Below are 72,089 nucleotides of genomic sequence, written 5' to 3' on the forward strand. Positions count from 1 at the left end.
CAAGCTAAGAAGGATTTGATGTACAAGATAGCGTTTATCCCCTTATCTAATAAATAATCGAATAATTTACGTTAATAAATTGATTGGAGACTAAAATTATACGAATGTCGTTAATTAAAATTAATTATATGTCTATCTTAAATAATTATATAGAATAATAGAAATTGAAAAAGACAAATTTAATTTAAGCATAATCAAATAAATCGAATAAATTCAATTCGATATATATACAAATGTTTAATCCATGTAAATCAAATTAACTCCATTTAATATATTAATAATCGAAAAAGAATGTTTCATTATATTAATGTTAGTTGGAAATTAAGATGGTCCTTTTAATAACGGTATTACGGTCGTTAATATTGCACCTTTTTTTTCAACACATGTTGGTAAATTTTTAAATATTGAAATAAAGTACTTTTAAGAAGAACTGAAAAAAATATATCTTTTTGGAGAGAGACCCCTCCCCCAAACCCAATTACTTCTCCTTCCTCCCGAGAACCCTCTCTTCTATTCACCACATTTCTTCTCTCTTCTTTATCTTTTTTATCTTCTCATTTTTTCTTCTTGTAATTACACACACTATCATCAAACTTCCTTTCTTTATCTTACTTCTTTCTTCTTCTTTATCTCATCTCTATTTATTCAAATCTTATTTCCGCAATCTCAAATCATGAAGTTTTAGCTTATCACCTTAATGAGTGAAAAAAGTATTCAATTTTCGAATTTTGTTTATTATTAAGGCTTTAAGATAATTCTTTAACTCAATAATTAGCTATATCTCCAATTTTTATCATCCTTATATTTATGGGTATACGTAAATCCTGGGTTATTAAATTACGAAATTTGGGGTTTTCTCAAATTGGGTAAGATTATGTTAATTGACAATATTAGTAGCTCACAAATATTATTTTTGTCATATTTCTAGAGTTACTGAACATCATTTGATAGCTTGTTGACGTGCTCGGTGTTGCTTTCGGTTCTGTGGAACCAAGTTGTGAGTGGATATTATGCCTATAATAATTTTTAAGTTGATGGTTTTCAGTGGCTAAGAGAAGGGGGGGTTGAATCTTAGCCCCCTTTTTTCTTGATTACACTTTCTGGTCTTTGAGGAAACTTTTTTAACTTTGTCTCGTCCCTAGCCACGAGACTTTTATTTTTGTCTCGTCACTTGGCACGAGATAATTTTGGTTTTAGCTCCTGTGCAGTAGAAACAGAAATGGAGTAGAAGAGAGAGAAAGTTACACCCAGATATATCCTGATTCAGCTGCTAAGTGCAGTGCAGCCTACATCCAGTCTCCATCACAACAATGATGGAATTTCACTATAATCTTCCTGATTACAAACTGTAAAGTGCTAACCCAACTTACAAGGGGATTCCCACAGAATCATGAAACACAACATAGATGAACAAAGGAACTCTAAGGACATCTATGGCTTTTTCTTTTAATTTTGCACTCTTTGTCTTTTTCCGCTCTATAGCTTTTTCATACAAACTTCACTGTTTGCCTTTTTCCATGAGACTCAAGATATGACAAAATTAAATAGAAAAATACAAAACAGAATACATTGAAGGAGAAGAAAATCTGTAAGCTTAGGTAGCTATGAGACTTCTGTGCCTTGCACTCTCACACTTTCTCCTTGATTTAAACTGTGACTGTCACTACAAGAAAATAAGCTTTCTGCCACGCTTTAAAAGCGTACCGAAAAGTGCAAAAAAGCGTACTGATAGCTTTTCGCCACGCTTTTTGAGCTATCGGCACGCTTTTGAAATGGTCACATCTGCCAGCGTGCCGATTGCTCTATCGCCACACTTTTGTGGATCTATCAGCACGCTTTTTCTGTTGGCACGCTTTCATTTATTGCCACGCTTAAAAGCGTGGCTATAGGTCTTAATCTATAGGTAAGCTTTTAAAGCGTACCTAAAAATGCACATATCGCCACGCTTTTAAAATGTCCCAGAATGTATGTTTTGGGTACTCTTTAAAAGCGTGCCAATAGGGACAGATATGGGTACACTTTTTAAACGTGCCAATAGAGTAAACATATGGCTATGCTCTAAAAGCGTGGCTATTTATAACTACGAAAAAGATACGGCTACGCTTAGAAAATGTGCCGATAAATTAGGATATGGGTACGCTTTTAAAGCGTGCCGGTTGCCAAGTTATGGCCACGCTTATTAAGCGTGCTTGTTGAGTCCACAGTTAAGATATAGCCACCCTTTTTAAGCGTACCCATAAGTTTGGTCAGAATTTTTTTTCATTAATCTTCCTAATATTTCGTGCAAAATTCATATATAATTTTAAAATTATAGACCCAACTAAAATTATATATATTGAACTTAATCCAAGAAATATAAACTTTTCCATTAAAAAAGACATACATATAAAATTGTCACCACAAAAGTAGGCTTTGATGACAAAGTACCAAAAAGTGTAAAATCATAAGTAAATAAGAATTGCAATTCCAACAAGTGTCACATATCTACTTCTTTTATATACTTAGTTACAAAATATCAAATTTTATGAGTAGTGTAATCATCCATTATGAGCTCCATTGTTTTTATCACTGCCCTGCATAATTTTAAATAATCTCGTTAGTACATGTTATAAAAGCGACTTCAATTAAGTCCAACAAATCCAATTCCAAATCCAAATTGATTAAACATGAAAATGGCAAGGCAACTTTAATTTTGTCCCACAACATTGCATATTCAACACAAAAGAAATAGTCCCCTATACAAGGTCACAAAAGGAGTTGTTCACACACAAATTTCAAATTATTGGAGAAGAGGAACAAACATTTACATGAGTAAAAAATTTTCAGAATTCTGGTTACATTTTGTTTTTTATTATTATTTAGCAGATTTGGTGTGTGGAGTCAAAATTAACTAAGCTAGAAATGTCAGAGCGCTTTATTCCCAACCGCGATCAACGGCTTTAAAAGCCGAAAATGAGATTAAATTGCCAAATCTCTTTCTTTCACACACCCTCTATCTCAACTCTCAATTCTCAATTCTTAATCAACAATAATTCAATTCAACCAGCAACATAAATTCGCAATCAACAATAATCAACAATTTCCAATTCTCATTTCAGCTAGCAACATAAATTCTCAATCAACAATAATCAACAATTCTCAATTCTCAATTCTCAATTTTGAATTCTCAATTCAGCCAGCAACATAAATTCTCAATCAACAATAACCAACAATTCTCAATTCAGCCAGCAACATAAATTCTCAGTCAACAATAATCAACAATTCTCAACTCTCAATTCTCAATAATCAACAATTCTCAATTCTCAATTCAGCCAGCAACATAAATTCAACATGAAAAATAAAATTCTATAATCTAAATCAAGGGAATGACAATAATACGAGGTTAGGACAGTTACTTACATCATCGGTTGGTGGAATGTGAGTTGCTTCGGAGGAGTGGGGAGTATTTTCTGGTCTACTACTTGAGGTCTTCACAGAAAAATTTTGGGCTGCTTGCACTAAGGGTACTACCTCTTCTTCGCTCATTCCAAGATTGAGTTGGTGCAACATCACTTTTAATAGACCACAAACACCGTCCATAATAAACCAACAGTGACTAAGCATGTAAGCCACCACCACCAGAAGCCTCAGAAAACAGAAAAACAACCCTCTTGGGCAGTGGTAAGAGGCTTATTGTCTTGTAAAAATGTCCAAGTCCAGCAGCAAAAGCCGCTGGAAAAACCACAGCCACAGAATCAGAAAAGTAGTAATAAACAAGCAGTGAAAAAGAAACAACAGGCACAAAGAAAGCTTCAAGAGGAGTTTGAATTATATTGTAATAAAAGGTTTGAATAATACAAAAGTTTTTATGTTAACCTCATTGTTTAAAATTTAAGAGAAGAGTCTTTTATAGAGCAATGATATGAGGAATAGATGCAAGTCTGCTCTTACCATTTTACTTTTTTTTTAGGCTGAAAATAGAAATAAATCATAAGTAATCTCTTGCGTGGGGAAACATCATGTCAAGGAAAATGAGGATACAAAATACTGTATATCGCCTATGCGAAAATGGAATAATACATATATCTGTCTATATAGCATGAATCACATGCTCAGAGGAGGAAAAGGATCTATACATGAACAAAATTGAGAGCAAACAGCAACTCTTCATTATTATAAGGACATCAGAGCTCATCTTAACACAACATTTAATTTGCTTTGCACCTGAGCTCTTCATAATTATATCATTAACCCTAATTTTCAATCCCAGATCAGATCAGCCCAGATATATTTTCAATCCATTGGACATTCAAGAAAAAGTAACATTGATAATCCACATACATTTAAATGCAAGAGAAAAGATTCACTAGAACTTTCAAAGAATTACCTCTTCTACAAGATCCCCAGCAATTCCTCTAACAAGTTCACACAGCTTGTTTTCAGTAAATGATTCATTGATCCAGAAACTGATGTCCTTGTAACAAGGAGGATACTGTAGAAGAAAACTAGAGAGAGAAAAGAATTTCTTAAGTAACAAAAGAATTTCTTAAGTAACATTTCTATACAATAAAACTTCAAAAAGAAAATACTTCAAACACCAGAAAACTATCAACATATTTAACTTACTTTCTTTTTTTCAAAGTTGTAAAAAGATCTTTAGTTATATTACTACTGCTCACATCTGACCAAGCATGCCTCCATTTGAACTTGTTATTATCCCAATATCAAGTTAACAAATTCAGTAGCAACAACTTTTGCTAATAATCTCTGGAATGCAATAAAAATAATTGAAAACAGAATGGAGTCAGAAAACTTCAGTAAGCGGAAAAAATGTAAAAGGCAGGTTGAATATTGTCATTAATAGGTTCTCAGCAACTTACTCTGCCAGTTCCAAGAGGATCGTACAGGAGAACGCTGGATCTCTTGCGTAATCCAGATGCAAAAAGATCTTTATGCAGTAAGGGCAACTAAAAATATGAAATTCATAATAATTAGATATTCAACTACAAACATAAACAGTATATCTGAGCTTGCTTATTATTTAACAAGATAAATACAACAATATATAAGAAACAAGCCTGAAAATGTTCTTAAACAAAAAAAAATTCTTGAAGGAGAAGCATATTATTTTCCATCAAATAGAAAAAGCTAAGATATACTAAATAAACTGAGATGATAGAAAAAGCTAAGATATACTAAATAAAGCATATTATTTTCCATCAGTATATATAAGCAATGGTGCTCTCATTTGTAAAGTAAGATTCACCACTACATGATTAAATCAATAATTCAATATTATCATTAAAGCATTTCTATCTCCAAAATCAATAACTATATGTTTAATTTGCAGAACAAAATAACATATTTTGGAGCTACCATTGGCAGGGTTGCTTACAGAATTGAAGGAGCTCAGTTTACATTCAGATTCAGTTGCAAAGTTATCAAAGTTGATAAAATGAATAAATGATAAATAACAAATTCAGATTTCAGGATTCAATTGCCAATTTATCCACTAGTCCACTATCAAAGTTGATAAATTCATAACCAACACAGCACACTAACAAGTAAGAACTACAAATTACAAGAAGCAGCTATTAAAAACAAACTAAACTAACCCTAACATTTCAGAGTTTCAGTATTTCAGTTTTGGATATTCAAATTCTTCAACAAAAAAAAAAACTAATTAAGTAACTAACAGTCTAAGTATCTAACACTAATTAAACTATTAAAGCATCAGTTTAATTTTTGATACATTATTAACTTATTAAAGCATGTTTAATTTTTTTTCCATCAAATTGAAAGAGCCTAGCAGCGGAAACGACACAAATGTCCAACACAAGAACAATATGGAAGCACTCTCAACACAATATGGCAGCAACTATAACAAGCAAATATAGCAAGTAAAGCAATAACAAGAACACACCAAGATTTTAACGTGGAAAACCCCCTCAATGTGAAAGGTAAAAACCACGGGTCGTCCAGACCAATGAAATAGCTCCACTATAATCAAATGAGGTACAAGAGAGTTTCAAACAAAGCACAAAAATGTGCAAATAACCAGCCAAAACATCAATGCACCAAAGCTTACAAGTAATAGGCAAGAAGATGAAATATACCCAAAAAAACAGAGCTGATGTCGAAGCCAATTTCTCTCTCTGCAGACCTCTAATTGAAATCTCCACCATTCAGAATGAATAACAAAATGTGAAAAATCTACAGTTCAAATTTCACGTCGATCCAACGGTGAAAGAATGAGAAACTGCTGTTCCAAATTGCTGCTCTGTGTAAAAATGGGAAACCTAATTTCTCTCTTGCGAAACTAATTTCTCCTACTGCAAACGTCTAATCAGCATCTCCACCGACCAAAATGAAGAAAAAGATTATAGGAACACGAAGTTTAAATTTCAAGCCAATCCAACGGTGAACAACTGAGAAACTGCCATTTGAAATTTACTGCTTTGGGCAAAAAACAGGAATTCTGTTTTTCCATCTTCTCTCTCACTTGGTGGCTATTCTCTCTCTCTCAAAAACCTCAAAAATTGAATTAGGGTTGTGACACTAGGGTGCAAGAATACACCCCCAAAATGTTGGGCTTGGGCCTCACAAAGGAGAGAAAAAAACCCAACAAATCTCCCCCTTCTCGACTAGGTGGAGGCCCTCGCCATTCCAGCGATCAAACAACATGTTTCAAACTTTTCTCTTGACAATGCTTTTGTCATCATATCAGCACCATTGTCATCAGTGTGAACTTTCTCAAGTTCCAACAACTTGGAATCTAACATATCCCGTATCCAGTGATACCTAACATCGACATGTTTAGATCTTGGATGAAAAGTAGAATTCTTGGCAAGATGAATAGCAGTTTGTCTATCACACAACAAGACATAACGGTCTTGCTTAAAACCAAGTGCTGCAAGAAACTTCTTCATCCACACAACTCTTTACATGCTTCAGTTGCTGCAATAAACTCTGTCTCTGTGGTAGAAAGTGCAACACACTTCTGTAACCTTGACTGCCATAAAATAGCTCCCCCTGCAAACTTGACCAAATAACCTGAAGTAGACTTTCGAGAATCAATATCTCCTGCCATGTCTGCATCAGTAAAGCCAACTAGCAAAGGTTTCTCACCACCAAAACTCAAACTCAACTTAGTTGTACCTTTGAGATATCTCATAATCCATTTAACAGCATTCCAATGTTCTTTACCTGGATTAGAGAGAAAACGACTCACTGTACCAACCGCATGAGCAATGTCTGGTCTAGTACACACCATAGCATACATCAAGCTTCCAACAGCTGAAGCATAAGGAATTTCATTCATTGCTTGTTTCTCCTCATCAGTGGTTGGACACTGCTTGGTACTCAACTTAAAATGAGGAGCAAAAGAACTAGCAAAACATTTGGCATCATTCATGCCAAACCTTTGAAGTACCTTCTTTATGTACTTCTCCTGTGACAAATAAAGCTTCTTGGAATCTCTATAACGAGTAATAGTCATGCCCAAAATCTGTTTGGCAGGACCCAAGTCCTTCATAGCAAAGAACCTGCTCAACTGTTTCTTCAACTCATTAATCCTCAAAGCATTCTTTCCCACAATCAAAATATCATCCACATAAAGTAAAAGAATGATAAAATCATCATCAGAAAATTTTTGCACAAATACACAATGATCTGAAGTTGTCTTACGGTAACCATGCTTCCCCATAACAGATTCAAACTTCTTGTACCACTGTCTTGGAGCTTGCTTCAACCCATAAAGACTCTTCTTAAGCTTGCACACAAAATCTTCCTTTCCTTTAACAACAAAGCCCTCCGGTTGCTTCATGTAGATCTCCTTATCTAAATCACCATGAAGAAAAGCCGTCTTCACATCCATTTGCTCAATCTCCAAATCAAGAGATGCTGCTAATCCAAGCACAGCACGAATGGATGACATCCTTACAACAGGAGAAAATATCTCCTCATAATAAACACCTTTTCTCTGGCTAAAGCCTCTAACAACCAATCTAGCCTTATACCGAGGCTTAGAATTGTGTTCTTCATTCTTGATTCTGAATACCCATTTGTTCTTCAAAACTCACATACCCTTCGGTAGCTTCACCAACTCATAGGTATCATTCTCAAGCAAGGACTTTATTTCTTCTTGCATAGCTTCAAGCCATTGAGCTTTGCTTTCATCTTCAACAGCCTCTCCAAAGCATTCAGGTTCTCCCCCATCAGTCAACAAAACAAACTCATGTGGAGAATACCTTGATGAAGGCTTCCTCTCTCTTGTAGACCTTCTAAGAGCATTTGCAGGAATTTCCAAAGTTGGTTCTTCATCTTGATCATCATCACCAACTTCATCAAGTATTGGATCAATTGTTCCATCTTCACCTGCACCTGTATCATGCTTATTATTTTGAGCTTCAACTCTACCATCTTCTACTATAGGCATAGAGGGAGTAATATCCAATTCAGAAAAATCATCACTAGGCTGAACCATTGGCTTCTCCGCATGATCAACATCCTTCAATGTTTGGTCTTCAACAAAGACAACATCTCTACTCCGAATCACCTTCTTGTTAACAGGATCATAAAACCTGTAACAAAACTCATCCATGCCATAGCCAATAAAAATACACTGCCTAGTCTTTACATCAAGCTTAGATCTCTCATCTTTGGGAATATGAACAAAAGCTTTACATCCAAAGACTCTTAAATGATCATAAGAAACATCTTTACCTGACCATACCTTCTCTGGCACTTCAAATTGCAAGGGAACACATGGTGTCCGGTTCAAGACATAAACAACAGTGCTCAAAGCTTCACCCCAAAAGGATTTTGCCAATCCAGATTGTGACAACAAACACCTAACTCTTTCAACCAATGTTCTGTTCATCCTTTCAGCCAAGCCATTCAACTGAGGAGTCTTCGGAGGAGTCTTCTGATGTCTTATACCATGCTCTTTACAATAAGCATCAAATGGACCTGAGTGCTCACCACCATTGTCAGTACGAATGAATTTCAACTTCTTCCCAGTTTCTCTTTCAACAGAAGCTTGAAATTGCTTGAACACATTCAAAACTTGATCTTTGGTCTTCAAAGTGTAAACCCATAATTTTCTAGAATGATCATCAATAAAGGTTACAAAATAGATAGACCCTCCAAGTGTTCTTGTCTTCATTGGCCCACATACATCAGAATCACCAAGTCAAGTATCTCCGGCTTCCTTGAAGGTGGATGGCTCTTAAAAGAAACCCTGTTTTGTTTTCCAGCAAAACAATGGTTGCACTTTTACAAAGCAACCTTACAACCAGATAAAAGATTCCTCTTGGATAACATATTCATGCCTTTCTCACTCATATGACATAATCTCTTATGCCATAAATCAGTTTCATCAACAAACTCAGCAGCATTAACAACATCTTTCACAATTTTTTCTTGAGTTAAATAAAGAGTAGAGTGTCTTGTACCTCTAGCAACAACCATGGAACCCTTGGTGAGCTTCCAACTATCACGAAAGAATGAGCTATCCAAGTCTTCATCACACAACTTACCAACAGAAAGTAAGTTCAACCGAATATCTGGAACATGCTTCACACGCTTCAAAGTCAACTTGGTACCGTTGGAGGTTTCTAAGCAAACCTGTCCAACACCAGCACATTTTGCAACACCTTGATGAGCCATTTTCACATCACCAAAATCACCAGGAGTATAGGACGTAAACAAATCCCTTCTAGATGTAACATGAATAGAAGCACCACTATCAATCACCCAACTAGTGCTATTATCAACAAGGTTAACAGATTCAAACTCCTCAACAACAAGAAAATCATCATGAGTTACATTAACCTTGTCTTCCTTGTTACCATCATCTTTATTTGTGCTCTTGTCTTTACTTGCCTTGACTTTCTCCTTCTTTAGCTGCCAACAAAATCTCTTCACATGTCCCTTTTGACCATAATGATGACATTCAATATTCTTATACTTTCCTCGAGACTTACTTCTGCTTTGATCTCTACCTTTAGGACCTCGACTTTTGCTTCTCCCCCTAGACTCAGAAACAAGAACATCTGAATGTGTAGTCGATGTACCTTGTGACTTTCTTCTCATCTCTTCATTCAAAACACTACTCTTGGCAAGATCCATAGAGATTACACCATCAGGAGCAGAATTGGACAATGACATTCTGAGAATTTCCCACGAGTCTGGTAAGGAGCCAAGAAGTAACAATCCTTGAACCTCTTCATCAAACTTGATGCCCATGGAATATAACTGATTCATAATTCCTTGGAAATTATTCAAGTGATCTGTCATTGATATCCCATCTATATACTTCAAAGCCAACAACTGCTTGATCAAAAACATCTTGTTATTCCCAGTTTTCCGAGCATACAACTGTTCAAGCTTAATCCAAAGGGTCCGAGCATGTGTCTCTCCAATAATATGGTTCAACACATTATCGTCAACCCACTGCCTAATATATCCACAGACTTGTCTATGCAACAAAGTCCAATCATCATCAGACTTATCATTAGGCTTCTCTGTACCAAAAACTGGTTGATGAAAATTTTTGACATAAAGCAAATCTTCCATCTTTGACTTTCACAAATCATAATTAGGACCATTAAGAGTGATCATCCTACTAGTATTAGTATTAGCTTCCATTGTTCACAGAATCACAAACCCAAAAAAATACCAACAAGCTCTGATACCAGTATGAAAGAGCCTAGTAGCGGAAACGACACAAATGTCCAACACAAGAACAATATGGAAGCACTCTCAACACAATATGGCAAAAACCACAGGTCGTCCAGACCAATGAAATAGATCTACTATAATTAAATGAGGTACAAGAGAGTCTCAAACAAAGCACAAAAATGTGCAAATAACCAGCCAAAACATCAATGCACCAAAGCTTACAAGTAATAGGCAAGAAGATGAAATATACCCAAAAAAGCAGAGCTGATGTCGAAGCCAATTTCTCTCTCTGCAGACCTCCAATTAAAATCTTCACCGTTCAGAATGAATAACAAGATGTGAAGAATCTACAGTTCAAATTTCACGTTGATCCAACGGTGAAAGAATGAGAAACTGCTGTTTCAAAATTGCTGCTCTATGTAAAAACGGGAAACCTAATTTCTCTCTTGCGAGACCAATTTCTGCTACTGCAAACCTCCAATCAACATCTCCACCGACCAGAATGAAGAAAAAGATGATAGAAATACGCAGTTTAAATTTCAAGCCGATCCAACGGTGAACAACTGAGAAACTGCCATTTGAAATTTACTGCTTTGGGCAAAAAACGGGAATTCTGTTTTTCCCTCTTCTCTCTCACTTGGTGGCTATTCTCTCTCTCTCAAAAAACCTCAAAAACTGAATTAGGATTGTGACACTAAGGTACAAGAATACACCCCAAAATGTTGGGCTTGGGCCTCACAAAGGAGAGAAAAAAACCCAACACAAATTTCAATAACCAATTTCATCATTCATCACACCAGATTACTATAAAACTTAAAAAACATTGAGAGTTTCAATTGAAACAGGAAATTCTGAATTGGCAGTTCCATACATTCTTCTAGAAATATTTAGCATTAAAAAAAGCCCATGAAATTAATCACATTATCAATGGTGACAGGTCCAAATCCAAAGCAAAAAGAAAATTCATTCACACCAACTATTGTAGTTTCTTATTAATATGAGGAACAAGAATATATAAACATAACCAGATTCAAAATCTAGAAATCAAATTGAAGTATAAAACCCAAATTCCCAAAAATAAAATAAAATATGAAGAAAAACATGACATTGAACAACACTATGCCACAGGACGCATTATCACTATCAAAATACATAACCATTTTGATAAAATAATAATGAATAATAAAAAAGAACGTTGCTGAAAAACCTCACCTCTACCAGAAAGCTTCAAGAAGATGAGAAGATGAAAGGTGAGCAGAACCACGACACAGAGAGAGGCGAGCAGCACCACGACCACGGCTGGGTTCGAGGAGATGAGACTGAGCAGAACTGCGACAGAGAGAGGCGAGCAGCACCACGACCAGGGCTGGGTTCGAGAAGATGAGGCTGAGCAGAACCGCGACAGAGAGAGGCGAGGAGCACCACGACCAGGGCTGAGTTCGAGAAGATGAGGTTGAGCAGAACCGCGATAGGGCGACCAGCACCGCGACAGAGAGAGGCGAGCAGCACCGCGACAGAGAGAGGCGACCAGGGCTGGGTTCGATGGCGACGATGAAGCTGACAGCGCCTTAGCTTTTAGGGTTCGAGAGGGTTCGAGCGAGGAGATGAAGGCTTAACTTTTAGGGTTTTCATTGTTTTAGTTTGTTTATTTTTTTGTTTTTGGTGACTAGTGTTTAAGTTTTTCGTGTGTATGTGTGTTGTTCATTGTTTTAGTTAGTGTTTTTTTTTGTGACTAGTGTTTAAGTTATTAGTGTGTGTTGTTGGGTAAAATTTGATAACTTAGAAAAATATAGGTTAAGTGTGGGAAAAATAGGTGGGAAACTAAAATTTTAGGGGGGGAACTCTATCGGCACATTTTTTTATGGTGCCAAAATACACAAGGTATAGCCACGTTTTTAAGTGTACCGGTTTCTTTCTATGGGCACATTTTTTAAGCGTGGCAAAAAAAGCGTGGCCAAATATCAAATCAGTGGCCACTCTAGTAAAAAGCGTGCCGATTTCTCTCTATGGGTACACTTTTCAAGCGTGGCAGTAAGAAAGCGTGGCCAAATTTTAAATAAGTGGCCACCCTTAAAAAAACGTGCCGATTTTACTCTACGGGCACGCTTTTTAAGCGTGCCAAAAAAAGAGTGGCCAAATAATATATCAATGGCCACCCTCGCAAAAGCGTGCCCATAGACCACTTTTGGGTACGCTTTAAAAGCGTGACAAGAAAAAAGGGTGCCGACAAGAAAGTTACACCCAGATATATCCTGGTTCAGCTGCTAAGTGCAGTGCAGCCTACATCCAGTCTCCATCACAACAATGATGGAATTTCAATAGAATCTTCCTGATTACAAACTGTAAAGTGCTAACCCAACTTACAAGGGGATTCCCACAGAATCATGAAACACAACATAGATGAACAAAGAAACTCTAAGGACATCTATGGCTTTTTCTTTTAATTTTGCACTCTCTGCCTTTTTCCGCTCTATGGCTTTTTCATACAAACTTCACCGTTTGCCTTTTTCCATGAGACTCAAGATATGACAAAATTAAACAGAAAAATACAAAACAGAATACATTGAAGGAGAAGAAAATCAGTAAGCTTAGGTAGCTTTGAGACTTCTGTGCCTTGCACTCTCACACTTTCTCCTTGATTCAAACCGTGACTGTTCACCCCTTTTATAGAGAGGGGAAGCCTTCACAGTTGAAACAAAAACCAAGCTTAACTTCTTTCCCTTCACACATAATCGGTTCGGCCAGAGAGAGAGAAGAGGTAACCCATGCAAAACCCAACATGCAAATACCTCTAGTTCTTCCTTGGTCATCAGACTTCATCAATCCGAGCGCTCCATCCTTGGCTTGCTCTCCAAGATGGATTTCTGGCCTTTGATGCTTCATGATGATGATGGCTTCATCTGCTCCAATCTTTGCCTCTTCCATCACGTAGTCACCCTAGCTACCTTCTGTGGTGATTAAGCAGAATCAGAGACAAGCCATGCCTCCAATAATCTCCTCCTTGCTGGCCGAGATCTTCTTCAACCATTTTTGGTATGGAGAAGTTAAGATCCCATCACAAAATATTTTCACAAGTGATAAGAATCTCAGCCACAGCATACTTTTTGTTTTCTTTTTCTTGCCATCATTGAGATGGTCTTGTAGCGTGCTCTTCCTTCATTTCGGTGGCTAAGTTTTGCTTCCATGGTTTGCTGTGTAATAACCGAAGAAGAGAAGAAAAGTGATGAGAGAGAAGATAAAATGTGAAGAAAAGCAATCAAGTATGTTTGAACAAAATAATTAAAATGAGTTGCTTTTACTTCCCTTGTTAGAGTGGCATGTAGCATTAAACACATCAATCATGTCACTCATATTCTCTCTCTCATTTATGTTTCCAATGCTACCAAGTTAAAATTTTGAAATCCATCCTTAATGAGAAATGAAATCCGTTGGAAGGCACAAGGCAAATGATAACATTTGCTTTCCTGATGGATTTTTGGATCAAGCATTGGATCACTTAGCATAGATCATAGTTGGGCTTTGGAGCAATGAGATTCATTCTGGCCCAATAATAAGAATAATAATTCAGCCCAAATAATCAAAGCACTTTTGCATCAATGCTGAAAGTTTTTATAAAGCATTTTGGGCTAGCAACATTTTTTTATTTTCGGCCCAGTGCTAAATCTGCATAGCAAAAATTAACTTGATTACCATATATGAATTAATATTTTTGCAATTAATTAAATTAATAATGTTTAGTCATCACAAATGTTAATTTAGGATTTTCCAAACTCATCAATCTCCCCCTTGATGACAAACATTATTAAAATTGAAATGGAAAGAAATTTAAGATTGAGTAAAGAATACTCCCTTTGAGTTTTGAATTTCTCCCCCTTTCAAATTGTCACATGGCTCCCCCTTAATATATGCCTTTTTTACTATGGGAAGCATTAACCTGTAACATTTAATCAAGCTTCAAGTAACAATGTTATTTAGCATATTCATTACATAATGTTAAATGCTTGATTTATGAGCAGAGTTGGATTGATAATCAAAACTTATTTGATATCATAAATTGATTTTCTGCTCAATCTCTAATCAACCAAAAAAAATTTTGAACATAAATTGCTGTTTTAAAAAATATTTTTCAATCAAATCAGAGCAACATACTTATGGTAAGAAAATATTTTTAACCACATTATGATCACAGCAATTTTCACATTCATTTCCATACTTAATGCTTAAAGAAACTGCCAAAAATAACTTATTCTGCAAACATGTTTACCAAGATGAATCAAAATATTCCTATTCCACTGGTAGCAAGCATATTTATCAAGATAAGACTTTCTCAAGAATCAATTAACAAGCAGGCAGCCATAATATCAAAACAAATGCATCACAATCATAATCAACCAAGCATTATTAGTGTGCTTTATCAAGCATTAGGTGAATCCTTTTAACAAGGGTGATCATGAACTCTCAAAAGAGAATTTCATCCCCTGTTTTTCATTTTCAATTTTCAGCACTTTCTCCCCCTTTTGTCATCAAAGGGGCACCTGCAAAAAGAGTTTGACACAGGAAACATAATATGCAAAATATAACTAAGCAAAATAGAGTATCACAAAGTATCAAACCCAACAAAACATAATATTAGATTGAGCCTACTTAAGCCAGTATCCTAAACTAAACAAAGAATTAATCATCAGATAGATGAAGGTCAGATTCCTCAGCCCCGTCCTTATTTGCATCTCCCAGTTCCTTCTCCAAATTTTATAACATCAAACTGACCCTGTCCTTGCATCTCATCCAAGCTCTTTCACTTTCATATGCCAGTTTGCGTGCCGCCTTGTGAGATTGGACCATGAATTCGGACATAGTTGAAAATTCGGTAAGAATTTCTCTGATGGATTCAGTTGTTTTGGATGACTCAGGTCTGCTCTCATAGTCACTCTCCGAAGCCATGGATTTCTTGCTCTTGGTTCCTTTAACAGCTCCACCTCCTTTGACCATTGACACTTTGTTTTCTACTGCCTCATTCAAAAGGTCAACTTTAAAAAATTTAAAGATACTAGTTAAGAACATACCATAAGGCAGATTTGCTTTTTTGGTACTTCTTACCAAGTCCCACATATGGCGGATCATAAAATAACCGAAAGAAATAGGAGTAGAGGTAACAAGTGCAAATAAGATGAGAGAGTCAGAATATGTTACTCTATTGTGAGAGCCGCTTTGAGGAGTCAAGATGTGGGTGATGATCCTATGTAGTAGCGAATTGACGGGACCAAGGACTTTATGGGTAGGGGTAGTGCCATCCAAACCAGAGACATTTTCACATATGTGTTGAAGATCAACCTTGTAGGTAACGCCGACTTGAGAATCCCATTTTTCGACCATGTATGCTTTCGGCCCTTCATCTTTGTAGCCCAAGGCCGTCCCAATGGTTCCAGTATCAAGAGTGATGTGAACTCTTTTCACATATGAGTGGATGGTACCATCAATGAGTTTCATGTTGGCATAGAATTGTTGGACTAAGCCAGGGTAAACTGGTTTTTGAATGTGAAGTAATGGAGTCCATTGAAGCAATTCAAATAGAGGAGATACATTTATTCCTTTGTTGGAGAGATTGTCAAGGTTGACAAGGTAGGTTAGATAGAGATGACGCTTTTCTAGAACATCTTTGTGGAATTCAAATGAGGCACAGGAGTTGAATCTGGCAGGGTCATAGTGGGAATGTGTTTTGCTAAACTTGTTCTTGAATTCCATGGATTCCAAGTTGGCAGGTTCGGTGGTGTCGTGCAGTGCAAAACCGTCTATTTTCTGAGTACTCTTTCCAGGAGTAGCCTTCTTGGGTGGTGAATGCGGTGGTGATGGAATGGAGGATGTTTGTGATTCCTCTTCTTCTTCCACAGGTTCCTTTCTCTTCTTCCTTCTTGAAGAAGTTTTTTTGGCTATGACTTTTCTTCTCATGGTGTCTGTGTGTTTGGAGGGAGGTGAGGGTGATGATGATGTTGTGGAATGAATGTGTGTATATGTGTATGAGATTGGGGTGTGGACAGTTTTTAAGAAAGAAGAATCCGTTCGCTTTTCCTAGGGGCGGTTTTCTTTTTCATGGTAGTGAAAATGGATGAGTAGAATATGAGGAGGTTGGGTAGGGAACCGAATGGAGTGAGGGAGGAGGGAAGATAGGGAATCATTAAATGTGGATTGGAGAGAGAAAGTGGAGGAAGTTAATAACCATTAAGAGCACGGTTATTAACCAGGGGATTTCCAAGAATTTGAAAAAGTGGTTTCCTTAAATCAAGGGATTAGTTGAAAGGAAAGATTTGATTTGACACTTTGCCTCTTTCAACTAGATTTGATAAGACCACTAAAAGATTTTGATTTTCAAACAGTGATGAACTAATAAAACGGTCATGGTGGGGTCAAAGAGATTTGGTATGGCCCACGAAAATTAATTTCTGCGCAGCCTCCCCCTAGATCACATCCCTTCCTTCATTCTTATTTTTTATCTCGTCCATTCCTCATTCTTGTCAAATTGAGCAAGCTCCTCTTGCATGGCTTTCACCCATGATGGATCTTCAAGAGCCTGTTTGACATTGTTGGGCTCCATTTGTGACAAGAGTGCAAGATGGCTTGGTTCGGATTGTCTTTTGGTTGAGGATCTTGTTGTCACACCTTGAGAGGGATCTCCAATGATAAAGTCATGAGGATAACCCCTCATAGACTTCCATTCTCTAGGCTTCCTTTGAGGTGTTGAGCTTTGATGAGCTTCTGTGGGCCTCACTGTTTCAGTTTCTCTTGCTGGCTCAGGAGACAAAATGGAAATGTCTCTTCTATTCTGACGAGACAAAATTAGACTGGTAGATTCTTCATTTTGGGCAGACTTGGGATTTTCTTTGCTTATTCCAGCTTCTTCACAATCTGAATCATCATCTATCACAGTACTGGGAATTAAATTAGAATCACAAAAAGTAACATGTATGGATTCCTCTATGGTTCTATGTTCTTTGAGATAAATCCTATAGGCCTTGCTAGTGGTAGAGTATCCAATAAACATTTCTTCATAAGATTTTGGATCAAATTTGCCAAGATTTTCTTTGTTGTTAAGCACAAAACATTTGCATCCAAAAACGTGAAAGTACTTAAGATTTGGAGGGGTTCCTTTCCATAGCTCATAAGGAGTTCTTTTCAACCCTTTTCTAATTATTGTCCTATTCAAAATATAGCATGCTGTATTTACAGCTTTAGCCCATAGAAATTTAGGAACCTCATTCTCACATAACATAGCCCTAGTTATTTCTTGAAGGCTTCTATTCCTTCTTTCAACAACCCCATTTTGTTGAGGTGTTCTAGGACATGAAAAATTATGAGTAATTCCAAAGTCATCACAGAATTTTTCAAAGTGTTAATTTTCAAATTCTTTTCCGTGATCACTTCTTAAATGGGCCACTTTTAAATCTTTTTCATTTTAAATTTTCTTGCAAAGAGTTGAGAAAGCATGGAAAGCATCATTTTTATGAGCAAGAAAAAGTACCCAACCAAATCTAAAGTAATCATCTACCACTACCAAACCATAGTGTTTACCTCTTAGACTTTGAGTTCTTGTTGGACCAAAAAGATCAATGTATAACATCTCTAATGGCCTTTTGGTTGAAATTCCATCTTGTGGTTTAAAAGAGGATTTAACTTGTTTGCCTAATTGACAAGCATCACAAGTAAGATCCTTATCAAATTTGATTTTAGGAATTCCTTTAACCAGATTTTTCTTTACTAGCTTAGAAATTTGGTACATGCTAGCATGACCCAACTTTCTATGCCATAGCCATTTTTCAGATTCAAGAGAAGTAAAACATGTTACATTTTGTTCTTTCAAGTCCTCAAGAATTAATCCATACACATTATTACATCTTTTATCTTCAAAAAGAATATCCCCAGTTTTTTTACAAACAACCAAACACACAAGCTTTCTAAAAATAACTTCAAAACCTAAATCACACAATTGGCTTACACTAAGTAAATTATGTTTCAAACTATTTACAAGAAGAACATCATTTATACAAGATGAAAAGCTTTTACCAACTTTTCCAACGGCCACTATCTTTCCTTTACCATCATCACCGAAAGTGACAAGTCCTCCATCATATTCATCAAGCTTTATGAAGAAAGTTGTCTTTTCGGTCATATGCCTAGAGCATCCGCTGTCCATGTACCACATATGCCTAGAACAACTTTGTAAACTTTATCACCAATCATTCATTCATCAAAAAAACACTGAATAGAAAAATGACTGTTTCGGTTGCATAGCCTACAAAACCTTGGAGTTGCTGTTTTGTTAAAGTATGTGGGATCTTGAAACCTTGTGTCATTAGATGAAGAAGCTCTATTTTTAAAAGAAGATTTCTTATTATATTTATAAAACCCCAAACCAGCTTTATCAAAGAGTGGTTTTTGATTAGCCAATATTTGATTTAAATTTTCAGAACTTTGAGTAAACTTGGTTAAGTCATTTTCAAGACTTTTAACCTTTTTCAACAACTCTTCATTTTCCTTGAAATAGTTTACATATGCAACTACCGAATGATCACTTTCGCAACTTCTAAGTTGAGCTTTCAACTGCTTATTTTTTTCCACAAGATCACAAGCAGTTTCGGCCTCCCTTAGCTTTTCTTTGAGAAAATTATTTTCAGCTTTAAGAATGGTAATTTGTAGTTCAAGATTTTGATTATCAAGGAGAAAACATCTTATTTTTTCAGAGAGGTGATCTATCATAAGATGAAGGTCTTCAGTGTCAGGGTTTTGAAAGAATACCTGATCTATATGATTTGCCATGAGACAAGGCTGTGACTTGGTCTTAGATTCTTCATCACTGTCTGAGTCATTTTCCAAGTCTTCCCATTGATGCCATCAGACCTTTCTTCTTCCCCCCTTTTTTCATCTCCTCCTTTTTTAACTTGGGACAATCAGATTTGAAGTGCCCTATTTCCTTGCAGTTGTAACAAGTTACTTTGCTAAGGTCTTTCTTCATTTTCCTTGAGCTGCCGCCTTTGTCTTTGAACTTCACCATTTTCCTAAATTTTTTGGCAAACTACATAAATTCATTTTCATAGGAGTTATCACTGGATTCATCATCCAGGGGGTTAGTCACAGAAGAAAAAGCAATTCCTTTCTTTTTTGAATCTTTTTTTAAATAAGTATTTTCAAAAGCAAGAAGGTTTCCTCTCAAATCATCCAATGTCATGGAATCAAGACTACTGCTCTCAGAAATAATTAAGGCTTTTGTTTTCCACTCTTTAGTGAGACATCTCAACATTCTTCTCACAAGTACAGAATCAGAATGTGTTATTCCCATAGCATCCAAGCCAACAATGATGGTGTTGAACCGTTTGAACAGTTCATCAATGGATTCTCCTTCCTTCATTGCAAACATTTCATACTCTCTGTTTAACATGTCTATCCGAGTCTTCTTTACAATGGTGGTTCCCTCATGAGTGATTTGTAGTTTGTCCCAGATTTCCTTTACTGTTGTGAATCGTGACACCCGTCAGTATTTCTCGAAGCTGATAGCACAGTTGAGCAGATTTACAGCTTTAGCATTTAGCTTAACCTTCTTTCTATCTTCCTCGATCCAGCTAGCTTCTGGTTTAAGTGTGACAACTCCTTCAGCACTTGTGTTGGTTGGAAATTGAGGACCTTCTAGGATGATCTTCCAAAGCCTATAGTCTACTGCTTTGATGAGCGGATAATTTATACACTTTTTGGCATTATTTTAGTATATTTTTAGTATGTTTTAGTTAGTTTTTATTATATTTTTATTAGTTTTTATTTAAAATTCACTTTTCTGGACTTTACTATGAGTTTGCGTATTTTTCTGTGATTTCAGGTATTTTCTGGCTGAAATTGAGGGACCTGAGCAAAAATCTGATTCAGAGGCTGAAAAGGGCTGCAGATGCTGTTGGATTCTGACCTCCCTGCATTCGAAGTGAATTTTATGGAGATACAGAAGCCCAATTGGGCACGCTCTCAATTGCGTTGGAAAGTAGACATCCTGGGCTTTCCAGCAATATATAATAGTCCATACTTTGCCCGAGATTTGATGGCCCAAACCGGCGTTCCAAATCAGCTCAAGAATTCCCGGCGTTTAACGCCGGAACTGGCACAAAAGCTGGAGTTAAACGCCCAAATTGGCACAAAAGCTGGCGTTTAACTCCAAGAGAAGCCTCTACACGAAAATGCTTCAATGCTCAGCCCAAGCACACACCAAGTGGGCCCGGAAGTGGATTTATACGTCATTTACTCATTTCTGTAAACCCTAGGCTACTAGTTCTCTATAAATAGGACCTTTTACTATTGTATTTTCATCTTGGTAGCTATCTTCGATTAGTCTTATGCTATCTTAGATCATGGGGCTGGCCTCTCGGCCATGCCTAGACCTTGTTCTTATGTATTTTCAACGGTGGAGTTTCTACACACCATAGATTAAGGTGTGGAGCTCTGCTGTACCTCGAGTATTAATGCGATTACTATTGTTCTTCTATTCAATTCAACTTATTCTTGTTCTAAGATATTCATTTGCACCCAAGAACATGATGAATGTGATGATTATGTGACGCTCATCATCATTCTCACTTATGAACGCGTGCCTGACAACCACTTCCGTTCTACATGCAAACAAGGCTTGAATGTTTATCTCTTGGATTCTTAATCAGAATCTTCGTAGTATAAGCTAGAATTGATGGCGGCATTCTTGAGAATCCGGAAAGTCTAAACCTTGTCTGTGGTATTCCGAGTAGGATTCAAGGATTGAATGACTGTGACGAACTTCAAACTCGCGATTGTGGGGCGTTAGTGACAGACGCAAAAGAATCACTAGATTCTATTCTGACATGATCGAGAACCGACAGATGAATAGCCGTGCTGTGACAGAGCGCGTTGAACATTTTCACTGAGAGGACGGGACTGTAGCCATTGACAACGATGATGCCCAACATACAGCTTGCCATGGAAAGGAGTAAGAAGGATTGGATGAAGACAATAGGAAAGCAGAGAGACGGAAGGGACAAAGCATCTCCATACGCTTATCTGAAATTCTCACCAATGAATTACATAAGTATCTCTATCTTTATTTTATGTTTTACTTATCTTTTAATCATTAATCCTTCATAACCATCTGAATTCGCCTGACTGAGATTTACAAGATGACCATAGCTTGCTTCATACCAACAATCTTCGTGGGATCGACCCTTACTCGCGTAAGGTTTATTACTTGGACGACCCAGTGCACTTGCTGGTTAGTTGTGCGAAGTTGTGATAAAGAGTTGAGATTGCAATTGAGCGTACCATGTTGATGGCGCCATTGATGATCACAATTTCGTGCACCATGCTTGCACAAAGATCTTCATTCTCTCCTTCCAATAGGTATAGTTTTTCCCATTGAAAAGAGGTGGTCTATTGCTTGACTGTCCTTCTACAAGATTGTAGGACACCAGATTTGAGCCACTACTTTCTGTCATGTGGATCTTTTCTCCAAGCTGCAAAGCTTGATCTCTTTGAGACCAAGCTCTGATACCAATTGATGGTTTTCAGTGGCTAAGAGAAGGGGGGTTGAATCTTAGCTCCCTTTTTTCTTGATTACACTTTCTGGTCTTTGAGGAGACTTTTTCAATTTTGTCTCGTCCCTAATCACGAGACTTTTATTTTTGTCTCGTCACTTGGTACAAGATAATTTTGGTTTTAGCTCCTGTGCAGTAGAAACAGAAATGGAGTAAAAGAGAGAGAAATTTACACCCAGATATATCCTAGTTCAGCTGCTAAGTGCAGTGTAGCCTACATCCAGTCTCCATCACAACAATAATGGAATTTCACTATAATCTTCCTGATTACAAACTGTAAAGTGCTAACCCAACTTACAAGGGGATTCCCACAGAATCATGAAACACAACATAGAAAAATACAAACCTCACTGTAAATTATTTTGATAAAAATAATTATAAGAAATTATAAAGAATCATTTTGATTTTAAATTTAATTTTTTTACCATACTATGTGTTAGAATTTTATTTGTAAGTCAAACTTATATCATCCTTAATTACCAAAACTAATACCACCATATAATTTCCCAAATAATAGAGTCTAGAATGTTAGAAAATAAGGGAGTAGCTTGAGCGAAATAATAAAGTTGACACAAAAAGAACTAACATGATTTGGTTTAAGCGTCTATGTTTACGGGTAAAAAAATAAACAAATATTTTATATAAAATCTCTAGTGAGATATAACAAATATTTCAAGAAGCCCTATTACATGAAGTTGTCAAAATAAATTAAAATTGACCCATCTCTATGTTTTTCTAAAGGTAGAAATTTTGTTGGGCATTTTACTTGAATAAAATGATCGAAGGAATTCTTTATTCAAATGCAATATTTGTTATTCGTTTACTTGAGTGTCCTTATTTATTATTATGTAAACCGTGGTAAGTAACAATGGTTTACAATTTATACATAAACCGTGGGAGGTTGCACGGTTTATGAGTGAGAATCAACGAGTGTAAACCATGATAAGTAACCACAGATTATGCATAAAAACGTGAGTTAAAACCGTGCAAGGTTACTACTGTTTATGAGTAAACTGTGTGACCATAAAACTTTGTTGGTTACCACGGTTTATGCATGGAGTAATATAAATACATAATCCGCGTTAAGCCATGACGGATTTTATTTGTGTAAAACCAAAATTTTTGAATATGGGAGGTTGAGAGAGAATCTGGAAAAGGCTTTGTGGTTTTGAAACATTTGGGTGATGGAGCTATGGAAGACGAAACTCGCATGTACCGATTAAATAGCGTGGAGTAATATAAATACAAAATTCACCTATCACATGACTAAACTTATTTATTTACGTAAAATTTGTTTATGGACTCAGCAAACTTGTTTATATTTTAATACGATTTGAATTGTATTAGTATATTTTTATAAATTTTAATCAATTTAATTTTATTTAAATAATTAGATTTTTAAATTATAAAATTTATATTAGTTTGTAATTTAAAATTTAAATTAATGATTTATAAAATTGTATGTATTCGTATTATTGTACTCATATGATTAATTATATTTATTCGATTTTTAAAAAATAACAGTGGTTAATTTTTTTTATTTAAATACATTCATATTATTTTCAAATTAAAAGAATATACTTATTTAAAATAATATGAGTACGTTTATTTAAATTTAAAAATTTTAAAATAATAAGAGTATGTTTATTAAAAATATTAAAATTTTAAATTTTAAATAAACTTACTTATATTAATTTTAAATTTTATTTAAAATAACACAAATATGTTTATTTAAATTAAAAAATTAAAATATAAGAGTACATTTATTTAAAAAATTCTAATTTAAAAATAATATAAGTGTATTTATTTGTTAGTTAAAAATTAACAACCATTATTTTTTTAAAATTGAATAAATATAATTAATCATATGAGTACAATAATACGCATACATTTAATTTTATAAATCATTAATTTAAATTATATCTATTTAAATTTTAAATTACAAACTAATACAAATTTTATAATTTAAAATTCTAATTATTTAAATAAAATTAAATTGATTAAAATAAAAATATATTAATACAATTTAAATCATATTAAAATGTAAACAAGTTTGCTGAGTCCATAAACAAATTTTACGTAAATAAATAAGTTTAGTTAATATGATAGGTGAATTTTGTGCAAACTTTATGAAAACACAATAAAAAAAATTAAATCCTAAAAAATAACATGATTTTTTTGTTGAGAATTAATTTTTTTTATATTTTATAATAGAAATAAAAAATCTGATTAACATTGAACTGGTCCAATATTCTAGATAATTTTATTTTTTAGTGTAATTCGAATTGTATCCCTTATAATTCGAATGAGTGTAATTCGAATTACCCTGGGTTAACCTGCATGCATAATTCGAATCAGGTAGGTTCGAATTACGTACAAATTTTGGCTGCATATTTCGAATTGATCAACTTCGAATTACTGTTGGTTTGTAATTCAAATTAGTTTGATTCGAATTACATAAAAACATGCTTCTAGTTGATGCATGTTACATTTTTTGCTTTGGTTGAATCATGTAATTTTTCTTCCATTCTGGTTTAATAGTGCGATTTGTCCTTATTATTTAGAAAACTTTCCTCCTCACTTGCCATTATAAAATACTTCTCTTCAACAACTTGAATGTCACTCATATATATAGAATTTTTTCTCTTTTTATAAACCGTGGGAAGTAACAAGGTTTTATGATCAAAGTTCTCTCTTCATAAACCGTGCTTAGTTACCACGGTTTATGCTCATGGTCACTTTATAAATCGTGTTTACCTGCCACGGTTTATGTGTAAAAAATAAAACGTAGTAACTTACCACAGTTTATACAATAATGAATCAGGACACGCATGTAAAGAAATTGTAATTGTTGTATTTGAGTAAAGATTTCTTCCAACTATTTTATTTAGGTAAATTACCCAATTTTATTGATCCAAATAAAATAATGTGGGTGATCTAAATAGAACAACAAAGGACATTTCCAAAAATCCTAACATTAACATAGAAAGAAAGAAAAGAAAATGGAGAAGTTTCGTCGCCTCATTCAGGCCAAATCTCGTCCACAAATTCCTCGTTGCTGTTGTAATTTCAGAGCTCGTCAAAGATTTGTTCTCAAAAACCCTCAAATTCATCACTTGTGGTGTTTGATTCCTCTTCCAAGTCTCACAATGAGCATCACTTATTGGTGTAGGACACATTCATTAAAAAGAAAAAATCCATAGCATAGAGTTGGCACTATATATTGAGGGATTTTTGGTCAGAGCTCCACCACCGTGATTTTGCCGCTGACCGACGCCTCAGATGGATGGCTGTTGTTTAGTTGTGAATTTGTTGTATGATGGAGTCTAACCTTCATATTTTGTATGAGGTTGTTAATAAATTTCTTAATATTTTGTTGCCAATAAGTGAATATAGGATAGCAAAATGGAACAAATTCATAAATAATTTAGAAAGCTCCATCCAATGAAATTTCCAGAGAACACTCGATCAAATACTTTGCCAACGAAGTGACAATCTCTACCTCACACCAAAAACACTTTATCATACAAAATCAAATAAAAAATATTATTTATACGTTAAAATCTATTACTATGTATTTATATATAAATATTATTTAATTTTTTCTAAAATTAGAAGTGAGATTCGAACTCAAACCTTTAGGTAAGGATTATAAGATTATAACATTTGAATTATAGCTCGTTAACAATGTATGTATAATTTAACTAATTTTTAATGTGTATTTTATATGGCAATTTGTGATCCGTCACCTTATAACTCGATCTTTATTGTGCATTATGAATTATAACTCGGCCTTAATTATCATTCATTATGTAACTGACACCTTCATTACCAACTTATTAATGACCATTATTCTGACTTAATGATCAACAGTCATATCATCAACTCTATTAATCAAATATAAAAGGCACCAATTCTATATACACTACAACAAAACAGCATTTTGGCGACGTTTTTTTTAATGCTTGGTGACGGTTTTAACTGTCACTAAATGGTTTTGCGACGATTAAAAAAAGCGTCACAGATTTGAGCGTCGCCAACTGACATAGTGACGGTTTTGGACCACCGTTAATAAGGAGTGTCGCTAAATTATTTGTGACAATTTTTAAAGTATAAAACCGTCACTAATTTGTAACACTTGTAAGGGTGTTTTTTATACTGTATTTCGTGACGTTTTAAAACTGTCGTTAAATTACTAAATCCTGTGACAATTTTTTCTTATATTTTACGACTATTTTAAACCGTCACAATATTTAGCGACGATTTGAAACCGTCACTAAAGTACTAGTTTTTATGACCCTTTTTATACATATTTAGTGACTATTTCCGTCACGATATTTTTAGTTACTATTTTCCAATTTAAAACCGTTACTAAGTTACTTATTCCTATGACAGTTTTTCCTGTATATAGTGACTGTTTTAAACTGTCATAATCTCTTCAATACCAAAGATTTCTATTATCAAGATTTCTATTATCAAAAGTTGAATTCTCCAGAAATAACATTGTATTTCAACAAATCCAAATTTAATCCCACAAATTTTACAAAAATAACAACAATGTATTTCAAAAGTTTAATTCTACAAATTTTAATTACATAATCATAATCCATATGTAAATTCGAAAAATTCCAACTTAATCTAAACATGTAAACCTAACAATTGTTACTTTGACCTTTTTCTTCTTCATCTTCCTTCACTCTTTCAACTTTCTTCCTCATCTGACCTCAATCACAATAATGGACTTGCTTAATGTCTCAATCAACAGTTTTCGCAACTCAGTGTTGTCCTTCACAGCAGTGAGTTCCAAATCATACAAATCATATCCCTCCCTTCCTGGGTATTACAGGTACCCCAATTTGGACAATAGTATAATATTGATTTAGGACATAATAGTATCTGATTATCTATTCCTTTTACCTGTGTTTTTTAAAGGATTCAACATAAAAAAAAAAAGGAGGAAATAAATTAGAAAAAAGTAAAGTCAGCTATCCAGCTACTTGTAAGTTAGGTATCACTGGTTCACTTCACTAATTTAGTGGACTAACATTGAGCTAACATTTTTTATTAGTGAATAAATAAATTAAGAAAAAAGATATTAAAGTTTAAATATCAATTAAGACAATAAAATTAATTACCATTTTCATCATTTGAGAGATTAACAGTTTCTCTAGCAAATACAACATTTGGTTCAACATGTTCATTTTTTTTCCTCTTCGAATTGTACAAGCCTTCTTTTAATACCTGTAATAATATATATAAAAAAAGAGAAAACAATATTAGGGGATGACACTTTATGAATCGGATGAAATTGAAAATTGAGGCATTAGGGGATGATACTAATATAGCATTTTTAGCATCTTTGAGAGATTTTTTAGGACTTTAATACTTCTTTATTAGCCTTCTTCTCTTCATACTTGTAAGAACATACAAGAAATATGAGAAAATCATATTACTTAAAACAAAGAATAACAATCATATATAGATTCACACTTAAAATAAAGAAAATAGAAGCAAGCAATCCAAAGAATTAAATCAGAACAGCAGAGAGATGGAATTTTATTGGCATAGGCTTTGGTGATTTTCAACTTTAGATATTCAAAAAAAAATAGAAGTCTGTATAGATGCAGCATGATTGCCAACCCCTCCAAGACCAATGACCACAACATATGATGCACTCACTTTTTGCTGAGACTCAGCCAAAAAATTGAATGTTCCTAATAACATAACAAAATTCCACCCTAGATAAAAAATGATTAGTTAAAATTGAAGAAAATGAATCGCCCTTATACACCCAATTAATAAAAGGTTTATATAAAAAATAAATCATAAAAAATTGGTTTTAGATATAGTGGGTAATGTGCTGGTGGTACTTCTCGCAAGAAAACTTTGCAAAAAGCTCGAACAATCAAATACATTAACCAATTATATATGCATTAACCAATGATCCCTAGAGTTAAAAGTTTATTTTTGCCTTGTCTGCCCATTCCCTGTAAGCCAGCCCGGAGAAAACATGGCACAAATATATGCATTAATCAATGATCCCTAATCTAAAATTTCACTTTTCTAAATTGTATTAAGGTGATAACACTCCATTGGCTATACAATCTAGTGATGCACATTTTAAATTGTAGACATTCATTTTAAATTGTAGAATTAGAGGATCTTTCATGCTCCATTCATTCTAGAATTAACAGCCAAGGGCCCAAGACATTCACACTACCATAATTGGCTGTAAGAAAGGATGAAGACCAAGTATATTGATGTCAAGTGCTAATGTGTCTCAAACTGAATAGTCTTTAAAAATAAAAGTGCATCATGTATGTCTTACCAATTAATTATTCAGCAAAGAAAGAAACAAAGCAAGTTGCAATTTCTGATTTTCAACAACTAGGTCATTAATTTCTTCATTATAGATCTCCATGTAGGACACTCGAATCAGAAGCTCACAATCAGACATCTAAAAATAAATTGGTCGAACCAAACTAAACATCAAAATAACAACATGAACAACTACAAACACAAACTCTAAACAAGACTTTTAGCAGAAGCTACCATCTCAATTTTGCAAATATATCTTTTGACAGCCTAAGGAATTATTCTTGGGTCATTTTTCGAACCATTCATGGTGAATGTCTTGCCACTGCCGGTCTGCCCATAAGCAAATGCAGTTCTTAACCATATATTCATCTCAATAATTAACATCTAAAACTAAAATAGAAGAATTGGAACAGATTTCACAGTAATTATAATTTGAGGTAACCATTATTTATTGATTTAAATGTGCTGACTTTAGAGCTATTGTACATTGATTATTTCAAATAAAAATAGATACTATAATTAGTAAAGTATACCAATTCAATGAACAAGAAATAAGCAATGTGAGGTACTAACCTTAAGATTTAAGATCCTTTGTCAGGGACCAAACAATAAACAGTCTTGATTTTCTTATTTAAAAAAAAAAAGAAGAAAAAGACACGGAAGCAAACCTATAAAAGTCATCAATACTGTTAAAAAGATTCAGGCCAATGAATATATTATTATTATTAAGAAAGAGGCTGAAGGTTAATTAAGTTCTATACTAGTTAACTAGATGAAGAACAAATTAAAAACAATAGTCCAAAAAGTTCAATTAAAAAGGAAAAGTTTAATTTATTTTATAATAATTATCAACATTCCAAGATATATACATGTAATTTTCTAGTGCACCCGGTCCTTATTATTTTATTTCAGTTTACATATATAGCTAAGATTTTTTCTGTTTTGAAATTATTGAAACTTATGGTTTGAAATTGACTATTTTACTAGCTAGTGGATAAATAATCATGTCCTGCTATTAGCTGGCAACAGCAAAGTAATACAATAGCAAAATAATATAATAAACTAACCACAAAATTTAACTATAAAAGGACAATTCACTATTGCTTCCAATCCCTAAATTTAATCATAAAGAGACTAACCACTATTTTATAGAAGGCATCAGTTGAAAGAGTATAACTCTTTAGCCATATAACCAATCAGATGTAAATTGCTGATATAAATATATTAAAGAAGCAATTCAAAGCTCAGTGAGTTATAATAGTCAATTTTACCTCTCTGCATTGAAGAAGTGGCTCCTCAGCCTTGAGGTTACTGTTTCTTTCCTGCTTTGCAAAATAACACCAAAAATGATTTTTGTACCTCATAAAAGTAAAATCCTATATATGTACTAAAGCTTAGAAACTAGTCTGAGATATGTACCACAAAACTGTTTTATTGTCATCATGCTCTACAAGCCTAAAACTTAATTTCTTACAGCATAATTAAGTTACTTTCTTTTTTTTTTTATTTCTTTGCTTTGGCTGACAAATGTCTACATTAAATAAAGAGACAATCCATCAAAAGTAGATATCACAGAAATTAAGTTTTAGAAAAATTAGATACAAAAAATCAGTGAGAATATGGCACAACAGCCACTAAGTTCATGAATCAAATTCTACTTGTCCTTAAAGCAAGAACTAGAATAAGGTCAAGGGTATTATCATATATTGTCCAAAAGAAAAACAAAGAAAGAAACAGTATCCGTGACTTTATGCAAATCCAAACTGATTTAAGAGTAATAAGAGTAATTTCTTTACCCTTCAATCCATTTAAGTCTGTCTTCATCTTGCAAAAAACATAAAAACATAAAGTCAAAAGAAAAAAAAAAGAAAGAAGAGAAGTGCAAGCTCTCATCTAAAATTCGCATCAGTGAAAAGAAGATTAAACAATGAGGGTGTGACAACCTATATAAGGCTCAGTCACACAGTAAGTTCTTAACCTAAAAAAAGAAAAGAAAAGAGATCATAAACAGTTAGTTAATTGTAAATAACACTAGCCATAATTCCACGGAAAGAAATAACACGAAAATACAAGAAAATATAAGAATACAAGATCCATTTAAAACAAACAGAAGAATATTTATTCATACATTTGTCTCAGCATATGTGCATTATTAGAGGCTCAGTAAATAAAGAAGACCATAGCTTCCCTGTTGTCTAGAATTTACTGATGTAAGATATTAATCTTCACAAGCAACTATAACCAAATACTTCTTGCATCAACAATAAGGTGTAAAATGAAATTATGTGCGGTTGAATTTTCACTTTAGACTCTTCCATTATCTGATGTAGACTATGAAATTCACAGAAAAAACATGAGAATACAATCATTATGACAAATTGTAGCAAAATAGAATGCAAAGAAACAAAGTCAAACAAATTTGGTTGAAGCATTTCTTCGAACATGTTGAATATTGTGGTTGAACGAGACGAAATGGTTATCGAAAAGACGGGATTAGGGTTTGCACTGACAAAAAGAGGGCGAGAGAAAGGACAGTGTGGGAGACGGAGACGGCGAACTCGAACCGCAACGGTGATGAACGGCGAACGGCAAACTCGAACCGCGATGGGCGAACAGGGAACAATGAACTCGAACTGTGACGGTGAACGGCGAACGGCAAACTGAAACCGCGATGGGAGAACAGGGAACAACGAACGCGAACCAAGGTGAACGGCGAACGACGAAATCGAACCGCGATGCGCGAACAGTGAACGGCGGACTCGAACCACGACGGTGAACTCGAACGGCGACTGGTTGCTACTTTTTCATCTCTTCTCTTCTCATCTCCATGACTGTAGCGTGAATGGGTTTGTGAATAGGATTTTGAAAAAGTACAATAAAGAAAAAGGAGTGAGACTCTGGGAGAGATACCACAGTGACGGTTAAAAAATTATAAATATAAATGTCGTTATATTAATGATGATGATGAAGAGAGATCCTTTGAATAAGGGTCACAAATTAAGTGTAGCTATATATTGAATTTGGTCTAGTGATATACCATACATTCTATAGATGAGAACGTCTAGTAGATCAGCATTTTTGTTGAAATTTGGCACGCACTTAACTATTAAAAAAAATGATTAATCATATACGGATATCATCTCACACCATTGAAAATATTAATAATGACTAATTGATGGCTAAACATCACAAATTCTGTTGTCCCTTATCACTTCTCTTCTAGATAGATATATTCTATTCATAGAATTATTATAACACAATACATGATAACTTCTATTTCATGTCTTACATTCTATATTCATAAAATTATTCTTATATCTTTTAAACACTTAATGACTTGAGTGTCGCAGTGTATTTTGCAAGTATCTACCCCGTTGTTCTCTCCTTGCCGACGTATAACTCATCCCGACGAAAAGTTTGAAGACATTTATCGACGGACGAATTATACACCGGCCAAACTCAGCAAGAACCATGGTTCTGAAAATCGGACCGGACCGGCCGGTTCAACTGGAAAAACCGGGAACCGGTTACCTAGCCGGTCCGGGTAACCCCAAAATTCGAGTGGCAAAGAACCGGTAGAAAAACCGGTCGAACCGACGGTTAACCGACGAACCGAAAGAACCGTCTGGTTTTTTGACGGTTCAGTGGTTTGGAATTTCAGAAGCCAAACGACGTCATTTTGGCTATTTTTTAAAAAAAAAAAAAACAAAACTGGCGTACGCGTTTCGTTAACCCACCTAACCCTAATTAGTGATCAATCAGCCACCCACCATTCACCCAAGCTCCCAGCCTCCTCCCCTTTCTTCCCCCCTCATCCACCAAGGCCACCATTGCCACCGCCCACCAAGCTCCAGATTCCAGCAGCGCTCCTCATTCGCCACCCAGTAGCGCTCCTCAGCAGCCGCAACCACCACCGCGTTGAGCCCGCCTCCTCGTCGCCGAACCTCGACGAGCTCGCCGAGCCTGCCTCTCATTCGCCGGTAAGTGTTGATTTTCTTGTCTTCTTGATTTTGAACATGCTTCCTTCTAGCTCGCCTGTTCTGTTCTATTTGCTGCTTCTGTTTGCTGGTTCATGAATATGCTCTATGCTTCTGTTTGCTCTATGCTCTACCATTCTGTTTGCTTCTGCCTTTTGTTGCTTCTGAATGGAGATAGTTTTAAATTTTTATTTTACCTGAATTAGTTGATTTCTGTGACTGTCAAGTTGCATGAATTTGATCTATGCTGCCTGTCCTGTTTTGCTACCTGATATCACCTCTGATATTTGTATAAAAAGCTTTGAAGACCATACTAAAAAAATCTGCTTTGGTCAAGTGTTGAATTTTTCTTTGTTGATTTGTTTTTGTCAACATTTTGTGCTGATAACTTGACATTGTGATTGGGAATTGTCACGGTTTGGAGTTTTCTTTCTATTCATGCCCAAATCCAAAACAAAAAGAGAAGGGGATGTAAATAAGAAAACTGAGATGTGGTCCACTCTGTCTGTCCGGAGTTGAAGGAATTGCATTATTAATGGATAAGATATGATGATGTCTCTTCTCATTGTTTTTATGGTAGATAAGCTAACTATGATGGAAAAAATGGATACGTGCACTGCTTCATTATATATACGGTTACAATAGAATGATACATTATGTTACCTTAAGTTCTCCACATGATTTTTTTTTATACTGTATATTGTATGAATTCGCTGCCTGTTCTGTTTGATGAAAATAGTTTTTGATTCTCTATGCTGCCTGTTCTGCTTGCTGGAAATAGTTTTTGATTCTCTATGCTGCCTGTTCTGTTTGCTGCTTCATTATTTTTATGGTTTTTTGAAGTTGATTTCTTGTCTTTGATTTTTTGATTGTTATAGATGGAACAATCACAAAGTAACTCACAGCCACAAGATAATGCTGCTCAAAATTCTCAAACTGGTTCATCTAGAAGTAAATCTGATCCAGCTTGGCAGTATTTTACAGTGAAGTATGACAAAAATAACAAGGCTCAATATACATGTATTTTCTGCTTGAATACTTACAATGGAGGGGGGATATATAGAATGAAATACCATCTTGCAAAAATTCCTGGACAAATTAAAGTTTGTAACAAAGTAACTGAAGATGTTGAGCTTCAATTCAAAAGGCTTTTGGAGGAAAACAAAAAAATAAGGCAGAAAAAAGAAAATTTACATCTGATTGTTATGATGTGGAAAGTGAAAGAGAAGCGGAAGAAGAGGGTGAAGCGCCTAATCCTGTACAACCTCTGGCTCCTGCAACAATGGGAGACAAAGAAAAGAGAAGAGCGATTGCTGCTACTCCAATTGGAAGTTATTTTAAGGAAAGGACTACGCCAGGCTTTCAACCAGCTTTGAAAAGTGTCTTGGCCAGTGAACAAGTTAAACACAAGGTTAAGTTGGGGCTTGCAAGATGGATCATTGATGCACGGATTCCATTCAATGCAATTCAATCGCCTTACTTTCAACCTGCCTTGGACGGCGTTGCTGCAATTGGATCTGGTTTCAAGGGACCGTCGTATGACGAAATGAGAGTTCATTTGCTGGCCGATCTTAAGAAGGAATGTCAGTTGCTTGTTGAAGGTTATAGGAGCTCGTGGAAAAGGACTGGTTGTACACTGATGGCAGATGGCTGGACTGATCAAAGGCAGCGTACGTTAATTAATTTTCTAGTTTATTGTCCTGCTGGTATGTCATTTGTTAAGTCTGTTGATGCTTCTGATATGATAAAAACTGCCGATACCTTGTTTAAATTGTTTGCTGAGGTTATTGAGTGGGTTGGGTCTAGTAACATTGTGCATGTGGTTACTGATAATGCTGCGAATTATGTATCTGCTGGAAAACTCATTCATGAAAAGTATCCAAACATTTTTTGGTCTCCTTGTGCTGCTCATTGCATCAATCTTATCTTGAAAGACATAGCAAGTCTTCCTCACATAGCTGACCTTGCCTCTCGTGCTTCAAAAGTGACTGTCTTTGTTTACAATCATATGATTTTCTTGTCATGGCTTAGAAAAAGAAAAGATTGGAAAGAAATTGTTCAACCAGGAGTAACACGTTTTGCTACTGTTTTCATTACTTTGAAAAGTATATATGATCATAAACAAGACTTGCAAGCATTGGTGATTGACAAATATTTCACTTCTCATAAATTATCCAAAAGTGTCAATGGGAAGATGGTTAGTTCAATTATCTTGGATAGTAAGTTTTGGGAGGATTGTTTTACTACTGTTATGCTTGTTGGTCCTCTAATTAAGTTATTGAGGCTTGTTGATGCTGATGAGAAACCTTCTCTGGGTATCGTGTATGCGGGCATGCAAAGAGCCAAAATTAATATCAAGACAATGTTTAGAAATAGGAAATCTGCATACACACCTTATACAAGTATCTTGAAAATGCGTTGGGATAAGCATTTGAAGCGTGACCTCCATGCAGCAGCATACTTTTTGAATCCAAATTACTTCTATAGTGAGGGGTTTGTTGAGAAGGCAAATATCTTGAGGTCTTTGCTTGATTTATTTGATATTGAAACTCTTTGCGATGACTCGGTTGCCGCAATGCAAGAGATACAGTTGTATCGAGATCGAAAAGGAAGTTTTGGAAGGGAGAGTGCATTCAAAGCAATTAAGAGACTTGAACCTGGTAAGTATTTATATTTCTATGTTCAATTTACTTTGAATGTTTTTTAAATATTGATTGAGAATTCATGGTTGAATTTCATATTCTGGTAGGTAAATGGTGGAGGCTACACGGTGGGAGTGCTCCTAACTTGCAAAAAATGGCAATTCGTCTTCTTCATCAAACATCTTCATCATCCGGCTGCGAGAGGAACTAGAGCCTCTTTGAACAAATCCATCAAAGAGGAGGAACCGATTAGAGCATCAAAGGCTAAGTGACATTGTTTATGTCACTTATAATCTACGCCTTCAATCTAGAATGCATCGCAAGAAGAAGAATTATGATCCAATTGACATTCAAAGCATTGACACAGTAGATTTTTGGGTAATGCCGGAGGAAGATGATCCTGAATTTACTAATGGAGACATCGAAGGCATTGAAAATTTAATTTATACGGATAATGCTATGCCTTCATATCCTACAGGTTATTGAAATAGCAAAACTTGTTTCATTTCCTCTCAATATCTGATGTAAAGTTCTAACTTTAATTTTTTCTTGGTTTTCTATTTTATTTTATTAGATGGAGGAGATGTGGAACTTGATGTGGATTTCCCTAATGTTGCTGATTCTTCAAATACAACTTCTTTTGGTGGTACTTCTGATGATGGTGGCTTTGGATTACCTGTTTATGATGGAGATGTTGGAACACTTAATGATAATTATAATTTTTGATGAGTTGCACCTTTGATTAGTTGAAAACTTGCTAGTAATTGTATCTTTTGAATGTAGAACATTATGAATTTGTTATTATGTACGTTTTATTTTTTGTTTAGTTATAAACTTTGATGTTTGAAGTTGTTTGTGAACTTCTAATATTAAGTAATGGATAATTTATTATGTGAAATATTAAATTTTATTAAGTTAGAAATTATTGAATTTATATACTTAAGATTATTTTAAGTTTTTTAATAATTTTATTTAATATTTAATTAAACCGGTTGAACCCCGGTTGAACTCCGGTCGAACCAGTGAACCATTAAACCAATGACCTCACCGGTTTATTGACCGGTTTGGTTCTCGCAACCTTGGCAAGAACAATATGTATTCTATTTTAGTGGTTAATTTTTAGTAACTGATTTTGATATATACACGTAATCAAACAATATATACTTCCAACTCTCAAAAAAATAAACAAAACAAAATACTTCTTATCAATATAAAGAAAAATAGAAAAGCCTTACAAAAATTTTTTATAACCAAAAACGAGACCAAATAAATTAGTATATAAAATATAAAAGTAGATAAATATAGCTCTAAAATTTTGTAAGCTACATTATAAAATGATACATCTCAAAATTCAAAATCATGCTCAATTTATAGAACCAATAAAAAAGATGTTGTTGGAACCGCTTAACATCCACCAAATCATCTATAGGAGAGAAAAAGGAAAACTAAATCACCACACTTGAAACTAAACTTCCAAAAAAAAATCCAAAATAATACTTATTCCCAAGCTTATAGCTAAAGAATAATTATATCTCAAATTTATTTAAAATAACTAAAATGGCCAAGTACCTAGCTAACTTTATTGTTACAGATTTTAGAATGAGAAGCTACCTGCAGTATCCTAGCCTCCCAACAAACATATTGGAAGCATACCACTACAAAAACAATAGCAATCATGCAACTATCAACCAAACAAAAATCCCCTGCAAACGTGATAATATAAAGGGTGAATCAGTAAATCTCATTGAGAGCAGATAAACAAAGTGGACAAAAAGGAGAAACATGTGACATGAAACGATTTTTGAAAAAAAAAGGTAAGATAGTGATGGTTTCAGTGGCTAAGAGAAGGGGGGTTGAATCTTAGCCCCTTTTTCGCTTGCTAATACTTGCTGGACTTAGAGGAAACTTTTCTGTTTTTAGCTCGTCCCTAGCCACGAGACATTTTTATTTTGTCTCGCCACTTGACACGAGACATTTTTTATTTTTCATCTGAACAGTAAAAACATAATTGAAGTAGGAAGAGAGAGAAGATTACACCCAGATATATCCTGGTTCAGCTGCTAAGTGCAGTGCAGCCTACATCCAGTCTCCATCACAACAATGATGGAATTTCACTATAATCATCCAGATTACAAATTGTAAAGTGCTAACCCAACTTACAAGGGGATTCCCACAAAATCATGAAACACAACATAGATGAACAAAGGAACTCTAAGACATCTATGGCTTTTTCTTTTAATTTTGCACTCTCTGCCTTTTTCCGCTCTATGGCTTTTTTCATACAAACATCACTGTTTGTCTTTTTCCATGAGACTCAAGACATGACAAAATTAAACAGAATACTTTGAAGGAGAAGAACATATGTTAGCTCAGGTAGCTCTGAGAACCCTGTGCCTTGCACTCTCACACTGTCTCCTTGCTCCAAACAGTGGCTGTTCTCTCTTTTTAAAGAAGATGGAAGCCTCCACACTTGAAGCCAACACCCAAACCAACTTCTTCCTCCTTCAAGAAACAGAACCGGTTCGGCCACATAGAGAGAGAAGAGATAACCATGCAAAACCCAACATGCAATTACCTCTAGTTCTTTCTTGATCATCACTCTTCATCAATCCGAGCTCTCCATCCTTGGCTTGCTCTCCAAGATGGATTTCTGGCCCTTGATGCTTCATGATGATGATGACTTCATCTGCTTCAATCTCTGCCTCAACCATCACTTCGCCACTCTAGCTACTTCCTGTGGTGGTTGAGCAGAATCAAAGACAAGCCATGCTTCAAGAATCTCCCTTGCTGGCCGAATCTTTATCTTCCTTTTCTGAGCATGAAGAGCTCGAGATTACCTCACCAAATCTAACCATATTTGGTGACAATCTCAGCCACTACATACTTTTGGTTTTCTTTTTCTTGCCATCATTAACTTGATGGCATTAAAGCATGCAGCTTCTTCTTTTTCTTTTTGGTAGCTTAGTGTAGCTTCCATGGTTGCTGTGACATGACCGAAAAGAAGAGAGAAATGGATGAGAGAGAAGAGAGAGGATGAAGAAAAGCAATAAAGTGTGTTTGAATAAATTAATTAAAATGGGTTGCTTTTACTTCCCTTTGATTGAGTAGCGTGTAGCATTGATGATCACCATCATGTCAATCACACTTTCTCTCTCATAGTTTCCATGTATTTATTAACTCCACTTCAAAGAGATTTGAATTTCATCACATGGTATGAGTGGATTCCGTTGGGAGTGTGCAGCATAATTAAAGAAATGGGTTTTATTTGTTAAAAGGATAAAGTAATATTGTGTGCCTCATCTCCTTTTGATTTCGGTCCAAGCAAGTTGGTCATTTACCAACAATAAATTTGGGCTTGCACATTTAAATTTGGCCCAACATTATAATGATCAATTCAGCCATACATCATTGAATATTTTTGAATCAATGCTGAATTGATTTAACCAATTGGGCTTAAGTAACAATTTCTAGCCCAAATATGATTTCAGCCAACATGATCACAATGTCTTAATACCAAGGATGAATATTTTTGATACAACTGAGCTTGATATATTTTTCTTTTCTTTTTGGTCTAGTAACAATCCTGCATCACAAAATTATTAATTAACATATGTTAAATAAAAATCAATTAATAATTTTGCAATTAAATATTTTAATAATGTTTGCTCATCACAAATATTAATTTGGAGTTTTCCAAACTCATCAATCTCCCCCTTGATGACAAACATTATTAAAATTGAAATGGAAAGAAATTTAAAGATTGAGTAAAGAATACTCCCTTTGAATTTTGAATTTCTCCCCCTTTCTAAATGTCACATGGCTCCCCCTTAATATATGCTATTTTACCAAGGGAAGCATTAACCTGTAACATTTTAATCAAGCTTTAAGAACAATGTTATTTAGCATGTTATATGATGCTAAATGCTTGATTTATGAGCAGTTTTAAATTGATAATCAAAACTCATTTGATATCATAAACTGATTTTCTGCTCAATATACACAACATAATCTATCAAAATCTGTTGCTGTTCAAAAAATATTTTCCAGTAAATCAGAGCAGTTTTGTTATGAAAAATATTTTTCAAGTAAGATACAATCTTTCAAACACAGCAACTTTCACCATTACAAGCCTAAAGGAGCTGCCAAACTTAAATCATTTTATCAAGGTAAGAAAAATATATCATCAACTTAGTAAACACATTTTACCAAGATACAGATCAAATAATGGCAGCAAAATCACCAAACAGATGCATCATAATCAAAATATGATCAAAATAGATCACAATTAAAGCAGATTCATCAATCAAGCATCAATCCTTTTTAACAGGAGTGATCATGAATTCTCAACAGAGAATTTCATCCCTATTTTTTAATTTCAATTTTCAGCACCATTTCTCCCCCTTTTGGCATCAAGGGTCACTGCAAAATAAATGAAAACAACATACAAGAGGCATAATATTTGTTGTTCACCAAAACACAATAGTCCAGTAAGCACACATGCATTTGAGCAAATAACAATCAAAGTTCAACTCGAAATTCATCCACTAACACAAAGTGCTCAAAACAGAGCCAGATCAGAGCATAAAATAGAGCAAAATAGGTTTGCAAAATAGTGCAACATAACAGTTTCAATTCAGCCTCCTTTTTTTTCATTAAGGAGCGACCCTGCAAAAAAAATGAGAAAAAAACAATGCAGTCCATACTAATTCAAGACAAGTGAAAATAGTTCCTAGAATCAAGGGATGAGGAAAGGATAAAGATTTGATTTGACAACTTCCAAAAAAATGAGGAACGGGTCAGAGTGATGTCAAAGAGATTTGGTGGGGCCCAAAATAATTAACTTCAGTTCAGTCTCCCCCTGTATCATGGCCCGTTCAACACATCCTGAAATTTGTCTCCTGCTTTCCTACGAGACAAAACCAAACAGAATCAAAAAGATCACAAATTTTCAACAGAACTTAATTATATCATTCCCAAACTGTTTCTTAAGGTGCAGAATCTGTCTTCACATAAGGGCTTAGTGAAAATATCCGCAAGTTGATCTTCGGATTTTACAAATTGAATATCAATAGTTCCCTTTTGCACATGTTCTCTAATGAAATGATATTTAATTTCAATGTGCTTTGTTCTTGAGTGCAAAACAGGATTTTTTGAAATATTTATTGCACTCATGTTATCACAAAATAAGGGTATACTATTGATCTTTAATTTGTAATCTTCCAATTGAGTTTTTAACCAAATTAATTGTGAACAACAAGTAGATGCGGATATATATTCAGCTTCAGCTGTGGATAGAGCCACTGTGGCTTGTTTCTTGCTTGACCACATGTTGAGTGAGCTTCCAAGGAAGCAACACATGCCGGAGGTGCTCCTTCTATCCACTCTATCTCCCGCATAATCTGCATCACAAAACCCTACTGCACAAAAATCATCAGATTTTGGATACCATAAATCATAATCACATGTTCCCTTAATATATCTAATGATACGCTTAACAGCCGAAAGATGTGATTCTTTTGGGTGAGATTGAAATCTTGAATATACACCCACACTTTGAACAATATTCGGTCTAGAGGATGTAAGATACATTAGTGAATCAATCATTCCCCTATACCGTGTTTCATCCACATCTTTGCCATCATCATCTTTTTCAAGTTTATTGTTTGGATGCATTGGTGTTCCCATCGGTTTAGAATTTTCTAGGCCAAATTTTTTGATAATTTCTTTTGCATACTTTCTTTGGTGAATAAAAGTACCACTAGGAGTTTGTTTAATTTGGAGGCCAAGAAAGAAAGTAAGCTCTCCCATTAAACTCATCTCAAACTCACTAGTCATGAGTTTTCCAAACTCTTCATACAAGGACTCATTGGCCGATCCAAACACAATGTTATCCACATAAACTTGAACTAGAAGAATATCATCATTAGATGCTTTAATAAATAAAGTTGTGTCCGTGGTACCCCTTTGAAATTGATTTTCCAATAGAAAGACACTAAGCCTTTCATACCAAGCTCTTGGAGCTTGCCTAAGGCCATAAAGAGCCTTTGAAAGTTTGAAAACATGATTTGGAAAATCTTTATGTTCAAAACCGGGGGGTTGGGCCACATACACTTCTCTATCAATAAAGCCATTAAGGAAAGCACATTTAACATCCATTTGAAACATTTTGAAACCTTTATGGGCAGCATAGGCAAGAAGCAACCTAATTGCTTCCATTCTAGCTACCGGGGCAAAAGACTCATCAAAATCTATTCCCTCTTCTTGATCGTAACATTGGGCCACTAATCTAGCCTTGTTACGAACAACTTGTCCATCCTCACCAAGTTTATTTTTGAATACCCACTTAGTACCCGTTACCTTCTTACCATCCGGATGAGGTACTAAAGTCCAAACCTTATTCTTGTCAAATTGAGCAAGCTCCTCTTGCATGGCCTTGACCCATGATGGATCTTCAAGAGCTTGTTTGACATTGTTAGGCTCCATTGTGACAAGAGAGCAAAGTTGCTAGGTTCGGTTTGCCTTTTGGTGGAGGATCTTGTGGTTACACCTTGAGAGGGATCACCAATGATGAAGTCATAAGGATAACCCCTCATGGACTTCCATTCTCTAGGCTTTCGGACAGGTGTTGAGCTTTGATGATCTTCTGGTGGTCTCACTATTTCAGTTTCTCGTGTCTGCTCAGGAGACAAAATGGAAGTTTCTCCTTCGATCTGACGAGATAAAACCGGGCTGACAGATTCTTCATTTTGCACAGATTTGGGATTTTCTTTACTTGTTCCATCCTCTTCACAATCTGAATCATTATCCTTTACAATACTGGGAATTAAGTTAGAATCACAAAAGGTAACATGTATGGATTCCTCTATGGTTCTATACTCTTTGAGATAAATTCTATAGGCCTTGCTTGTAGTGGAATATCCAACAAACATTCCTTCATAGGATTTTGGATCAAATTTTCCAAGGTTTTCCTTATTGTTAAGTACAAAGCATTTGCATCCAAAAACATGAAAGTACTTAAGATTTGGAGGGGTTCATTTCCATAGCTCATAAGGAATTTTCTTTAACCATTTTCTAATGATTGTTCTATTCAAAATATAACATGCTGTGTTCACAGCTTCAGCCCATAAAAATTTAGGAATTTCATTCTCACATAGCATGGCCCTAGTCATTTTTTGAAGGCTTTGATTCCTTCTTTCAACCACCCCATTTTGTTGGGGGGTTCTAGGGCATGAAAAATTATGAGAAATCCCAAAGTCATCACAGAATCTTTCAAAGTCTTGATTTTCAAATTCTCTTCCGTGATCACTTCTCAAATGGGCAATTTTCAAATTCTTTTCATTTTGAATTTTTTTGCAAAGGGTAGAGAAGGCATAAAATGCATCATTCTTATGAGCAAGAAAAAGTACCCAACCAAATCTAGAGTAATCATCAACCACCACAAGACCATAATATTTACCTCCCAAATTTTGAGTTCTAGTAGGACCAAAAAGATCAATATGTAACATCTCCAATGGCCTTTTGGTTGAGATTCCATCTTTTAATTTAAAAGAGGATTTTACTTGTTTGCCCAATTGGCAAGCATCACAAGTAAGATCCTTATCAAACTTGATGTTTGGAATTCCTCTAACCAAATTCTTTTTGACTAGTTTAGAAATTTGGTACATGCTAGCATGACCCAACTTTCTATGCCAAAGCCATTTTTCAGATTCAAGAGAGGCAAAGCATGTTACATTTTGTTCCTTTAAATCCTCAAGAGTTAATCCATACACATTATTGCATCTTTTAGCTTCAAATAGAACATCCCCAGTTTTCTCACAAACAACTAAGCAAACAAGCTTCTTAAAAATAACTTCAAAACCCAAATCACACAATTGACTAACACTAAGTAAGTTATGTTTCAAGCCATGTACAAGAAGGACATCATTTATACAAGATGAGAGATTTTTACCCACTTTTCCAACAGCCACTATTTTTCCTTTTGCATCATCACCGAAAGTGACAAGTCCTCCATCATATTCATCAAGCTTTATGAAGAAGGTTGTCTTTTCGGTCATATGCCTAGAGCAGCCGCTATCCATGTACCACATATTTTCTTTCTTCTTGGATGCTAGGCATACCTACAAAATAAGCTCAAGTGACCTTAGGTATCCAAATTTTCTTGGATCCTTTCACGTTAAACCATCTCTTATGTCCCAAATCATTGTAATCAAAAATAACTTTACAAACTTTATCACCAATCATTATTTCACCAATGAAACATTGAATAGGAAAGTGTCCACTTCGATTGCATAGCCTACAAAATCTTGGAGTTGCTGTTTTGTTAAAGTAAGTTGGGTCTTGATACTTTGTATTATTTGAAGATGAAGCAATATTTTCAAAATGTGATTTTTCAGATTTATAAAATCCCAACCCAGCTTTATCATAAAGAGGTTTTTGACTAGCCAAGATTTGATTCAAATTTTCAGAACTTTGGGTGAACTTGGCTAAGTCTTCCTTAAGTCTTTTAACCTCTTTGAGCAACTCTTCATTTTGCTTAAAACAATTCACATATGCAAGGATAGAATGGTCACTTTCACAGCTTCTAACTTGGGCTTTTAACTGCTTATTCTCTTCCACAAGATCACAAGCAGTTTCGGCCTCTCTTAGTTTTTCTTTGAGAAAATCATTTTCAGCTTTAATAATGAAATTTTGTTGTTCAAGATCTTGATTCTCAATTAGAAAACATCTTATTTTTTCAGAGAGGTGATCTATTATAAGATGAAGGTCTTCAGTGTCAGGGTTTTGAAAGAATACCTGATCTACCTCATTTGCCATGAGACAAGGCTGTGACTTAGTTTCAGATTCTTCATCATCATCATCTGAGTCATTTTCCAAATCTTCCCATGAAGCCATCAGTCCCTTCTTCTTTCCTTTTTTCGGCTTTTCCTCTTTCTTTAACTTGGGACAATCAGATTTAAAATGCCCCCATTTTCTTGCAATTGTAACAGATTACTTTGCTAAGATCTTTCTTCATCCTCCTTGAATTGCTGCCTTTGCCTTTGAGTTTTATCATTTTCCTGAATTTTTTTGCAAACAACACAAACTCATTTTCAGAAGAGTTATCACTGGATTCATCATCCAGAGGGTTAGTCACAGAAGAAAAGGCAATTCCTTTCCTTTTTGAATCTTTTTTCAAATAGGAGTTTTCAAAAGCAAGAAGATTTCCTCTCAAATCATCAAGTGTCATGGAATCTAAGCTACTACTCTCAGAAATAATTAAAGCTTTTGTTTCCCACTCTTTTGTAAGACATCTCAACACTCTTCTCACTAGCACAGATTCTGAATGTGAAATTCCCAGAACATCTAAGCCAACAATGATAGTGTTGAACCGTTCGAACAGTTCATCAATGGACTCTCCTTCCTTCATTGTAAACATTTCATATTCTCTGTTCAACATGTCTGTCTGAGTCTTCTTTACAATGGTGGTTCCTTCATGAGTGATTTGTAGCTTGTCCCAGATTTCCTTTGCCGTTGTACATCGTGATACCCGTCGGTACTCCTCAAAGCTGATAGCACAGTTGAGCAGGTTTACTGCCTTGGCATTTAACTCTACCTTCTTCCTATCTTCCTCGGTCCATCTTGCTTCTGGTTTGAGGGTGACCACTCCTTCAGCATTTGTGGTAGTTGGAAATTGAGGTCCTTCCAGGATAATCTTCCAAAGTCTGTAATCTACTGCTTGTACAAATATCTTCATCCTCTCCTTCCAATAGGTATAATATTTCCCATTGAAAAGAGGAGGTCTGTTGCTTGATTGTCTTTCGGTCAGATTATAGGACACCACATTTGTGCCACTGTTTTCCGCCATGAGGATCTTTACTCCAAGCTGCAAAGCTTGATCTCTTTGAGACCAAGCTCTGATACCAATTGATGGTTTCAGTGGCTAAGAGAAGGGGGGGTTGAATCTTAGCCCCTTTTTCGCTTGCTAACACTTGCTAGACTTAGAGGAAACTTTTCTGTTTTTAGCTCGTCCCTAGCCACGAGACATTTTCATTTTGTCTCGTCACTTGACATGAGACATTTTTTATTTTTCATCTGAACAGTAAAAACAGAATTGAAGTAGGAAGAGAGAGAAGATTACACCCAGATATATCATGGTTCAGCTGCTAAGTGCAGTGCAGCCTACATCCAGTCTCCATCACAACAATTATGGAATTTTACTATAATCATCCAGATTACAAATTGTAAAGTGCTAACCCAACTTACAAGGGGATTCCCACAGAATCATGAAACACAACATAGATGAACAAAGGAACTCTAAGACATCTATGGCTTTTTCTTTTAATTTTGCACTCTCTGCCTTTTTCCGCTCTATGGCTTTTTTCATACAAACATCACTGTTTGTCTTTTTCCATGAGACTCAAGACATGACAAAATTAAACAGAATACTTTGAAGGAGAAGAACATATGTTAGCTCAGGTAGCTCTGAGAACCCTGTGCCTTGCACTCTCACACTGTCTCCTTGCTCCAAACAGTGGCTGTTCTCTCTTTTTAAAGAAGAGGGAAGCCTCCACACTTGAAGCCAACACCCAAACCAACTTCTTCCTCCTTCAAGAAACAGAACCGGTTCGGCCACATAGAGAGAGAAGAGATAACCATGCAAAACCCAACATGCAATTACCTCTGGTTCTTTCTTGATCATCACTCTTCATCAATCCGAGCTCTCCATCCTTGGCTTACTCTCCAAGATGGATTTCTGGCCCCTGATGCTTCATGATGATGATGACTTCATCTGCTTCAATCTCTGCCTCAACCATCACTTCGCCACTCTAGCTACTTCCTGTGGTGGTTGAGCAGAATCAAAGACAAGCCATGCTTCAAGAATCTCCCTTGCTGGCCGAATCTTTATCTTCCTTTTTTGAGCATGAAGAGCTCGAGATTACCTCACCAAATCTAACCATATTTGGTGACAATCTCAGCCACTACATACTTTTGGTTTTCTTTTTCTTGCCATCATTAACTTGATGGCCTTAAAGCATGCAGCTTCTTCTTTTTCTTTTTGGTAGTTTAGTGTAGCTTCCATGGTTGCTGTGACATGACCGAAGAGAAGAGAGAAAGGGATGAGAGAGAAGAGAGAGGATGAAGAAAAACAATAAAGTGTGTTTGAATAAATTAATTAAAATGGGTTGCTTTTACTTCCCTTTGATTGAGTAGCGTGTAGCATTGATGATTACCATCATGTCAATCACACTTTCTCTCTCATAGTTCCCATGCATTTATTAACTCCACTTCAAAGAGATTTGAATTCCATCACATGGTATGAGTAGAGTCCGTTGGGAGTGTGCAGCATAATTAAAGAAATGGGTTTTATTTGTTAAAAGGATAAAGCAATATTGTGTGCCCCATCTCCTTTTGATTTCGGTCCAAGCAAGTTGGTCATTTACCAACAATAAATTTGGGCTTGCACATTTAAATTTGGCCCAACATTATAATGATCAATTCAGCCATACATCATTAAATATTTTTGAATCAATGCTGAATTGATTTAACCAATTGGGCTTAAGTAACAATTTCTAGCCCAAATATGATTTCAGCCAACATTATCACAATGTCTTAATACTAAGGCTGAATATTTTTGATACAATTAAGCTTGATATATTTTTTTTTTCTTTTCGGTCCAGTAACAATCCTGCATTACAAAATTATTAATTAAGATATGTTAAATAAAAATCAATTAATAATTTTGCAATTAAATATTTTAATAATGTTTGCTCATCACAAATATTAATTTGGAGTTTTCCAAACTCATCACATAGTTTGATTATTATATATAATCAGTAATAGTAAGCATTAGTGATCATAAAGCGTCAACTCTATGCTTTCTTAAAACTTATATGAAGAGAATTAATTTGAATTGCTTAGTGGTATAAAAGTAAGAACCCCAATGCCTTAATAAGTCAATTATTTTTCCAAAATCATTGTTCTCCAAATAGATGACGATTTTGTTCGCTAAATCACTTTCTATTTCTCGAAAGATTAGGTTCATTTGCAGATCGGTCACTACATTCATTGGATTGGAAAGATAAAAAACAGATAAGTCAGGAGCTTGCGTAGCCCTTACCTTTCTCTTTTGGCAACTTATTCATCGTCATCACGATTATCATCCGAACTATATCCACTTCCAGAAAATAGGTACACCGTGAAGCAATCTTCAATTTCCGATGTTGAATACTTGATGTACTCATCAGCATGATCCCCAAGAATCTCGCGGAACCTCTCAATGAAATTTCCATATTCTGGAACAAAGACCGTGCTCACCGATTTTCTCACTTTTCCCCTAACTGTATCATGAACTGACCATCTACGATGATGATAAAACATTTTGCCAAAGTGCTCGTTGAACAATTGGATCTTCTCTTTCATTGACTCTTCCGTCACGATCTCGCTATCCAACTTCAAGTAGCCAAACACCGTATCCCATGAGTTTCTTCGATATTTCTCGAGGTACCCATGGAATTTGACACTTTGTTCTTCGAGCCAACTATGCCCCAAAATGGTGTCCAATTGAGTATCATGGACTTTCCTTTCTATGTAACTAAAATTATTGATCAAGTAAACACAGCCCAGGGAAGCATTCTCGCTGTTTTCTGTGAAGGTTTCCAAATTGGCTTCCAGCAGATCGATCATCCAAGAAATGTGACTAGCAAGCAAAGTCATTCCCTCCTTTACAGGAACTATGGGGTAATCTTGGATGATTAATCCAAGGGTGTCTCTTTCTTTGAAGGCATCACTGAGGCGTTCCATTACCTGGACAGTACTGTCATGAATTATAACACTACAATAGACTACCTCTTTTCTTCCATCTGCGTGAGCCAAATCCTCCAACCCCATGAAAAAGTAATCCTTAATTGCTCTACACAGTCTTTCTTTAACTTTGATTGCTTCAGTCCAGAGTGCACCCCTGATTTCAGTATTAGAAAACAGTAACTCAAAAGATGGAATAATTAGATCACATTGTGCTCTCAACACTTGGAAAAGCTGGGGCAAATAGTCACGTTTCTGATATTTAAGTCCATTCTTTGCAACCTGATCCGCGAAGTTCAGTAAATCTCGTGCCCATTCCAAGCAAACCTGCATGAAACACTCACCCCAGATGTCAGACGTAGAGCCAAACACTCGATCGCAGAGTCTCCGTTCATTAGGAAATAGTATCCTTAATGTTATGTTGGAAACTTTAATCCACTTCTTCACCGTGTTCTTTTTATGCACATTCAACTGTAATTCCACCTGGCATATCTCCAAGAACCGTTTCCGGCTTCTGCTGTATTCATCCACCACCAAATTCCTCAAGTCATCGTCAAACTGGGTCGAATTCATCATCAAGCGATTCAGCTCATCAAGTACCTGTGACGAAATCCTATCCACTAGGAAGTTGGAGTCGTTCCCCAGTACCGCTGGAACCTCTTCACTTCTATCTGTAAGGTAATCTCCCAAGGGGCGCTTTAACTCCCATGCAAGTTCCCTATCCAACCCATTAAGCGTCCGTAGAGCACGCCTGAACCCGTCTAAGAGAACATCACTTCGAACTGGTGGAGGCGCTAAATGAGGAACAGTACCGGTATCGGTATTATTGGATTGTTGTGGATTCATTGCAGTGCCAGAGCCGATAGAAGAGGTATCATCAACAAAAGAAGTTTCGGTATCGGTATTACTGAATTGTCGTAGACTCATTGGAGTGCCGAAGTAGTCGATAGAAGAGGTATTCTCAACATAAGAAGTTTCGCTATAGGTTGGTGAAGCTGATGAATTCGTATGAGTGGGGATGCGTTTTTCTGATAGTTCATGTAGAAATGAAGAAAGAATAATGAGTAGATAACTGAAGCATGCTCCAGGGAAGATAGCCAACCACCAGTTTATCTTCATGAGTCCTATAAGTAGAAGTCCAACAAAAAAGTATACGATTTCCCCGAAAAATTCGACTTGAGTCTGTATTGCTAGACTTAAAGACGTCACAGCAAATGCAGCATAGGATACCAGGCGTAATACATCCGGTTCCTCCTCTTTTTCTTTATCAAGAAAGAAGGTGGCGACATAGGTGACTGTAATCGCGACCAATACCAAATGCGCTTTAACCCATGGTCTGTTCCCATTTGGCCATCTTCTTGCAAATATTATTATTTTATTATTATATTTATAATTATACTTATAACATGTTTAATTTATTATATATTTTTATATTATTCATGTATTATTATTATTTAATAAATAGTTTATGTTTAAAATATTATTTATTATTTATTTTAATTAACCTATAATTTTATTTCTATATTATGTTATCGTTGGCTTTTTAAGATATTGTTGAGACTTGTTATGTTATTGTTAGTTATTTAAAATTTGATGTTAAGACTTGTTATATGTAGTTAATTTTTTTAATTTACAAAACCGCAAATCCAATTCAATCCAAACCGCTTGAAATTGGATCGGATCGGATCGGATTTTTTAAAAAACATTATCCAATCCAAACCGCACCGCAAGTATAATTAGTGTTCGGATCGGATGAATTTTTGACTCAAAACCGATTCAAACCGCACCGCGAACACCCCTAATTCAGACCAAGTTTCGAAGAAGCACTGAAGCAGCAGCATGCATTACCATTACCATGGATTTATTTTTCATCCACTACCATCGTAAAATTAAAATGTTTTAGATAGCTAGGCATTTAATTACGTCGTTTTTTAACTATTATCCAAATAATTAATATAAAAAATAATTATTTATACAAAAAAAATGTTAGAAATAATTAAAATTTATTGATTTTATTCATTATTTAATTATTAATTTAATTTTTTTAATATATTTATTTAATTTAATAATCCAATAATATATTTTATTTAATAATTTTAAGCATTAATTACTAAAAGATAACCGACAATAAAAATTTTGATAATTCTCTAATATTACTTCCTAAATTAGATACGCCTATAAAATAATCTATCAATATTAAATTCTATTATCATTATTTTTTTTTTTTTCATTTGGAAGAATCTGCTGCTTTTTTACCTCGTATTAGCTGTACTTTTGCGACCCAAGAGAGAAATATTATTTCTTTCATTCTGTGTACCAACTACCACCTCGCTTAGTATTTTAATCGCGTTCTCATCAATTGATTGCCTAGAATTTGGAAAGGAAAAAAGTAGTGGGAAAAATACGGAAACATTAATCCTCAAGACCACTAACGAGATTTTTTGGTGGCAACCACTAACAAGAAAAATTAAAAGACCAAGACTAATTACACTAAAATGATTTAAAAAGACTAATTTAACTAAATTAAAAAAATATATGATTCCATCACTACTTTTATTCTCTCTTTTATGATGTCGTTGCTATTATTGATTTTTGGAAGAAGTCCAACGTGCTGAAACAAATTTTAAGTTTTGGAAGTTTCACTCTTCTATTAAAGGGGTGAACAACCAAAGATTGAAGCAAAGAGTAAGAGCAAACCGTTTGGATTCCCATAACTTACAGAACTATTACCATTCTTCTCATTCATGGTTCTTATTGAATATCTTATTTTCTTAGTTTAGTCTTTTTTTGTTTTCAATAGTAAAATGCATAACAGTAAAGATTGTATGAAAAAGTCATTGAGTGAAAAAAGACAAGAAAGTTAGACTTAAAGAAAAACTTATGTTTATTTCAGAAATCCTTTGTAAATTTTTCTATTTTGTTATCATGATCCTGAAAAAATTCCTTTGTAAGTTGAGTGAGCACTTTGCTGTTGAAAGTTAGGATGAGTTTCTAGTCAAATCTGGTTTGGGTTAAAAATTGGATTTGTCCCAAATAGTATTTAGTAGAATCCTAGAGAAAATTAGTGTTTTTAATCTTGTTCAAAGGTAGTGAAATTCTGTCATTGTTGTGATGGAAACTGGATGTAGGCTATATTGTAGTAAATAACTGAACTAGGATATATAACTGTGTCATCTCTCTTTCTTTTCTCTATTTCTGGTTCTGCATTTTAGGAGACAAAACAAAATTATTTCCTGAATATTCTATCTAACTATACTTCACGAACTATACCTTGCATGTTATTCTGTTTTGGCTCCTCCTTCAACGAGAGACAAAATCAAAGTGTCTCCTATTTTTCTACTCAAAGTGATTTAAAAGATTCTCAATTTGAAAACAAAATAAAAAGAGGACAAAATTCAACCTCTATTCTCTTAGTTACTGAGATTCATCATTAGTGATCACAAAATGTCAACTCTATGCTTCCTTAGAAATTATAACAGAATTAATTTGTTTATCTTAGTCGTATATAAGTAATTAAGAACTCCAATTTCTTATAAGGTCTAATATTTTTCCAAAATCATTTTTCTCTAAATAGATGACAATTTTGTTCACTAAATACGAGTACCATGTATGAAAACTTTAAACCACTTTCTGGGTGTAGGTTAATGATGAGCTCAGCAGAGAGAAGTTTGTTTGCCAAACTGATCCAGTAGCTAAGAGTTTGTTAGAGTTTGTTGTAAGCACTGAAAATAGAAAACTTGCCGTTAGAGTTGGTTGTAAAATCCGCTATTATGCTAGGTTGATTAGAGTCATTAGACAGTACATATAGGAAGCTTAGTGCATTATATACAGGGGAGTTCTCTGGTGACCGAGGTAGTAGTGGCCAAAGATGACCAAAGATTGACCCACAAATAAGAGGTTGACATGTGAAATGGTTGATTATAATGAGAATCATTTTAAAAATATGTTTTTGTGAATTACATTAAAATAAGGAGCCATAATTTTCACAAATTTTCAAAAAAAAATTTGTGGGCCTTCGACAATGTAGACAAAAACTGGGAAAAACTAAATTATAAGGAAAAAAATAAGAAAAATATAAATACCTGAAATTTTTCGACATTTTTCGGTATATTTATATTTTTTTTTTTTCTTATAATTTAGCTTTTCCCTTTTTTGTCTACATTGTCGAAGGCCCACAAAATTTTTTTTAAAAATTTGTGAAAATTATGGCTCCTTATTTTAATGTAATTCACAAAAACATATTTTTAAAATAATTCTCATTATAATCAACCATTCCACATGTCAACCTCTCATTTGTGGGTCAATCTTTGGTCAACCTTGGCCACTACTACCTTGGTCACCAGAGAACTTCCCACATACATATTGTGATTTGTCATTATTTAGAAAATGAGAAATCAGTTTTATTTCTCAACCATTTTATCTCTACGTTCTCTTTCTTAACACTGAAACTTCTATCTTCTTCCTGTAGAACTCAAAGTTTCTTCGAACATGATACACAAATAATATGACTAAATCCTCATTTTGGTCCCTGAAATTCACGCGATTACTTATTTTGGTCCTCGAAATTTAAAATTACCTATATTGGTCCTTCAGATTCAAGTTCGGGCACCAATGTAGTCCCTCGAATATTTTCAGCGATGATAAGGCAAACGAAGTGCTAAAATGACACCTCTCTACCACGCTAGATGCTGCAACGACTAGTTGACGTGACAAGAGTTGTATTTGTATCCAATTTAGTCCCTAAAACCCTAATTATCTTATTATTTATATGAGTTATAATGACAAAGTTTTAACAAAGGAGGACTAAGTTAGATACAAATACAACCCTTGCCACATCAACTAGCCATTACAGCATCCAACGTGATAAGAAGGGTGTCATCTCAGCACTCCATTTGTCTAATCCTCACCGGAAAGAGTCGAGGGACCATATTGGTGCCCAAACTTAAATCTGGAGGACCAGTATAGATAATTTTAAATTTCAAGGACTAAAATGAGTAATCGCGTGAATCTTAGGGACCAAAATAGGAATTTAGTCCAAATAATATATATTTTTTACTAAAAAAGCGTGCATCATGATCATCATTTTTTTCCATTTGCAAGAATTGGCTGCATTTTCACCTCGTATTAGCCGTACTTCTGCGACCAAGAGAGAAATGTATGTTATTTTACTAATTTCGTTGTGTACCAACTACCACCTGCTTAGTATTTTAAGGGATCTTTCGGCGTTCTCAATTGAATGCCTCCACATTCCTTTTGTTCCATTTCAACCGAATTTGGAAAGGAAAAAAAAGTAGTGGGAAAAGGAAGCCGTTGCCCATGAATTGTGTATGAAATGAAACAATGAAAGGGTTATCCCTCTGTTTCTTACCCAACCGCGTTTTGTTTGAAAATATGAAAGCTAATATAAAGGACTGTCTGAATTTCATTTTCACTGCATACAAGATACCTTTAAAAATAATATTATTGGTCTTCATTCTTTTTTACTTATCTCGTCCTCACAAAAAAAAAATACCTTTTGTATCGTACCCTATAAACTCAGAAGTAACGACTTATATTTTGGCCACGTCAAACAATTCAAAGTTGCAGATAAATAGGAACTTATCACGTAAACGATACTCCCCAAGAATCTCAGTTGAAGCCGAAATCCGCTCAACAAGTCCCTGAACTGTTCAAAGCCCTAAAAGCCTATAAAACGACAGCAACATGAGTAGTCTAAACACACAAGTCACACAGTAACAACTCGATCATACACGCATACACACAAGTTTTAAGAGAAATTTTTACTAACTTGAGCGTCGGAGTCCTTTTTGCAGGTACCACGCTCGGGTCTGTGTTCCAGGTGGATACTTCAAGTGACGAACAAAGTCATCTCTCGCCATCAACATCCAGAGTCTGACATATAGAGCGGAGAAGAATATCCTTGCCAGAACATTTGGCACCCACCGTGGGACATAGCCTCACTTTTTAAGTACTGACTTGACGAGTATCTACTTTTCTTGAACCTTTTTTCTTTTTTCTCTTCGCAGGAACACAACCGAATCATGACAGATCACTCGGCGACCCCGCAGCACAACCTTTCTAATGCCGAACTCTTGATAGCTAACGCAGCCTTGTTAGAAGAGAATCAACGTATGGCCGAATTATTGGCAGCAAGGCAAAATGACGGTGAGGAGGAGAAGGACAAAAAGAAGCCCGACAGCAATCCCCATGGAGACCACCAAGCAGAGTCAAATGCGAAAACAGGGAAAACACCTCTGTTTCGAGAGTTACTGGAAACTGAAGGTCGATCTCGGACGAGATCTTCTGGTGTGATTAGAGCTGTTGTGTCTGACTTGCTGGATCTTGAGGTGCTGCTGATCCTTGGTCACCGGAGGGTGGTGGTACCTGCAAGAGACTTCGATGCTTAAGTTAGCACGGGCTTTAGGCAGGTTATTTGTAGAACGGGAGTATGAGTTATACCTGGGTGCTCTAGTGTATTTATAGTAGTGTGGAGTGACCTTCCCTAAAATAAGTTAGTTATCTTATCTTATCTTTGAGTGAGGTCATCTATCTTTTGGCCAGCCGCCTTTAGAGGGGTCGTAATCCTCAGCTTTGGGCCTGCTTGGGCATCTATGGTGATTTGGTCGAGCTCTTTTAGCAAGAGGTCGGTGTCGACCAACCTTTACAGTAAGTCAGTTGTTTTGACGTCGTCCAACCTGGTCAGTTCAGCTCGGTCCAGGGTATGAACAGTGCCCCTACTTGAACTTCGATCTTCCCCTTGAGGTCGTGCTTTTTTAAACTTCGACCCCTTTTGAGGAAGTCGCGTTCAAGCATCCTGGTCTTGCTCCTTACTTGGGTGAATTCCACGTTTAAATGCTTTCCAAAATGCCAAAAGCGCTTTTGCTTTAAATGCCGCGTTACTCCCAAGGGTAACCATTTTTGGGTTTAAGCGTGCGCTTTTAAAAGCTCTTTATTAGGGCTTCTAATTTTCTTTTGCCGTTTCATTCCCTCTTTCCATTTGAATTTAGAGAAGTTTTTCTTTCTTCTGTAAAGAACACCCTCTTTTTGCCCCAAGATTTTTCTTCTTTCTTTGAAGTTTCGAAGCTTTCTTGGATCATTCGCGCTTTCACCACACATCCGTCGCTGCTCCTCGTCTTCCTTCGCAGGTTGGTGCTTTTGTTTCATACCCTTTCTCGTGTTACAGATTTTTATTATCGTCGCTCTTTGTGCTTGCATGATTCCTTTTTTGTGCAAAGTTTTGGTCTTGCTGACCTTTTTCCTGAAAAGGTCGAAGCTTTCTTTATGATTTACTGTACATCTAGGTATTTCGTCGAAGTTGTGATATTTCTCTTTTGCTGTGAAGAAATGTTGATGTCTGGGTTCCTTTTTTGCCTCTTTGTGTTTTCTTTTGTCTGAAAGGGTTAGGGCTATGGCTTTTGCACCATTTCTTTTTTTTGCATTCTGCTCTATTGCCTCCAAAGGGTGCCCCTGGGATTTTGGTGTTAACGTTGATAAACCCTGGGGAGCCCTTTGTTTGCCATACCTATTGCTTGTCGATTGCTTCTTCCTTTTTTGTTTCTGTCCGAGTTGTTTTGGTAATGACCCTTTTGATTTTCTTGCTGTAGGTGTAGTTGCTATATGTCTTCCCGTAAGAATATTGTCGAGATGTCCACCAAAGTCCCTGCTGGTATGGCCGATTGGTTAGATTTAATAGTCCTGATGTGTGTTACTGTTGCCGATCCAGAGTACTGTGAGAGGCTTAGGAGGTTCCATAGGGTGTGTAGTAATAGGGAAGACGAGAAGAATTATGAACTGTTGTCGCCCGATCCTGAGGAGAGGGTTAGTTTCCCTCCTTTAACTCGGGGAGAGCGTCATTTCTTCTATGCCCATGACTACTTCTTTAGCCAGCTAGGTATTTCCCTTCCTTTCACTGCCTTTGAAACTGAACTCTTGTGGACCTGTAATGTGGCCCCGTCACAGCTTCATCCGAACTCTTGGGCTTTCATGAAGATTTTTCAGTTATTGTGCCAAAAGCTGGGTGTCCGACCTACAATATCCCTTTTTCTTTACCTGTTTGTGTTGACAAAACCTAGGGTGGCTAAGAAGAAGGCTTCTTGGATTTCCTTCCGAGCTACCAAGGGAAGAAAGTGTTTTCGATGTTTGACGACTCTTTTCGGGACTTTAAAAACTACTATTTTAAAGTCTGATCTGTTGAGAATGCTCGCCCTTTCTTTTTGGATGAAAATGATGAACCTAATTTTCTTTTATGGTGGCGAAAAGAACCTGTAGCCCCTAAGTACCTTTGGGAAAGTTTAAATGAGGTAGAACAGACCTTTGTGGCTGTTTTAGAGGAGCATTGGGGGGAACCTCCTCCTCTGGATACGAAGAGATTTTTAGGAAATCCTTCCCTCCTTCATGCTGAGCTAGGTAGCATCTGACCTCTTTCTTTACATATAGTTTTCTTCTATTGTTTGTGAATTTTCTTTTTCCGACTGTGTAATTATTTTTCCAGCTTCTTTTCAGAGATGGTTAAATCTTCGGACTCTATGAAGTCTTTTCGGAAGGCCAAGAAGGCGGTGGCTGCCTAGAATCTGTCAAATAAGATGTTGGGGAGGGGTCTTCGGCACATCTACCTCCGAAGAAGCAGGCAGCTGAGTCTCAGGGTTCGAGGAAGATTATCCCGACCCCGAGAGTTCAGACAGTTCCGTTTGACCCGTCTCAGATGACCTCTGGTGCTGCCTCCTCTCCTACTTCTGTTGGTCTTCTTCCCAAAAAGCAAAAGACTGTTGGGACTTATAATCTAGATGACAAAGAGTTTGATGGTGTGGCTTTTGTCACAGAGTTGATTACTTCTTATGGTCAGGTTTCAACTGACGACGTGTCAATCCTCCACCATCTCGATTTCATATCGAGCAATAGTGTTTGGATGGCCAATCTCAGCGCGTCTTTGTCCCAAGTTATCAAGGAATCCCCTGTTCGTGCCACTAAAGCTTTTCTGGAGAATGCCAAGGCTAATTATAACAGGGTAAAGAGTCTGAAGGATGAGCTGGATGCCAGGGTTGTTAAATTGGAGATGGATGTGGACAGGGAGAAGACCCAAGCTACTGCTGCTGAGGCGTCTGCCAACCTGGCCAAGGAGATGGACTCGCACATATGGCGAGCTGTTAGAGACTAGGGAGAGGCTTCAATCTGCGCAGGATGACTACGTCAAGCTTCAAGGTCATATGGTGAGCAGTATGACCGAGATGTATGAAAATCTGAAGGCCCAAGTCCGGGTTCTTGCTCCCGATGTCGACCTCTCTCTTTTTAGTGTGGACAACTTGGTGGAGGATGGCAAGATTGTTCCTACCCCTGATGATGATGATGAGGGTCTTCCTCTTATGCCACCAGCCAAGGCTTCTGCAGCTTCAGCTTCTACAATTCCTTCTGCCGAGGTGGTCCCTCCCGAGCCTGACCTAGAAATCCTGACTGGCCCGAATGGGGTTGTTGGAGCCGTCCCTATCTCGACTATCCCTCCTTCTCCTCAGGGTGCCGCTACTGATGCGACTTCGGATCCTTTATGATTCCTTATTATATCTTTGTTTTGATTATGTATTTGGTATAGTCCAACCTGTGGACTTGTTGAACTTGTTAGTTTTTTTGTAAGTTTCTATGGATGACTCTTTGACACTTAGTTGCTTCCTAGTGCACGAAATGCAATCTAACTCTTTGGCAATTCACACAACTAACCAGCAAGTGCACTGGGTCGTCCAAGTAATACCTTACGTGAGTAAGGGTCGATCCCACGGAGATTATTGGTTTGAAGCAAGCTATATTTATTTTATTAATCTTGGTCAGGATGCCAATAAGGTTATTTGGATTTAATTGTAAGAAGTAAAAGTGTTTGGAATTATTAGAAAAATAAAAGAGAATAAAATCGTTACTTGTTGTGCAGTAATGAGAAATATGTTGGAGTTTTGGAGATGCTTTGTCCTCTGAACTTCAACTCTTCCTTGAAATCCTTTTCCACACGCAAGGTCCCTTCCATGGCAAGCTCTATGTAGGGTGTCACCGTTGTCAATGGCTACTTCCCATCCTCTCAGTGAAAACGTTCCTATGCTCTGTCACAGCACGGCTAATCATCTGTCGGTTCTCAATCAGTTTGGAATAGAATCCATTGATTCTTTTGCGTCTGTCACTAACGCCCAGCCTTCAGAAGTTTGAAGCTCGTCACAGTCATTCAATCCCAGAATCCTACTCGGAATACCACAGACAAGGTTTAGACTTTCTAGATTCTCATGAATGCCGCCATCAATCCGGCTTATACCACGAAGATTCTGATTAAGGAATCTAAGAGATACTCATTCAATCTGATGTAGAACGGAGGTGGTTGTCAGGCACACGTTCATGGATTGAGAAAGGTGATGGGTGTCACGGATCATCACCTTCTCCATAATTAAGCACGAATGAACATCTTAGATAAGAACAAGCGTGTTTGAATGGAAAATAAAGGAATTGTATTAATTCATCGAGACGCTGCAGAGCTCCTCACCCCCAACAATGGAGTTTAGAGACTCATGCTGCCAAAAAGTATGTAATTCAGATCTAAAATGTCATGAGGTACAGAATAATTCTCTAAAAGTTGTTTAAATAGTAAAGTAGTAACCTAGGTTTACAGAATATGAGTAAACTAAGATAATTGGTGCAGAAATCCACTTCTGGGGCCCACTTGGTGTGTGCTGGGGCTGGGACTAGAGCTATCCACGAATTAAGGCCTTTCTTGGAGTTGAACTCCAAGTTATAACGTGTTTTGGGCGTTCAACTCCGGATCATGACGTGTTTCTGGCGTTTAACTCCAGACAGCAGCATGTACTTGGCGTTCAACGCCAAGTTACGTCGTCTATCTTCGCGCAAAATATGGACTATTATATATTGCTGGAAAGCCCTGGATGTCTACTTTCCAACGCCGTTGAGAGCGCGCCAATTGGACTCCTGTAGCTCCAAAAAATTCATTCCGAGTGTAGGGAGGTCAGGATCCAACAGCATCAGCAGTCCTTTTTCAGCCTAACTCAGATTTTTGCTTAGCTCCCTCAATTTCAGCCAGAAATTACCTGAAATCACAGAAAAATCACACAACTCATAGTAAAGTCCAGAAATATGATTTTTGCCTAAAAACTAATAATATTTAACTAAAAACTAATTAAAACATGCTAAAATCTACATGAAATTACCCCCAAAAAGCGTATAAAATATCCGCTCATCACAACACCAAACTTAAACTGTTGCTTGTCCTCAAGCAACTAGATAAATTAAATAGGATGAAAAGAAATTAAGAAACAATAATATCTCAGAGTTTCAAGTGAAGCTCAGATTCTACTTAGATGAGCGGGACTAGTAGCTTTTTGCTTCTGAACAGTTTTGGCATCTCACTTTATCCTTTGAAATTCAGAATGGTTGGCATCCATAGGAACTCAGAATTCAGATAGTATTATTGATTCTCCTAGTTTAGTATGTTGATTCTTGAACACAGCTACTTTATGAGTCTTGGCCGTGGCCCTAAGCACTTTGTTTTCCAGTATTACCACCGGATACATAAATGCCACAGACACATAATTGGGTGAACCTTTTCAGATTGTGACTCAGCTTTGCTAGAGTCCCCAATTAGAGGTGTCCAGAGTTCTTAAGCACACTCTTTTGCTTTGGATCACGACTTTAACCACTCAGTCTCAAGCTTTTCACTTGGACCTGCATGCCACAAGCACATGGTTAGGGACAGCTTGATTCAGCCGCTTAGGCCTGGATTTATTTCCTTGGGCCCTCCTATCCATTGATGCTCAAAGCCTTGGATCCTTTTTACCCTTGCCTTTTGGTTTTAAGGGCTATTGGCTTTTTCTTTCTCTCTTTTTTTTTTTCGCAAATTTTTTTTCACTGCTTTTTCTTGCTTCAAGAATCAATTTCATGATTTTTCAGATCATCAATAACATTTCTCTTGTTCATCATTCTTTCAGGAGCCAACAATTTTAACATTCATAAAATTCAATATAAAAAATATGCACTGTTCAAGCATTCATTCAGAAGACAAAAAGTATTGCCACCACATATAAATAATTAGAATTTTCCTTATTAAGAACTCGAAAAAATTAAATTGCCTCTTTATTCTAAAAATCTACTATTTTATTCATGTTTGATGATGATGAGAAAAATAAATTATAACTTAATTGAAAATAAAATCAAAATAGATATGCTAATTACTACTACTCTTATATAACTTCTAAGGTAAAATCCTATAATAATACTGTTCCGAGGGTTACCTGAAACGTGTAGCTCGGTCGTCTGGAGATGCCCGAGGTGGGGGTCAGGGACCCGAGCTTGATGTGTTGGCGGTTGGTGGTTGTACCTGCAATGACACTCCGATGCTTAAGTTAGCATGGGTCCAAGCAGATATGTGTAGAATGTGGAATGTATGTCATACCTGGGTGCTCCAGTGTATTTATAGTAGTTGGTCGTGGTCTTCCCTGGATAAGATATTCTTATCTTATCTTTATCTTTTGGGAGTTTTACCTCTATCTTTGCGGAACCGCCTTTCCTAGGCCTTTTCGGCCTTTAGGTTTTGGGCTGCGTTCCTTTTGATGGGCCTTCTTTATTGTCCGAGGTCCGACCTCAGGCGTGGGCCTTGGGACGAGGTCGGACCTTTCATGGATTTTGCCGAGTTGGAGGAGCTCGGTCAGGGTATGAACAGTGCCCCTGCCCGAGTTCGTCCTTTTTTTTTTTTTGGGAGGTCGAGCTCGGGCATAGTTGTTTTTTCAAAATTCAAAAATAGCCGTTCCTGCATTTATTGCATTTTACCGTTTCTCCTCGATTTTCGTTCGGGCTCTGTGAAGGCATTTATTTATTTGCTCCCTTCCTTTTTCTTCGTTCATTCTGTTCCTTCCTGTTTTTCTAAGTTTTCGCCATCTCTCTTTCGAGCACCGCTTCTTCTTTCTCTTTGTTCTTCTTCCCCGAATCTTTCCGTGCGTCTTTCCGGGGTTTCCTCTGTGCCGCTGTTTCGTTCTCTTTGCTTCGGAGCTCGTCGTCTTCTTTCTTTCTTCCAGGTTTGTTCCTGCCTTTTTTCTTTGTGCCTGGGTTGCCCCAAAAAGAGGCGCCGCCGTTGTTGTTTGTATGTGGGGGGGGGGGGCTCTTTTTTTGTTCTCTGGCATTTTTGTTTCGGGTCTTTGCTGAATGGGTTTTTTGCTGTCTTCTTTATGTGATTTTTGCTTGCTGTTGTATTTCTTCTTTGTAGGTAAGAGTTTTATGTCTCGAAAGGTTCTTCAAGCGATGTCGACCAAGATTCCAAGTGGTCTTGGTTGGGTAGACCCTCTTCCTTTAAGAGTCCCTTCTGTGGTAGATTCTGAATATTTAGCTAGGTTCCGTAGGCACTGTAGTATATGTGAAAATAGAGAGTCTGAGAGAGATTATGAACTAGTAGCCCCGGATTCCGAGGAGAGAGTGTGCTTCCCGCCTTTAGATAGTTCCGAGAAGCTCTTCTTTTATGCTTACGATTGCTTTTTCTCTAAGCTCGGTGTCCGACTTCCTTTTACCGACCTGGAGTCCGAGCTGTTATGGTCTTGTAACCTTGCCCCTACGCAGCTTCATCCAAATTCTTGGGCGTTTTTAAAGCTGTTTCAACTTTTGTGTCAGTTTTTGGGCGTCTCTCCCTCTATTTCTCTTTTTTCCTATTTGTTTGTGTTGACGAAGCCGGGTTCGGGTGGAGGGAAGGTATCTTGGGTCTCTTTTAGGGCTAACCAGGGGAGGAAGTTTTGTACCCTGTATGATGAGTCTTTTCACGATTTTAAGAACTTTTATTTCAAGGTCCGGGCTACTGGGGACGTCCGACCTTTCTTTCTAGATGAGAGTGGGGAGCCTTCTTTTCCTCTTTGTTGGCAGGAGAATATAGTGTCTGCTAAATATACTTTTGAGAGTCTAGATGAGGTGGAGCAGGCTTTTGTGGGTGTGGTGAGTAGTTTATGGGGTCGGGCACCTCACTTGGACACGAAGAAAATGTTGGGAGATCCAAGCCTTCTCCGTTCCGAGTTAGGTAGTTCCCGACCTCTTCGAGATTCATCTTTAGTATTTTGGTTTTGCTTGTTTTGGTGGAATTTCTGTTGTGGTAATCCTTTTCTTTTTATTTCTGCAGAGATGTCTTCTCAGGCGGATTCCATGAAGTTTCTTCGTCGGACGAAGAAGTCTGTGGCTGCTCGGAATATTGAGGCCGGGGGGGCTTCTGCCCGATCTTCTCCTGAGAAGACTATTGTGGGTGTTCAGACTCGGTCGAAGACTATTCCGACTCCCCAGTTCTGAGCTATAAATCAAGATCCTCCGACCTCTGGACCTGCTACCTCTTCTCCTCTTTCGTCCCCGGGTCCTCCTCCCAAGAAACAGAAGACCTCTCAAGAGCCTGCGGGTTTTAATGACAAGGATTTCGATGCTCTTGGTTGGGTTGAACAGCATATTCTCCCTCAGACTTTTATTTCTACTGATGATGTGTCTATGGAGCACCATTTTCAGTATATGGCGCGGAGCTGTGTCCGGATGGCTAGTCTTCATGCCGCTATTGCCCGCGAGTTCAAGAAAAGCCCCTATTGGTGTGACCAGTTCCCGACTTGAGAAAGCTCAATCCGAGTTTGAGAGAGTTAGTAAACTGAAGGCTGCTAGGATTGCTGAGCTGGAGGAGTCTTTGGAGAAGGAGAAAGCTAAAGCTACCGCGGCCGTGGCGGCAGCGAAAGCATCTGAGGAGATGGCGAAGGCGGCGACGGAGAATTATACTCGGATATATGCCGAGCTTGTGGAGACAAGGGATAAGTTGCAATCTGCTCGGAATGATTTTTACGAGCTGGAAGGCCATGTGGCTAAGGGCATGGATGCTATGTTCGAGAATTTGAAGGCTCAGGTCCGGGTTCTTGCTCCTGACCTGGATCTGAGCTTATTTAGTACGGATAACGTTGTTGTGGAGGGAAAGATTGTTCCTGCTCCCAATGAGGATGAGGTTCCGATGTCCGATCCCAAGGTTCCGGTGTCCGGCCTCAAGGTTCCGGTTGCAGACCCGACTTCACCTTTGGCCGGGGATGGATCTGGTGTGGAGGTTTCAAGCCGGGATGACGGTGCCGTTGATGCAGTCCCGATTTCTATGTTTCCTCCGCAGCCTTCTGTTGATGTGGAGTCCGGAAAGGACCTTGATCCTCTGTAATCTTTTTATTTTTGGTTTTTTGCCCGACCTGTGGGCTCTTTTGCTTTTGGATGGTTTCTGTGAACGCTTTGGACACCTTTTTGCTTTTAGCTACTTGTAGTAACTTTTTAGCTTTATTATGCGGTGTTTTATTCGCGTTTTGATTTTTTGTTCCGCTTTTATGCTTTTTTAGTTGTTTTTGGATAACAACTTTGTTAGCTAGCGCTTTGAAACTTTTGCTTTGCCTCTTCCTTTGATTTCATTTTTTCGCTCGTACTTTTTAGTTGTTTTTGTATAGCAACTTTTTAGTAAGCGTTTTTCGAAATCTTGGCTTTGCCTCTTCCTTTGATTTCGTTTTTTCGCTTGTACTTTTTAGTTGTTTTTGTATAGCAACTTTTTAGTAAGCGTTTTCGAAATCCTGGCTTTGCCTCTTCCTTTGATTTCGTTTTTTCGCTTGTACTTTTTAGTTGTTTTTGTATAGCAACTTTTTAGTAAGCGTTTTCGAAATCCTGGCTTTGCCTCTTCCTTTGATTTCGTTTTTTCGCTTGTACTTTTTAGTTGTTTTTGTATAGCAACTTTTTAGTAAGCGTTTTCGAAATCCTGGCTTTGCCTCTTCCTTTGATTTCGTTTTTTCGCTTGTACTTTTTAGTTGTTTTTGTATAGCAACTTTTTAGTAAGCGTTTTCGAAATCTTTGCTTTTGCCGCTTTAAGGCTTCTTTCTTGGATCCGGGTTTTTCCTCGGACCTCGGGCGTTTGAGTACTTCCCTTTGTTGGGTCCGACCTTTGTCGTTGGTCGGCCTTTTAAGTTATTTTTGTAATCTCTTTTTATTTGGCTGTTTGAACCTTTTTCAGAGTTACTTTATAACTTCTCACATTAATTTGAACCTCGTCGCTTTATCTTTGCCGACCTTGTGCGGTCTCTTGGGCAAATGATTTTTTTGCGTTTTGTCGAGCATAAATTAATGCGCCTTGGTGGGGTACTTTCTAGGATTTGTTTCATCATGAGGAAGAAGAAAAGAAAATAGAAAAATTTTGATTAGTATTAAAAAAGAAAGAATATTTACAGAGTGTTTACCCTTGACTAGGTCGGGGTGCCTTACTTGACCGGGTGTCTCATTAAAAAACCCTTGTAGGGAAAAAGAGTACACCTCGGGTCAAATTTTTCTAGCTGTAGTACCGTCTTAGATTACAGGCGTGCCAGGCCCTGGGCAGCTCATTGCCTTCTAGGTCGGATATCTTGTAATAGCCTGTTCCTAAGACTTCTGTTACTTTGTAGGGTCCTTTCCAGTTTGCAGCTAGCTTTCCTTCTCCCGACTTTTGTGTTCCGATGTTATTTCGGATTAGAATTAGGTCGTGAGTGGAGAAGCTCCGTTTTATTACTTTCTGATTGTATCTAAGGGCCGTTCGCCGTTTTAAGGCTTCTTCTCGGATCCGAGCTCTTTCTCGGACCTCGGGGAGGAGGTCGAGTTCTTCCCTTTGCGCCTGCGGGTTACCTTCTTTGTTGTAGAAGATGACTCTGGGTGACCCTCCATCTATTTCGATAGGAATCATTGCCTCCATCCCATAAGCTAGTCGGAATGGCGATTCTCCCGTTGTAGAGTGTGGAGTTGTCCGTTATGCCCATAGTACCTGGGGGAGCTCCTCGGCCCATGCCCCTTTGGCCTCTTGGAGTCTTCGTTTCAACCCGGCCAAGATGACTTTATTTGCGGCCTCTGCTTGTCCGTTGGCTTGTGGGTGCTCGACTGAGGTGAATTGCTGTTTGATTTTTAGTTCGGCCACCAAGTTCTGAAAACTTGTGTCCGTGAACTGTGTTCCATTGTCTGTTGTAATGGAGTAGGGGACTCCGAACCTTGTGACAATGTTTTTGTATAGGAATTTGCGGCTTTTCTGAGCCGTAATGGTGGCTAAAGGTTCAGCTTCGATCCACTTTGTGAAGTAGTCGACCCCTACTATGAGGTATTTGACTTGCCCCGGTCCTTGGGGGAACGGGCCGAGTAGGTCAAGTCCCCATTTTGCGAAGGGCCATGGTGCGGTGATGCTGATAAGGTCTTCGGGTGGTGCCTTGTGAAAATTGGCGTGTTTTTGGCAGGGGGGCATATTTTCACAAACTCCGTTGCGTCTCTTTGCAATGTTGGCCAGTAGAACCCGGCTCGGACTACTTTCTTGGATAATGCCCGAGCTCCGAGGTGGTTCCCACACATGCCTCCGTGGACTTCTTCGAGGACGCTCTTTGTTTCTGAGGTCGGGACGCACCTAAGGAGGGGGTTTGCGAATCCTCTTCTGTATAATACGTCGTGAATTAGTGTATAATTCTGGGCGTCTTTCGTGAGTCTTTTAGCTTCCTTTCTTTCGGCGGGGAGAGTTCCCGACTTCAGGTAGTTGAGTATGGGGGTCATCCATCCTTGCTGTTGGTCGGATATATTTAGCGTTTCTTCCTCTCTTAGCACGGAGGGAGATCGTAAGGTTTCCTGGAGGAGACTTCTGTTGTTGCCTCCGGGCTTGGTGCTGGCAAGCTTTGAGAGGGCGTCTGCCCGGGCATTTTGTTCCCGAGGTATGTGCTGGATCTGTATCTCTGGAAAGTGGCGTAATTGTGCCTGTGTTTGTTCCAGGTATTTTTTCATAGTTGGGTCTTTGGCTTGGTAGCTTCCATTCACTTATGATGTGGCGACCTGGGAGTCGCTGAAGATCATGATTTTCTGGGCTCCGACCTCTTCGGCTAGCTTTAGACCTGCTAGTAGGGCCTCGTATTCGGCTTGGTTGTTCGAAGCTTGGAACTCGAATTTTAGGGATAGTTCTATCCGCGTTCCTTGATTGCTTTCGAGTATGACCCCGGCTCCGCTTCCAGCTTTGTTTGAGGACCCGTCGACATACAGGTTCCATGAGAGTGGGGTTCCAGGGTTCTCAGTGTATTCTGCGATGAAGTCGGCTAGATACTGAGATTTTATGGCAGTCCGGGTTTCATAGTGGAGGTCGAACTCGGACAGTTCCACCGCCCATTGCAGTATTCGTCCTGCCAGGTCTGTTTTTTGGAGGATGTGTCTCATGGGTTGGTTTGTCCGGACTTTGATGGTGTGGGCTTGAAAGTAGGGACGGAGCCTCCGAGCTGTGAATACTAGGGCGTAGGCGAATTTTTCTATCTTCTGATAGTTTAATTCGGCTCCTTGTAGTGCTTTGCTTACAAAGTATATGGGATGTTGTCCTTGGTCATTTTCTCGTATTAATGCTGAAGCGACTGCTTGATGTCCGACCGAGAGGTATAGTACGAGTTCCTCTCCCTTTAAAGGTCGGGTTAGGATTGGTGGCTGCCCGAGGAACTCCTTGAATTCTTGAAAGGCTTTTTCGCACTCCGGGGTCCATGAGAAGGGTTTCCCTTTCTTTAGGAGTGAGTAGAGAGGTAGTGACTTTATTGCTGATCCTGCCAAGAATCTTGATAGGGCAGCTAGCCTTCCATTCAGTTGTTGTACTTCTTTGACACACGTCGGGCTTTTCATATTAAGTATCGCTTGGCATTTGTCCGGGTTTGCTTCGATGCCCCTTTGAGTCAGCATGAAGCCTAAGAACTTTCCGGCTTCTGCGGCGAAGGTGCACTTTGTCGGGTTAAGTCTCATGTTGTGTTTTCTGAGGGTGCCGAAGACGCTGGTGAGGTCGGTCAGTAAGTTTCTGTCTTCTTGTGTCTTTACCAGCATGTCGTCGACGTACACCTCTAGCTGTAGTCCGATGTGTTCTGAGAACACTTTGTTCATTAGCCTCTGGTAGGTTGCCCCTGCGTTCTTCAGCCCGAAGGGCATTACTACGTAGCAGTAGTTTGCCCTTGGGGTTATGAACGAGGTCTTTTCTTGGTCGGGTCCGTACATCGGGATTTGATTGTATCCCGAGTATGCGTCCATGAAGGAGAGATATCTGTAGCCTGAGGCTGCGTCTACTAGGGCGTCGATGTTTGGTAGTGGATATGGGTCTTTGGGGCAGGCTTTGTTGAGGTCTGTGTAATCGACGCACATCCTCCATTTTCCGTTGGGCTTTGTTACCAGGACCACGTTTGCGAGCCATAGGGGGTATTTTACTTCCCTAATGAACCCTGCATCTAGTAGTGCTTGTACTTGTTCTTCTATTGCTTGCATGCGCTCGGGTCCGAGCTTCCGGCGTCTTTGTTGGACAGGTCGGGATCCCGGGTAAACTGATAGTTTATGGCACATCAGGTCGGGGCTTATGCCCGGCATGTCGGAGGCTTTCCAGGCGAAGAGGTCGGAATTCTCCCTTAAGAGGTTTATGAGTTCCCCTTTTAGGCCTGCTTCGAAGTTTGCTCCTATGTTTGTTATTTTTTCAGGTGTGTTCCCAATCTGAATTTTTTCGGTTTCTCCCTCTGGTTGTGGCCGAAGATCTTCTCGGGCTTGAACTCGCCCGAGTTCTATTGTGTTGACCTCTTTCCCCTTTAGGCTCAGGCTTTCGTTGTAACATCGCCGCGCTAGTTTCTGGTCGCCTTTTAGGGTAGCAATTCCTTTTGCGGTAGGGAACTTCATACAGAGGTGTGGGGTCGAGACTATGGCTGCTAGTCTGTTTAGGGTTGGTCGCCCAATGAGGGCATTGTATGCTGAAGTGACGTCGACTACGATGTAGTCGATGCTTAATGTTTTAGATTGCTCGCCTCTTCCAAAGGTAGTGTGTAGCGAGATGTATCCTAAGGGATGGATCGGGGTGTCCCCTAGCCCAACTAGGTCGGTGGGATAGGCCTTTAGTTCTTTTTCTTCAAGTCCGAGCTTGTCGAAGGCCGTTTTGAACAGGATATCTGCTGAGCTTCCCTGGTCAATCAGGGTTCGATGTAAGTTGGCGTTTGCTAGGATAATGGTGATTACCATTGGATCGTCGTGCCCGGGAATTATCCCTTGAGCATCTTCTCGGGTAAATGAGATAGTAGGTAACTCGGGCAGGGGACTGTCTTCTCGGACATGATAGACTTCTTTGAGGTGTCTTTTTCGCAAGGATCTGGATGTTCCTCCGCCAGCAAAACCTCCATTTATCATGTGAACGTGTCTTTCAGGGGTTCGCGGGGTTTGTTCGGCCCGACCTTCATTATCTCCCCGCCTTCTCTTCCTGGTCTCTTCTCCTTTCTCTGCTATGTATCTGTCGAGTTTTCCTTCTCTGGCCAGTTTTTCTATCACATTTTTTAGGTCGTAGCAGTCGTTAGTAGAATGACCGTAGAGCTTGTGATATTCACAGTATTCGGACCGATCTCTCCCCGCTCTCTTGTGTTTTAGAGGTCGGGGCGGTGGAATTTTTTCGGTGTGGCATACTTCTCTGTAGACGTCTACCAGGGAGACTCGGAGGGGGGTGTAGTTGTGGTACTTCCGTGGCTTGTCCGAGTCGGGTTCTTCTTTCTTCTTCTGTTCCCGATCTCGATCTCGGAGTGGGTAGGTTGATTCCTTCCTAGAAGAGTCTCTTAGCTGGGAGGTTTCCTCCATGTTGACTGCACCTCGTATAAGGAGGTCGGGTATCGTTTGGATAGGGATTGGCTAAACGGTCCCTCTTTTAGGCCGTTTGCTAGTCCCATGATGGCCGCTTCAGTGGGCAAGTGTTGTATGTCCAGGCAGGCTTTGTTGAATCGCTCCATGTATTCTCGGAGAGTTTCTTGGTTTCCTTGTTTGATCCCGAGTAGACTGGGGGCATGTTTTGCCTTGTCCCTTTGAATAGAGAACCTTGTTAGGAATTTTTTGGTTAGGTCTTCGAAGCTGGTGATTGATCTTGGTGGCAGATTGTTGAACCACTTCATGGCTGACTTGGTGAGAGTGGTGGGGAAGGCTTTGCACCGAATCGCGTCGGAGGCGTCGACTAGGTACATTCTACTTCTGAAGTTGCTGAGGTGGTGACTTGGATCGGTGGTGCCATCGTAGAGATCCATATCGGGTGGTTTGAAGTTTCGCGGTACCTTCTCCTTCATGATCTCTTTCGTGAAGGGATCATGGTTGCCTTCGGGGGTGGTGTCGCGTTCTGTCCGATCTTTCAGGTTGGCCTCTATTTTCCGCAGTTTTTCTTCTAATTCTCTGCGCTTGCGAGCCTCCCTTCTCAGATCTTGTTCAGTTTCTTTTTGCTTCTTTATGTCCTCTTCGAGTTGTTTCAGTCGGTTTTGTTGTGCCCGGACTGCTTCTAGAATTTCCGAGCTCTTTTCTTTTTCGGGATTTTGTGGATCTTTGTTTGGGAATGATGTCTTTGGGCGATTCTGTTTGTTTCCTCCTGGAGTGCGTGGTGATAGAGGGCTGTCCGGTCGTTCTCCGGTGTCAACTTCCTCCTCTTGTTCTGATGCAGCGTGGTCATTGTTGAGAGGGTCGTCCGCCATGGTAAAGGGATGACTTCCAGGTCCCCGGCAACGGCGCCAATGTTCCGAGGGTTACCTGAAACGTGTAGCTCGGTCGTCTGGAGATGCCCGAGGTGGGGGTCAGGGACCCGAGCTTGATGTGTTGGCGGTTGGTGGTTGTACCTGCAATGACACTCCGATGCTTAAGTTAGCATGGGTCCAAGCAGATATGTGTAGAATGTGGAATGTATGTCATACCTGGGTGCTCCAGTGTATTTATAGTAGTTGGTCGTGGTCTTCCCTGGATAAGATATTCTTATCTTATCTTTATCTTTTGGGAGTTTTACCTCTATCTTTGCGGAACCGCCTTTCCTAGGCCTTTTCGGCCTTTAGGTTTTGGGCTGCGTTCCTTTTGATGGGCCTTCTTTATTGTCCGAGGTCCGACCTCAGGCGTGGGCCTTGGGACGAGGTCGGACCTTTCATGGATTTTGCCGAGTTGGAGGAGCTCGGTCAGGGTATGAACAAATACTATCACAGAGTTAAAGCTAGAATTAGAACTTAACAACCTGTATTTTGGGAAGTGGATGTTCCTCTAGTCTGTGGGGTGCCTTCAAGAATTAATTTCTGACGCTTTAGCTCCCTTAAGTTCACATTCTTGCTCTTCCTGTTCCCTTAGGTGCCATGATCTTGATGAGTTTTAGCTCAGTGATCATGGCAAATCACACCAAACTTAGAGGTTTGCTTGTCCTCAAGCAAAATAAAGGATAGAAGAGGAATAGAGGGAGAGGTAATTTCGAAAAAAAAGATAAGATGAGTTGAAAAAGATATGAGAAGAAATTAAAAATATTTGAAAAAGAATTGGATTGGAAAAAGATTTGTGTTTATGAATTAAGATACATTTGATATTTTTGAAAAAGGGATTTTAGAAATTAGGGTTCTTAGAAAACTAATTTGATTTTGAAGGATGACATTTTGAAACATGTTTATGCAAGAAATCATGAATTGAAACATAAAAATTTAGAAAAATTGTAAAGAAAAACGAATTTTACCTCTTCCCCACCATCCTGGCGTTAAACGCCCAAATGATGCATGTTTTGGGCGTTTAACGCCCAAATGCTGCTTCTCCTGGGCGTTCATCGCCCAGCTGATGCTTCTTTCTGGCGTTGAACGCCAGGAAGTCCTTTGTCACTGGGCGTTTTTCTGAACGCCCAGGATGCTAACAATCTGGCGTTAAACGCCCAGAAGGTGCTTCTTTCTGGCGTTCAACACCCAGAAGATGCTCCTTTTTGGCGTTTAACGCCCAGATGGCTACCCTTACTGGCGTTGAACGCCCAGTGGGTGCTTCTTTTGGGCGTTCAACGCCCAAAATGTTTCTTACTGGCTTTTTCACGCCAGTGAGCTTCCAAATTTCCCTGTAACTCTGTGAATTCAATCAATTGCTATTTTTACCCTTTGAAGATACTTGGACCCATACCTGTAAAAAAGGAAATTTATTTAATTAGTAAATAAACTTTGTAAATGGCTGGGTTGCCTCCCAGCAAGCGCTTCTTTATTGTCCTTAGCTAGACTACCACTGAGCTCTAATCAAGTCTCAGTTTTGAGCATTCTTGCTCGAAGTTACTTTCAAGATAATGTTTAATTCTCTGTCCATTAACAATGAACTTTTTGTTAGAGTCATTATCCTGAAGCTTTACGTATCCATATGGTGATACACTTGTAATTACATATGGACCTCTCCACCGGGATTTTAATTTCCCGGGGAATAATTTGAGCCTAGAATTAAATAGTAGAACTTTCTGCCCCGGCTCAAAGACTCTAGATGACAATTTCTTATCATGCCATCTTTTCGCTTTCTCCTTGTAGATTTTTGCATTCTCGAAAGCGTTGAGTCTAAATTCCTCTAGCTCATTTAGCTGGAGTAAACGTTTTTCTCCTGCTAACTTGGCATCAAGGTTCAGGAATCTGGTTGCCCAGTAGGCCTTGTGTTCCAGTTCCACTGGCAAGTGACATGCCTTTCCATACACAAGCTGGTATGGAGAGGTCCCTATAGGGGTCTTGAATGCTGTTCTGTATGCCCACAGAGCATCATCCAAGCTCCTTGCCCAATCCCTTCTACGGTTAATTACAGTCCGTTCCAGGATTCTTTTGAGTTCTCTATTTGAAACTTCAGCTTGCCCATTAATCTGTGGGTGATATGGAGTAGCTACCCTGTGGCTAACTCCATAACGAACTAAAGCAGAGTAAAGCTGTTTATTGCAGAAATAATTGCCCCCATCACTGATTAATACTCTAGGGGTACCAAATCTGCTGAAAATGTGTTTCTGGAGGAATTTTAACACTGTTTTAGTGTCATTAGTGGGTGTTGCAATAGCCTCCACCCATTTGGATACATAATCCACTGCCACCAGAATGTAAGTGTTTGAGTATGATGGTGGGAAACAGCTCAATCTCCAAGATCCCTTGTTGAGGCATGGCATAACTGTGAGGCAGATTGCCAGATCTTTGGCAACTATCACAATTAAGTACAAATGCTCGGGAATCTTTATAGAGAGTAGGCCAGTAGAAGCCACATTGGAGGACTCTTGTGGCTGTTCGCTCACCTCTAAAATGTCCTCCATACTGTGATCCATGGCAGTGCCATAGAATCTTCTGTGCTTCTTCCTTAGGCACACATCT

The 72,089-nt window shown here is 37.5% G+C and overlaps 2 protein-coding genes and 1 long non-coding RNA gene across 6 annotated transcripts; 1 reads left to right on the forward strand and 2 right to left on the reverse strand.

Annotated features, from left to right (window-relative positions):
* Positions 1–26,784: 26,784 nt before the first annotated feature.
* LOC130941446 (uncharacterized) lies at positions 26,785–31,494 on the reverse strand. 4 transcript variants are annotated; one of them, XR_009070644.1, is made up of 5 exons: positions 31,079–31,494; positions 30,365–30,546; positions 29,840–29,890; positions 27,386–28,898; positions 26,785–27,167 (listed from the first exon to the last, which is right to left on the reverse strand). It is a non-coding gene; the product is annotated as an uncharacterized LOC130941446 (long non-coding RNA). The 4 variants fall into 4 exon arrangements; XR_009070642.1 differs by having other exon boundaries at positions 30,365–30,386; positions 30,512–31,494; XR_009070643.1 differs by having other exon boundaries at positions 27,386–28,707; positions 28,803–28,898; positions 30,365–31,494.
* Positions 31,495–32,039: 545 nt separating this feature from the next.
* LOC130939600 (uncharacterized) lies at positions 32,040–35,398 on the forward strand. Its single transcript, XM_057867692.1, has 5 exons — positions 32,040–32,112; positions 32,331–32,548; positions 33,424–33,533; positions 33,764–35,205; positions 35,295–35,398. Exons 1-5 carry the CDS (start codon positions 32,040–32,042, stop codon positions 35,396–35,398), a joined length of 1,947 nt encoding a protein of 648 aa, XP_057723675.1.
* Positions 35,399–46,767: 11,369 nt separating this feature from the next.
* Positions 46,768–53,846, reverse strand: LOC130939601 (exocyst complex component EXO70B1-like). The gene is made up of 3 exons (XM_057867693.1): positions 53,756–53,846; positions 47,285–49,262; positions 46,768–46,852 (listed from the first exon to the last, which is right to left on the reverse strand). Exons 1-2 carry the CDS (start codon positions 53,844–53,846, stop codon positions 47,302–47,304), a joined length of 2,052 nt encoding a protein of 683 aa, XP_057723676.1. The 3' UTR covers positions 46,768–46,852; positions 47,285–47,301.
* Between the last annotated feature and the right edge of the window lie 18,243 nt (positions 53,847–72,089).

The sequence above is a fragment of the Arachis stenosperma genome, chromosome 7 (genome assembly GCF_014773155.1).
Source record: "Arachis stenosperma cultivar V10309 chromosome 7, arast.V10309.gnm1.PFL2, whole genome shotgun sequence".
Classification (NCBI taxonomy): domain Eukaryota; kingdom Viridiplantae; phylum Streptophyta; class Magnoliopsida; order Fabales; family Fabaceae; genus Arachis; species Arachis stenosperma.

What these genes read in the sequence shown, in the direction of transcription:
- LOC130939600 (XM_057867692.1), top strand. Translation starts at nt 32,040, where the DNA reads ATGGTTCTGAAAATCGGACCGGACCGGCCGGTTCAACTGGAAAAACCG. An exon ending in CGGTTACCTAGCCGGTCCGG is followed by an intron (nt 32,113 to 32,330) that starts GTAACCCCAAAA and finishes GTGATCAATCAG; the next exon opens with CCACCCACCATTCACCCAAG. An exon ending in TGGCAGTATTTTACAGTGAA is followed by an intron (nt 33,534 to 33,763) that starts GTATGACAAAAA and finishes TGATGTGGAAAG; the next exon opens with TGAAAGAGAAGCGGAAGAAG.
- LOC130939601 (XM_057867693.1), bottom strand. Translation starts at nt 53,846, where the DNA reads ATGGCGAGAGATGACTTTGTTCGTCACTTGAAGTATCCACCTGGAACA. An exon ending in AAAAGGACTCCGACGCTCAA is followed by an intron (nt 49,263 to 53,755) that starts GTTAGTAAAAAT and finishes TCGCGATTACAG; the next exon opens with TCACCTATGTCGCCACCTTC.